Source organism: Zingiber officinale, chromosome 5A (genome assembly GCF_018446385.1).
Source record: "Zingiber officinale cultivar Zhangliang chromosome 5A, Zo_v1.1, whole genome shotgun sequence".
NCBI classification, from domain to species: domain Eukaryota; kingdom Viridiplantae; phylum Streptophyta; class Magnoliopsida; order Zingiberales; family Zingiberaceae; genus Zingiber; species Zingiber officinale.
In genome coordinates, this window is record NC_055994.1 from 136,533,926 (window position 1) to 136,605,394 (window position 71,469).

At 37.1% G+C, this 71,469-nt stretch overlaps 5 protein-coding genes, 1 non-coding gene and 1 pseudogene across 8 annotated transcripts; 5 read left to right on the forward strand and 2 right to left on the reverse strand.

The window, feature by feature from the left end:
* Window positions 1-1,820: 1,820 nt before the first annotated feature.
* LOC121981995 (28 kDa ribonucleoprotein, chloroplastic-like) lies at window positions 1,821-5,366 on the forward strand. Its single transcript, XM_042534829.1, has 4 exons — window positions 1,821-2,418; window positions 2,564-2,665; window positions 4,636-4,917; window positions 5,043-5,366. The coding sequence occupies exons 1-4, from the start codon at window positions 1,897-1,899 to the stop codon at window positions 5,103-5,105; spliced, it is 969 nt and encodes a 322-aa protein (XP_042390763.1). The 5' UTR covers window positions 1,821-1,896; the 3' UTR covers window positions 5,106-5,366.
* A 115-nt stretch (window positions 5,367-5,481) lies between these two features.
* On the forward strand, window positions 5,482-9,573 carry LOC121981996 (proteasome subunit beta type-4-like). 3 transcript variants are annotated; one of them, XM_042534830.1, is made up of 7 exons: window positions 5,482-5,710; window positions 5,773-5,834; window positions 6,762-6,838; window positions 7,744-7,873; window positions 8,069-8,228; window positions 8,300-8,485; window positions 9,214-9,573. In XM_042534830.1, exons 1-7 carry the CDS (start codon window positions 5,705-5,707, stop codon window positions 9,325-9,327), a joined length of 735 nt encoding a protein of 244 aa, XP_042390764.1. In that variant the 5' UTR covers window positions 5,482-5,704; the 3' UTR covers window positions 9,328-9,573. The 3 variants fall into 3 exon arrangements, with proteins under 3 accessions (XP_042390764.1, XP_042390766.1, XP_042390765.1); XM_042534832.1 differs by having other exon boundaries at window positions 5,779-5,845; XM_042534831.1 differs by having other exon boundaries at window positions 5,779-5,834.
* Window positions 9,574-15,518: 5,945 nt separating this feature from the next.
* On the forward strand, window positions 15,519-20,313 carry LOC121981997. Its single transcript, XM_042534834.1, has 4 exons — window positions 15,519-16,145; window positions 17,265-17,696; window positions 17,787-18,087; window positions 18,659-20,313. The coding sequence occupies exons 1-4, from the start codon at window positions 15,744-15,746 to the stop codon at window positions 18,802-18,804; spliced, it is 1,281 nt and encodes a 426-aa protein (XP_042390768.1). The 5' UTR covers window positions 15,519-15,743; the 3' UTR covers window positions 18,805-20,313.
* A 714-nt stretch (window positions 20,314-21,027) lies between these two features.
* On the reverse strand, window positions 21,028-28,944 carry LOC121981998 (GTPase-activating protein GYP1-like). The gene is made up of 10 exons (XM_042534835.1): window positions 28,679-28,944; window positions 27,702-27,855; window positions 27,434-27,614; window positions 25,850-25,920; window positions 24,603-24,740; window positions 24,421-24,512; window positions 22,562-22,833; window positions 22,207-22,292; window positions 22,026-22,127; window positions 21,028-21,441 (listed from the first exon to the last, which is right to left on the reverse strand). The coding sequence occupies exons 1-10, from the start codon at window positions 28,807-28,809 to the stop codon at window positions 21,280-21,282; spliced, it is 1,389 nt and encodes a 462-aa protein (XP_042390769.1). The 5' UTR covers window positions 28,810-28,944; the 3' UTR covers window positions 21,028-21,279.
* Window positions 28,945-50,953: 22,009 nt separating this feature from the next.
* Window positions 50,954-56,946, reverse strand: LOC121981999 (annotated as a pseudogene).
* Window positions 56,947-61,712: 4,766 nt separating this feature from the next.
* On the forward strand, window positions 61,713-69,787 carry LOC121980068. Its single transcript, XM_042532037.1, has 12 exons — window positions 61,713-61,879; window positions 62,710-63,636; window positions 63,825-64,097; window positions 64,270-64,361; window positions 64,738-65,408; window positions 65,443-65,581; window positions 66,922-67,000; window positions 67,106-67,189; window positions 67,279-67,393; window positions 68,054-68,142; window positions 69,146-69,306; window positions 69,532-69,787. The coding sequence occupies exons 2-11, from the start codon at window positions 62,710-62,712 to the stop codon at window positions 69,278-69,280; spliced, it is 2,604 nt and encodes an 867-aa protein (XP_042387971.1). The 5' UTR covers window positions 61,713-61,879; the 3' UTR covers window positions 69,281-69,306; window positions 69,532-69,787.
* A 1,420-nt stretch (window positions 69,788-71,207) lies between these two features.
* TRNAT-AGU lies at window positions 71,208-71,281 on the forward strand. Its single transcript has one exon. It is a non-coding gene; the product is annotated as a tRNA-Thr (tRNA).
* Window positions 71,282-71,469: the final 188 nt, after the last annotated feature.

Consider the following 71,469-nt stretch of genomic DNA (forward strand, 5'->3'; position numbering starts at 1 on the left):
CTAACTTGACTCTTCTTACAGCCTTGACCTCTTGCCTTCAAGCTTACTTCCTTTAGCCCTCGTCTATCGGATGCATCCAAGCCCGCAGCTCGTCCCCAATATCATTCTTCGCGTATGCCTTGAAGTCGCTTCCCTCGACCCTTGTCCTTATCGCCTTGTCCACAGTCCCTCGGATGTTTCATCTTTCACCGGACCTAAAACCGGCCATCAAGTTGAGTCGTATGTGTATCCTGCAAACCTGTACACTCACATACACATATCAAATACTGAGAGTAATCCTAATTTAAACCCTTTGCCCAAACATCAAAACACATGATCACACGGACTATTGGGATTGCTCTAACAGAAAATCTCCTAATCGATCACGTGATCGATTGGTGCAACTCTTGATCGATTACCCAATCGATCCAGACGCCTTTTGTTTCATGAAGAAAGGTTCCCCATCGATCACCAATTGATTGCCTAATCGATTATCCAATCCTAACTTGCTTAACCTAAGTCTAGGGTTCCCTTGTCCAACTTTCGGTCAACCATGATCTGTTAGGACTTCTCCACCAAGTGTTCGATCAACCTTTAACCTACTTAAACTTTACCAACTTTCTGTTGGACTTTTGATTATCAAGTGCAGTCCTCCTTACCCCACTTAGATTTTCCTCTACCTAACCGCAGTTAGGACTTCCTTTTGCCAATGTGTGGTCCTCCTTGATCCACTTGAATTTTCTTTGTCTAACCCTCGAGTTAGGACTTGTTTTGCCAACATGCGGTCCTCCTTGACCCAGTTGGATTTATTTTTACCTAATCGTAATTAGAACTTCCCTTTGCCAACGTGCGGTCTTTCTTGATCCACTTGGACTTTCCTTTACCTAACTCTCGAGTTAGAACTTTGTCGCGCCTAACTTCCGAGTTAGGACTTTTCCTTACCTAACCTCCGAGTTAGGACTTTGCCTTTGCCTAACCTCCGGTTAGAATTTGCTTTACTAACGCATGATTCTTCCTGCCTTTGTTGGATTTCCTTTTACTTAATCACAGTTAGGACTTTTATTTACCAACGTACGATTCTCCTTGACCCATTTAAACTTTACTTTATCTTACTTCTAGTTAGGACTTTATCTTGATAACCTTCAATTAAGACTTTATCCCTATCTAACCCCCAAATTAAGACTTAAGTCAAGTACCTAATTCTCCATAACTTAGATATATGCTACCCATAATAGGAAGCTCTAGTTTTTATTTTGTCCAGCCTTTTCTGTTCTCTGCAGCAGTTGTCCAATAAGCAACAAGTAGTTTATTCAATACTAACAAATATTGAATATATTGAGGCAGTGACATCAATATTCGATAGTAACCAATGTTTAATGTAGCCTTTGGAAAAAACAAAAACCAGTCGGCTCTGGTGATGGTGAAGTGAGAAAGAGGAGGAGAATAAGACATTGCGGTGAAAATAAATATTCTCATCAACGCTAATTCACGTCTACCCAGAGTATAATTCTTGGATCCGTTCCTAGTTGCCGAGTACTCAACTGACATATCCCGAGTTCTTTTACCAGACACTATCTCCCGATTTAGCTCTATCTCTTGAGTCATCCTTCAGCCTTTCAAGTCATCCAACAGCTCGGCTTCCCTATTCGGCTTTCAAATGAGCCCGTCATATCCTGAGCACTCTTAGACTTAAATCGGGTCTGGCGGAACTGAATCTTTTAGATGGATACTTATGAATTTGTCCCTTCATATTTTGAGCCACGGATCAAGGAGCAAGATTTGACAATATCTTTATTTTGGAGGATCGAAAATGAATTTTCTGTCGATATGTCTGGCACGCTGAATCTAAACCCCAAACAATCCGTCTCTGTTCGCCTCTTCTTCCCCTTTTCCCTTATCTCTTCCCCTTCGCAATCCATGGCGGCAGCCGCGGCCTTCAAGCCCGTATCCATGGCAGAAGGCCTTCTACCCTCCCTCCCCACCACCTTCTTTTCGTCCAACACCAAGCGCTCCCTCCCTCTCCTCTCATTGACTCGCGCCTTCAAGCCCTTCCCCTTCCTCCACTCCTCTCGCTCCGCTTCGCGTTTCTCCCTCGAAAAGAAGCTTCGTTTTCTTCCCCTCGTCGCGCAGACCTCTGATTGGGCTCGACAGGACGAGGAGGCGGGAGAGGATGAGGTGGAAGACGGAGATTTTGGATTTGACGTGGGCGAGGAGGGAGCCGCTGCTGGGATCGAGGATTATGAGGGAGAAGAGGAGCCGACGGTGGAAGGTGGGGTAGTGGCCGATGGAGGTAGCGGCTTCGCAGTGGGGGAGGTAGAGGAGCCTTATGCCGAGCCGCCTGAGGAGGCTAAGCTCTATGTCGGAAACCTGCCCTTTGATATAGACAGCGAGAAATTGGCTCAGCTCTTCGATTCGGCTGGCGTTGTCGAGGTCGCGGAGGTAAAAAAACGTCAAGGAGTTTGATGGGATCCTGAAATGAAGACGTCTCTTTCAGCTTTTAGCCCACCAATCGATCATTTTATTCTCTTTGTTATACGTGATTAAGTTATTTGTGCGATTCTGGTCTCTGCTTCTGTACTTGCAGGTGATTTACAATCGGCAGACTGATCAAAGTCGTGGATTTGGATTCGTGACGATGAGTACTGTAGAAGAAGCAGACAAAGCCGTAGAGATGTTCCATCGTTATGTAAGCCCTCTCCTTGATTATTAAAAAAAAAATGCTATTCTTTCTCCTAAAGTTGAGTGGAAAATATCTGTGAATGCCCAAACACTGTCTCAGTTAAAGATGAATTGCCAATATAAGCTTTATGCGGTTCTGGATCCATGAAGTTGTTTGCTTCTTGGTTTCTTACACTTCAGCTATTTTGTCCTTAGAGTCAAGATTGTGTCGTGATGCATTATGCTTTACTGTTCTTACTTGGTTTTAAGATTTTGTGTAATTTGATCGAGATTAATTCAACACTTCCGCATGGACTTTGATATTGCCGTAGTGTTGACCCATATTCTCCTTGTAAGAGAAACTAGAAACATGGATAACAAGCTAGCCCCACATAATTGGGAGATATAGCTTGTTGTTGTGTGGTAGAAAGGTGAATGATCAGAATGCTAGCATTATCTTTGTGAACCATTGTGGCAAACTTTGAGGAGGGCTCATTCTGTCATTCATATAGGCTACACAATGGATGGTTTAGGTTAAGTTTCATGATTTGATCTCGTGTAGCCTATATAAATGACCTTCATCTATGTGTAGTGTAAGCCCCAGCTATTTTGGGGTTCGCATTTGGATATTTCAGTGTAGGAAATTCAATGGTTCAGTACTTGTAACCAATCTGGAATTTTTACTATTTGTGAACTTTGTCTTACCTACCATTAGCTGTCAGGATGGGAGGAAATTTGTCCAACTCAATTCTTGCAAAATTACTCTTTCCTTCTATAGGATTTTAACGATTTCTCCCCTTTTTTTTCTTTGCTCATCCTCAAAATGTAGTGGATTGTTCTGATTTATTGTATTATTGAATTGCTCTTCTCTATGATATAGAACTTGAACACAGAAGCACTTGAATTTGAATCTCAAAATTAGATCACATGAATACGAGCCTCTGAATCATAACCTCATATTCTACAGTTAAAATCCATTAAATTTCAGTTTGCTAGCTTTTCATATGTTGGTGATACACTATGAAAATCTGCCATTGAGTTGCTGTTTCACGTTTCATATTTGGTGACCTGAGCAGATTACTAAATTTAGGATTAAAGCTAGCCTAATCACAAATCTGTCATTTCTTGAGGAACCAAATGCAGCTTAGATTGCATCATATTGGAGCAATGTGATCGTTGGAACAAATTTGTGATGTCTATCATCCTATATGCCTTACACTTTCATAGGACAAGTTATCTAGGTAATATTATAGAAATGCTATGTTGTAGCATTCCCATGATTTCTTTTTCACGGCATTTTAACTTTATGTTTTTTTAAACAAAATGTTTAATCACTCTTAAAGCATAACCACAGAAGACCAAATCTTGAAAATTATCTAGAAAACTACTTTGTTTCTACATGCTAGTTTTTTGTTACATACCAGACTTGTCTGAGTGTTCAATCTGCCACTTGTGCAACTATCAATTCAGGCTAAATGAAATGAATTTACTTTAAATTCACCTGGATGCTTTGTATACCATCATATAAATTGTTTGGTCCCTAGTCACAGACCAACTCAATTAGACTGGAGCGTTTAACTTTCAGTCTGAGAAAGAGGACAAGCAAAAAATATTCAGTCTTCAGCATCAAACTGTAGCAAGGTTAAAGAAAAATGTAATTTTTCCAATTATTTTTATCGATCGATGAGATCAAAATCTAGTCATTCCAACTATTTCCAACCTTTCAAACTGTTGAATCTAATGTGCCAGGTTAGCAATTCTTTCACAACCCTTTTATTATCTGCTTCTTGTTGCTTATCTGCATGTTTAAATTGTCACATGCTTCCTGATTCGTCGATTCTAATTTTGCTTGTTGCCATGAGCTTAAGATGCCATCCTGCATTATTTTGTTTTAGCTACCTTCTGATTCAGATATCTGAACTCTCATGCTAGTGTAGAAAAAGTTTCTCATGGTTGTTGAGTTTTGTGGTAGTAACATGTTTGCTGTTATGGAAACAGGAAATTAATGGCAGGCTCCTAGCCGTAAACAAAGCAGCCCCCAGGGGCTCTCGTGTGGAAAGAACTCCACGAGTATATGAACCTTCCTTCAGAATCTATGTTGGCAATCTGCCATGGCAAGTGGATGACGACCGCCTGGAGCAAGTATTCAGCGAACATGGTAAAGTGGTGGAAGCAAGGGTTGTGTATGATAGAGATAGCGGACGTTCGCGTGGATTTGGCTTTGTGAAAATGGAATCGCAGGCTGAAATGGACGACGCTATTGCTGCTCTCGATGGACAGGTGAGTTTACTTAGTTCCACCAATTTATTATAATTCTGTCGATATCTTCCCAGCTAGTCCGAGTTTGCAAATCTTGAATGTTAAACATGCTCAGTTAATGATTCTTGCTCGTTCTATGTTGCCAGAGTTTGGATGGCCGCGCGTTACGAGTTAATGTCGCTGAGGAGAGACCGAGGCGTACCTTCTGATATGGAAAAACCAAAAAATTATTTGTCTGAAATACTTCGTATGAATTTTTTTTCTTTACTTTATAGGGCTAGCCAAAGTTCTTCCTTGTTATGGATTTCTAATGCATTTATGCATCACTCACTTGATGAAGAAGATGAGGTTAATGTACAACCATTGCTATTAATTTTGGTTTGAGGGGGGCTCAGTGTTCAGTTTGTTCCCCCAAGCCCGAAATGTTGATTCAACCTCTAAATTAAAATCTGTTGTGATTTTTATATGTATTTCCTTTTATCCTGTGGGTTCGGATTTGAAGTGAAATTACTAATTGATGATTATTAAAAATATAAAAATGTTCAATTCGCTAAAATAAAATTTTAGATATTAATATTTTATTTTATTAATTATTGACTATGTGTTATTTTCGAAAGATATAATAAAGCCGTGCTCTCAACGGACAGGCCTTTTTGTTTCCGGCTCAAATAGCAATTCTTGGGCTCCAAGTCAAGGTGCAAACGCTCGCCACCTCGTCGATTTTCTCTTGCTCATCGGCGAACGAAACCTAAGTGCTTCTTTGTTTTGAATCACTATTTCTCCTCTCCCTTCCGATCGTCGGAGAGCTATGGAGGTCAGTTGTTTCGTCCCTACCCTCGATTGTCGACATTCTCTAAACCAGTCGTTTGTGTTTAGTTGCAGACGTTGGCCATGAAAGATGCAACAATCGTAGATGATGGAACTACTGAAAGGACCTCGTAAGGATCTCGTAATATCTGCTCTCTTTTTTTAATTAAGTTTTGATGGTCGTCTTTACCCTAGCGATTCACTGTCGGTTTTGTCGAGATATCTCCCAGCGTCGGTTTTGTGGTTTATTCTATCGAACTGTTATAAAGGCTCTTATTAGGTCTTTTTTCGAAGCTTTGACAGCGATAGTTAATGGTATGGTTAGAGATTTAAGCTGATCCTTCATGTAACAATTCATCTAGATTTCTACTGATTTTAATTGTAGGCCCTAGCAGGTTATGTGGCTTGGATATATTACAGTACCAGATGCATGGAATTTGAGTATAAATTTTGTGTCTGAAACTGAAACGACCTACTCATAAACACTAATGAGAAATCAAGTGGACCATATCTAATAAGGTTGGTAATTGAGAAATGATGTCCATCTAGAAAGTATATGGTTGAGGATATCTTTATCCTATCAAACATTCCATTCACAATCACTTGCCTCTAAAATTTAGACAACAAACACAACACACATGGAAGCTTGAACGACATAAAATTCTTCTGCCTAATACTACTTCACAAAGAGAACCAACTCTATGTCACGGTGAAGCAAAAGTTAAAAAAAAAAATTAGATAAATTTGATGGGTAGTAACTCAAGGTAGTTGGAAGTGCTTTTTTACCTGAATTTTATTTGAAACCATGCTGTATCTGTTGCTATTATCACAAATAAGATGATACTTCTCAGTCTTAAACTATGAAAGACTATTTAATTTCCACTGATATTTAGTCATGACACATCGGTATCCTGTGCATTACTATCCGGTGCTGTAAATAATATCTATGTGAGAATTCAGTTGTCTTCCCAACTTTCTATAATTGCATTTGAAGCATACAATCATAGACTCATCCCTATTGAATTATACAATATTGAACTTGTGAAATATTTCGACAGGTATCCTTATGTGACTGGTACGTCAGTGATAGGGATGAAATACAAAGAAGGTGTTATCATGGCGGCTGATACAGGAGGTCATTTTTTTAGATTTTAATTTATTTGTATTAATATTCACTATTATACCATGGCGAAAGAGAAGGGGAGCCTTGGCGCAACAGTAAAGTTGTTGTCATGTGACCAAAAGGTCACGGGTTCGAATCTTGGAAACAACCTCTTGCAAAAAGCAAGGTAAGGCTGCGTACAATGGATCCTTCCCCGGGACCCCGCATAGCAGGAGCTTCATGCACCGGGCTGCCCTTTTTTATACCATGGTGAAAGACTTGTGCCTGGATAGTAGTTGTAGAAACTTCCCTTCCAAGGATCAGAGGACACGCAGCTCTGATATAATGTAGATTATTCCCAACATAGGATTCTAATATATTCTGCAGTGCCTTGTCTATATGAAGTTAAAGAAGTCATATATAGAAGCCGAATACAATCATAATCAACTAATGGTCTTCCTTGTATCAATAATGCACGTGTGGAATATGCAGACAAAGTCACAGAACTTAGACTAATTTTGTGACCTATGATCCTTTAATTTTGTGATCCTCTCCTTCCTCTTTTTAATTTTACTCGCAAGTGAGCCAAGCCTAAGGTAAACATGCAGTAAATGAGAAGATAGAATTTATTGCTGGAAGAATTTTATGGAAAATTAGAAAACAGCCGATATGTGGCACTCTTGGAAATCCTTGCAGATGCAAATAACCTTCAGATGCCAGTTATAGAGATTAAACTCAAATCAAATGTCATTGGAAGAAATTTTGAACTCTTGAAATAGTAGTATCAATAAATAATTATAAATGAACAAGAAAAACAAAGCAGAAAGAAAAATATGAAAGAAGGAATATAACTGATAGTTACATTTCTCATTACTGATATGATTTATTCCTTCTATATTACTTGACACAGATGAACTTTTGTTCTTTGCAATGTGCAGGTTCCTATGGATCTACTCTGAGATACAAGAGTGTGGAGCGCATAAAACCTATTGGGAAACACTCTCTCCTAGGTGCAAGTGGAGAAATCAGTGATTTCCAAGAGATTCTTCGCTATCTTGATGAGCTCATGTAAGAAACTTGCTTGCCTTTTCATGTACGGTTGCTAAAAGTATTAAGTATTTGGCAACTTTTTGGTTTAAATAGTCAGCAACTCTTTTATCGGTGAATATCTGGTTGAATTTAACTTCTTCATGGAACATTTAATCTCATGTATGCACCTTTTGCCTTTTCATGTTTTAACAAGTAGCATTTTTGTCCTCTTAGCTTGTACGACAACATGTGGGATGATGGGAACTCACTTGGTCCCAAGGAGGTTCACAATTATCTCACTCGGGTTATGTACAATCGGCGCAATAAGTTTGATCCTCTTTGGAATTCACTCGTTCTTGGTGGAGTGAAGAATGGACAGAAGTATCTTGGGATGGTGCGTAAATGCTTTCTTCTTGATTTGTTATGTGTTTGAATTAATTTAACCATGAAATGCCCATATTATAGGTGAGCATGAATGGCACACATTTTGAGGACAATCATGTGGCCACTGGGTTTGGGAATCATCTTGCAAGGCCTATACTTCGTGCTGAATGGCATGAAGACCTAAGCTTTGAAGAGGCTGTTAAGCTGATGGAGAAGTGCCTTCTTGTGCTCTTATATCGTGATAGATCAGCAATCAACAAGTTTCAGGTATAATCATTTTATATCACGCTCTTATATAGCGACGATCACTTTGTTGTCTTTATTGATATGCAACACACATTGTGAAAGAATGGAAATATTATATTTTGAGTGTGGATGTGCAATTAGTGCGATTGAGTATTGTTTCCATGACTCAAGCACTAACTTTACAATTTTTTGCCAGGTTCCATAATCCATTTATATGTTCACACAGATATTCTCCGTTCACTTTAATGAAGGGAGATGGACTAAAAGGATAGAAACAAGGGATATTTAACAATAAATGGGTGGAAATAGTTGTAAGCGTCAATGAGATTAAAAGGTTTATTAAATTTTCTTAACATCAGACTAGGAGAAGAGGGAAGGGGAAGCCTCGGAAACCCTATACCAGGTGAACCGAAGTGCATGACTAAACCTAAATCAAATCACCCTGGCTTGGTTTGGCCTCAACTCGTCCAAATTGAGCTTAATTCGAGCTTGGCTCAAATCTTATTAATCCTAATCACAAACCGCCTGTTAGGCCCACCATGCTTCCTAGCAAATTTGACATCCCAATTTTTCCCAGATTATTATTATTTTTTAAATTAGATAAATATTTGTTTTAGAGTATAACAGATGGATTTTAGCATTTTTATGTTCATTGAGATGATAGTACTATGTAGCAAGTTCTGTGACGATTGTTAATCTTATTCAACAAGTGCGATTGTTTTGGTCGTCTAAATCAGACTACATTGCAGGTTGCAAAAATAACAGAGGAAGGAGTGACCATCTCTCAGCCATATGCACTGAAGACCTACTGGGGCTTCTCTGCCTTCCAAAACCCTAGCAAGGGAGCTGTGGGATCATGGTAATAATTGATATGCCTTTATGAAACTTTGATCACGCACAAGGTTTCAGTGGGAACGAGCGGTGGTATTATGATAATCATTCTAGCTTCTTTGGCAGAAATCTAAAATTATAGAGTTGTGGTACACTTGAATGGTATGAAGATGCATTGTGATTGGTTTTAGCCATTTTATTTCAAAGATTTGTTTTGTACCTCGCTCAGTGTATTTTGGAACTTTTACCTTCGGTCTAATTTATCTTTTGCATGCTAATTTTTTTTTTCTCATTTATTATCCTTTTGCCTTGGGTCGCTAGTTTTACCTATTTTTTTTAATGAAAATATCATTTTGTGTGCGCTTGTATGTTTATTGGGTTCCCTCTGAATCTATATATCAGTTTTTTTATTATGGGCGAAAAGGGTGAGATATAAATATTATTTTAAAAGCATCATTTAAAAAAAAAAGATATGTTCAAAAAAAAAAAAAATTCAAGAAAAAATTCAAAGATAGATACATAAAATGAGGAAGTTTACAAAAAGTTAAATGATGGGGTATGATTTTATGTGTCTATCTTTAAATTTTTCTTTGAGTTTTTTTTTAGTATATCATTGTTCTTTTTAAAAATAATTTTTTAGAAATATATGATGGATCATGATTTTATGTGTCTATCTTTGTATTTTTAATTTTTTTTTCTTGATATATATCATTGCTCTTTTTAAAAATAATTTTCTAGAAATATGTTCTGAATGTTTCTTAGAGCGGATACAGGGGCTGGGGGCTGGGTTTGAGACGTGTCCAGGGGCCGGGTTTGAATTGGATCCGGCCCAAGCGTGTAACTGGTTAATAGGTTGATTATTCATTGACTTGGATAGTCTGGTTTGAATTGCAATCTGTCCTAGTTGAGTCGGTTATGGTTCGGAGGTAGAGCTCGATTCATGATATGGACGGATCATTTGACGAGGTGGGATGTGTCGATCCGTTAGATTTTGATAGGTTGGAAAATTTCCAATTTAAGGCAGGTTAAGCAATATATATTATTAAAAAATTTTAATTTGAATTACGAATTAAGCGGGTTAAATTCACGAGTTATTTAATTTTTTTATTTTAGTTTTAAGTTTTAGAAAAAATTTCTTCTCAATCTGGGAGTCAACATAAGTCTACCACAGGCAAACTTACTCAAGTGGCAAAAAGGAGATTTACTTGTCCCAGCGTTTCTGTTAATCCGTCCTTAGGTTAACACGGAAAAAGTAAATCACGGGTGGTTACTAGTCATTAGTGTAAATGGTCAAGATATAGGGGAGGTTATGCTCGATCACGCCTAGTTTCGACCCCAAGACCTCATGTGACAACACCCTATGTCTTAACCATCGCACCACCTCGAAGGAATACAGGCAAACTTACTCAAGTCACGAGCCTAAGTGGATCAATCTGTCTGAATTTATATTTAAATGGATTAATAAAATTTTAATACAATCTATTTAAATTATTTGGTGAGATATACTAAAGATGATGAGCTTGACCATTTTACTTGGTGGTCCAATTAATCAACAAATCTATTCAGTAATTTTTTTATTTTTTATTTAATATATTTATAATATTTTTAGTAAATTTTTATTTAATATATTTAAAATATTTAATAATATTAATTGTGGGTTCAATTAATCTATTTTATTTTTCATTTAAATTATTTTTTAATATATTTGATTTGAATTTTTTTTATGCTAAACTATTCTAACAATATGATCCTAATTTTTTTTTATTTAATATATTTATAATATTTTTAGTAAATTTTTATTTAATATATTTAAAATATTTAATAATATTAATTGTGGGTTCAATTAATCTATTCTATTTTTCATTTAAATTATTTTTTTAATATATTTGATTTGAATTTTTTTTATGCTAAACTATTCTAACAATATCATCCTCTCCGGAAATCGTAAGGATGACAAGATAAGAATGTGGCTTTGAGGTTGATGCGATGATAATTCCACGGAGCCTTGTAATATAAAAATGTCAGCACTGAGCCGAGAAGTGGTTCTCAGTGTTGGCCCTTCAATATTCAAATCAGTCTCTAACGATCTCAAGAAATGGAGAACTCAATTAAAGGATGTAGAAGACAAAGTTATGCATACCTCTCCCTGTGAATAAAAACTCTTTTTTTTAGTGTCATTGTAATGCTCGTGCACATGCCCCAATGCATATGCACGTTTTTTTAGTGTCTTAGGAAAAGATAAGACGAAAAGTGTTCATGACATTATTCCTTAAGTAGTTATGCAATCTTTTGACGTGACAGCCTGAAAACTTCTAAAGTACGATTTCCCTATTAAACATGTCCTGCTGTCAGTGACACAAACTTCTAAAAGGATATAATAAAATACTTGGTGGAACCATGCTCGATCGATTGGCGTTCGCTTGATCGTGCTTCTCCCGCTCGGCAGTGTCGGAACCATGCTCGGCTGATTGGCGTTCGCTTGTTCGTGCTTCTCCCACTCGGCAGTGTCATTAAGCATGCTGGCTCGTCTCTTTCAGAGCTTCCCGATTGTCCTCAATTATCTTCGTCTGACTGGGTGTGGTGTTTGGTCGGCGAGATTAGCGATTGCTTATCTTTCTTTATGGTCGGAGAGTAATTTTCTCGATCGTAAAAGGCCCGGCTTACTTGGCTCAAAGCTGGTACCATCCGCTTGGCAGCATCCGATCCACTAAGCCATAGAAAGTCTACTCGACATACTTAGATACCTTGCTTAACTTTGTCTTCTATATAAATCGGTCTTCCTTACTTTGACCTATTTTCGATGGATCCCTCCTCATTACCATATCACCATCTCTTTAAATTAATTTTTGAATTTAATTTGTTTTGAAATGTATTTTACCTTTCTAATAAAATTAATGCACAGTCTAATTCACAATCTATTTATTTTTGAATTATTTGAGATGGAACTATTATACTTTTAATTTATTAATATTATTTACTCTATTAATAAATTTATTAAGATTTACCTTTCACTATTATACCTATTTTATTTTAATATTGAATTTATTAAAAAATCAATAATTTATTTGATAAAAACTATTTAACTTGATAATAACTATTATGATAAAAAATATAATTTATTTAATATATATATATATATATATATATAAAATAAAAGTTATTATTAAACATATAAAATAAAGTAAAACGTATAATTATATTTAGACTCGATCGAATTCAATAGCTGGGTCAACGAATCGGTTTCGATTATTAATTTTTTTTATAAATTTATAATTTTTAAATATTTTTTTTTTAAAAAGTCCACATTTTAGGCATCGTCGATAGTTTAGTTTATTAGGTCTAGATGCAGCGTCATTGCATGTGAATTGCTTTTTTCCCCTCAGGAGGGGAAATTTTCCAGAAGAAAAAATGTTATATCAAAATTTCATTTTAAAATTTGGCTTTTTTTAGATGAGATATGAGCTGTACTGTTCAAAATTATAAAAACGCAAAGATTGCAGCATACAAAATACAGGAACTTCAGGATTTAGAAAGAGACAAATATATATATTATATCAAAATTACATTTGTTATAATTTTTCAAGAAATATTTATGATTTTTGTACATATTTACAATCCGATTAATTTTGAACTCGACCTCACATTTCGCCCGTTAATAATCCACCAACTGTAGATGCGTCCTGCTTGTGAGAATTAAAGCAGACTTTTGCTAGATTAGAAATGAGCTTGGATGCATCCGTGGGCAGTATTTTTCTTGTGCTAAGATTAGACGGAAATACATTTAATTAGAAACACCTGAAGAACAAATCTCTCAACAACCCACTGAAATAATGTCTTCTCCTTTTCGGTGTTCCCTTGTCAGCTGAGTGGGAAAAAACATTGATTTATCTCTGCTTATATGTTATTTAATTGTCCAAGATTAATAGTCACGTATGATTTATTTTTTTTTTCTGTTGATTTAAAAATGGACTGATTTATTTTTTTTCGTGTTGATTTAAAAATAGACTGACAAAGATATTGAGAGGAATGAATCACTTTTTACCATTAAAATAAACTATCAGAAACAAAAAGTAAATAAAAGAGCTCAAGCTACATGAAAAAATAAGGCATCAACATAACACTTGTGAAGAGAACCCATTAATTCAGATGTGAATAAATTATTGAAGGCTGAAGCCATTATCTTCTTTTTACAAGAGGTTTATGAGGTTGTTTTCAAAAAGTGAGAAATCCTAAATTGTAAGGGGGCGTTTGGTTTAGAGGTTTGGGAATGAGGGAATGAATTTATTTTTAAATCTTATGTTTGGTTGATGGGAATGGAATTAAGATTTTGGAATGAAATCAAAAAATTTAGGTATAGATGAAACTCACCCGCTCCCTTGGGTTTTGATGGATCCTGTTCGAACCAAGAGTCAACGAACGCTGGGGATGCGGCGCTCCCTGCTGGATCCTCGAGTGCTCCGGTGAACCTGCAGCAAAACCGAGCCGGGAGGGGTGTCCCGGCGACGGCCCTCCGACGCTCAAGTCAGGTAAGCTACGATGAACAAAGTGGCTTCCCAAATCTCAGAATACGTACCTCACCGGCGAAACCTGAGGTTCTTTATATAGAGCTATGAAGGGTCTGGGCATACGTACCTAGGTGCATACGTGTCTTCTGTCCTTTCCTAGGTATGCGGCTGTCAGAAAGCTCACCTGTCCTTTCCTAGGTATGTGGTTGTCAGAAAACGTACCTGACCCATATCGCTATAGTCAAAGCATGCCCTCGATGGGACAGCAGAATCCCCTGTCACAAGATTTGGAGCATGACACACACGTGAAACCTACCGGTTGTCAGAGGAGAAATCCTCGGGTCTTTTTCCTTGCTCCAAACTTGTCGTCCGAGCGGACAGATCCCTCATCATCCGACCGGACATACACAGTGGTTTACCTGTGCTTTGTGGAGACTAATAAACAGGGGCGCTTTATGACTGTGGCCGGTCAAAAGGTCAGCTCGGTCTGTGACCTTTTTAACTGAGCGTCGGAACCCCGATTCCATCGGCCGGCCGGTAGTCCGATCGGGCCGGCCGTCTACGGTCGTCCGTCCGGTCGGACCACACTCTCCTCGGATGGGCGGCTGCTCCGGTGACTTTCACTTGGCGTTGACTTTGCAAGAAGGGGGGCCCGCTCTTACTACCGGATCAGAATGAGAATAAGAATTAAGTTTAGACGAAAATACCCTTAATATATTTGTTAAATTTTTCTTTCATTTCACTCTCTCTCCTTGTTCTCTCTCATCATATTTTCTTTCTCCTCATTCTATCATCACATTTTCTCTCTCAACATACTTTCTCTCTCCATATTCTCTCTTATCACACATTCTCTATCATTTTCTCTTTATATTATCTTTCATCACACACTCTCTCTCATTATTTTCTCTCTTTTCATTTTCTTCACATTTTTTCATCATACTTTCTCTCTCATCATATTTTCTCTCTCCTCAATCTCTCTTACCATACTCTCTCTCCATATTCCCTCTCATCACACTTTCTCTCTCTTCATTTTATTTCATCACACACTCTCTCCTCATTCTCTCTCATCACGGATTCTCTGTCATTTTCTCTTTATATTCTCTCTCATCATACACTCTCTAATTATTTTCTCTCTCTTCATTCTCTCCTTATTTTTCCATCATACTTCTCTTTTATCATATTTTCTCTCTTCTCAATCTCTCTTACCATACTCTCTCTCCATATTTTCTCTTATCACACTTTCTCTCTCTTCATTCTATTCCATCACACTCTCTTCCAATTTTCTCTCATCACACTTTCTCTCTATTTATTTTTCCCATCACACTTTCTCTCTCATCACATTTTCTCATCATACTTTCTCTCCTTAATCTCTCATTTTGTCTCATCACATTTTTTCTCTCTTCATTTTTTTCTATCACTCTTTCTCTCTCATCACTCTCTCTCTCTTCGTACTTTTTCTCTTATCAATTTCTCCTATCACACACTCTCTTTTTATTTTCTCTCATCATATGTTTCTTTCACATTCAATTTTCTCTTCCATCTAATTTTTTCTCTTATTTTCTCTAAGGATAAAAAAGAGAATTTAGGTTCATTCCTATTTAAAATATTCAACTAACCAAATATTATTTTTAAGAATGATACCAAACTCATACTTATTTCCATTCCATAATACTATAATATCATTCCCATTCCAATTCATTCTTAGGAGAGAACGGCACCTAAATTTGTTTTAAGTTTGAAGGCTGAAGGCTGAAGGCTGAAGGCTGAAGGCTGAAGTGTTAATAAACCGGTTCGGGAACTGAGGACCGTGCTCGTCGGCGGGCTCGTCGGCGGCGGCTTCATTCTTCTGCCACCACGACGCCTCTAGGCGAAGCCATAGCTCTCTGCTGCTGCTGCTGCTCCTCCTCCTCTTCCTCTAGTCGCTCTATATCCTTGCTCCACACATGGAAGGGGATGGCGAAGCACCGCTTGTGCCTTACAGATGCGGCGAGAGGGATCTGGATGCCGCCCTCCGTCGCCTAGAGGTACTCCTGTCCTCTCTCGGCTTTCCGACCTCCTCCTCGCTCGGCCTCTTCGCGGCATCCTGCGTCGCCTTCCTCTTCCTCGGCGTCGCCGTGCCTACCGCCGCGATCTTGCTCTCCCGATGCTCGCGGTCCGGCTGCGAAGAATACGAGGTGCAGCAGTTCGATCTCTGCGTTACGGTGTCGGAGACGTCTCTGGCGGCTGTTTCGCTTGTGACCATCTCGCGGAACCTGCTCAAGTATGGTATGCGGAAGTTCCTTTTCGTGGACCAGCACCACGGCTATGTTGTGAGGTTACAGGAGAAATATATCTCTAAGATACAGGTCGAAGTCTACCTTTTGCATTTAATTCGTCCATTTTCTCCCATCTTTATGAAGGGTCGGTGATATTGTATCTATGAGCTACCTCTCGAGTGCAAATAGCCTAGTCGTGAAGTTAAAAAAGAAGAAGGCGTTTGAACTATGAAAGCAAACTAAGGTGCCTGTTTTCTACTGCAATTAGGTTATCAGTCTGAACCATTAAGCTTAAGGTATTTGACACCTTTGGGGACTAGAACTTGCAGGTCGATTTAGAGTTTAGTAGCACTGATGATATACTTGTCAAGAGGATAATGGGATGAGTAAAGCAATAGAGTTGAACTAAAACGAAATTCATGGGAAGAACATCGATGGTTTTATGGACATACAGGCTTCCTTTATGTTGACGTTTATTATTGTATTGTGAACTTGTAATATGGATGAAACTAAAATTTGAAGGGACAAACAAAACCATTTCTTGAATTTGTGCTGTCTCAGTTCATTAACCATCTCTGGTCCCTCTATTGTGAAAACGACCTTAACTCGTGTAATATTAGATCGATGCGATTTTGCAAACTAGAGATACAATTCTTCCTATTAGTTCGATCGAATAGGAAGGAGAGTTTTGGCACAACGGTAAAGTTGCTCTCGTCTGACCTGAAGGTCACGGGTTCGAGTCATGCACTGAAACAACCTCTTGCAAAACAGGGTAAGGCTGGATACAATAAACCCTTCCTCGGAGACCCTACACTGTCAGAGCTTCGTACACTGGCTGCCCTTTTTAGTTCGATTGAATGCATAATTTCTATTCACTAATTTCAGTGTAGGAGGATCTTCTAGCTGAGATTCTCCTTCTTAAGCTAGTATTGATTTTTGTAAAACTAGGCCAATTTTCAATCTTTTACAGGGGCATTGAACTAAATACCAAGGTGCTCCACCAATTTTAACTATTCACATTCAACAGAATTTTTTCTTTGATATTTACTTTCTGTTAAAGAATTCTTTAGCTACTAAAATAGTGAGTTATTATTCAAGCTTTATTATATCCTCAAACTCTGGAGTAGTAATGTGTTAGGTTTACAACAATAGTGAATTTATTACCTTCTTTTGCATAAACTGATAATTTCACTGCATATCAAATGACAGGACTTCTTCCATTTGCTTCTTTGGTGGATACTGCCCTGCTCTCTTGTGAAGATTGCTCGTGAAATTGTCCGTTGTATGTTCATCTTACATGAGTCCACATGGAGAGCTGTTGTGGTTTTCTTAGCCTCAATATTGTCGTGGCTCTATTTAACAGCAGTGCTTTTATCGGCTACTTTGTTGTTTAATCTAGTTTGTAATTTGCAAATTATTCACTTTGAAGACTATGGTAAGGTTTTTGAAAGGGATGTAGATCCTGTTACGCACTTGGAGGAACACACGCGCTTACGATTTTATCTTTCCAAAATCAGTCATAGATTCCGCATATTCCTGCTGCTACTTTTCTTGTTCGTTACTTCAAGTCAGTTTGTTACACTCTTTCAGACTACTGGATACAGTGGAAACATCAACTTTGCTAACGCTGGAGATATTGCTGTGAGTTTATGTGAACACTCAAGTTCTAAATAGGTTCTAGGTGCTTCTGGAACTTAATTCTTCTTACTTTTCAAATTTTCATACTGTCAGGTGTCATCAGTTGTTCAGGTGGTTGTTGTAATTCTTTGTTTAAATGCTGCTTCTAAAATTTCTCATAGGGCTCAAGGCATTGCATCATTAGCCAGCCGATGGCACGCTTATATAACATGCTCTCCTACTGGTTCTCAAATGCAAAATACAAATAGTGCTGGGAATGTGGAGGTTATTCCTGAAAGTTCATCAGTAATGGATAATTCAGAAAGTGACTTGGAATCTTTTGAAGATATGCTAATGCAAAATACTTCTCAGTTTACTTCTTCTATGTTCTCATTCCAGAGGCGGCAAGCCCTTGGTATGTAACTTTACCTTTTCTTACAAATAGATATGCTATTTCTATTTGCAGCAACAAAAATGCCCTTAGTTCTTAATATTCTTCTTGTTCAACTCTACCTCATGTTAATTTATGAAGTAAAGATGCCATGTACATTACCTACAAATATACAAATCCTGTCTTGCTTTGGTATTTCTTGAATGCTTCTTACTTGATAAGCTGCTAGATTCATTGTAAAAGAAATAAATGGTGCATGGAAAGGTGATCTTATCTAAAAAGAGAAAGAGGTAATTGTTTTCCTGCAAGTTTACTTGGACTATATATCCTAATAGGAAATATTTGATAGGGATATATAAAATTTTAGCTAAAAAAAATAGTCCATGCGTGATCTAAATTTAGATTAGGAATTAAATCTCTGAGATCACTCTGGTTGAAGTATCATCTTTAGTTAACCCATTTTATTCCTGGCCTCCCTATCCGTAGTTTTCCTTTTTACTCTAGGCTGTTATTTATCTCATGTCTGATATTCTCACAAGTTATTTTCCATTTCTTTATTGCATGTTTTTATCTTTCTTTCCTTTTGCCCTTACAGTTACATATCTACAATCGAACCCCGGGGGCATCACAATCTTTGGATGGACAGTTGACCGAGTGTTGCTCAATACCATCTTCTTCCTCGAGCTATCCCTCATTCTTTTCGTGCTTGGTAAAACAATTGTCTTCACTGGGAAGAATTGACCTGCTTTGTTCATACATTCGACAGAACAGAAGTTGTGACCTAATTTAAGGGAAGTTAACCTTTTCAGTTAAGTGAGACCGCAACAAACAAAGATCACAACAACATATGATCTGGAGTAGTTGTGGTCTGGGCAGGAAGCTACAAATTTACAAGCTTCTTTTTGTTCTTGGTCGAGTAGTTCAAGCTATAACTGGATGATTGCTCCTGTGATTGGGCAACTAACGACTTCTTTTTTATACTGTAATTAATGTGAAAAAAAAATTTGAACATTTACACGATTCATATAATATATCATCTATTTTTCTGTACTCTCTTTAGGTTGCAACACTGCAGAACATGGCGAAGGAGCAAATTCTTCATCATGACCTTAAACCTAATGAGGTAAAATAAATCTCTTTATGTTATTTTTCTAACAGATCATTTTTTGCTCTGTTTATTCAAAATTTGAAAGCAAATGCATGTGGAAATTGCACCATGGAATCCCTATGACTAATGACAAAATCATCTTTGCATTGTATCATTATCACATCATTAAGTTAAAATTTCATTGTTTAGGTTTAATTTTTCCAATTTCCTTCCATTTCTATAGATATTTTATTCTAAATGCATAAATTCTTCAATTGCCGGAAACATTTTCACTGTAGGTGGTAGCTTCAAATGCAAGCACCACTCCCTATCCCTTCCATTTCAAGCATGCGTTAACTTTTTTTTTCTTTCTTTCAAAGCCAACTTTATCGTCAAACTTATATTAGTCAACTAAGTGCACATCTTAAACCCGGAGTTCATCTAGGCAAGCAAGCTAATGATCGGTTTTCGACAAATCAACTGAACCCAACTGACCAAGTTGAGTTTATGTCTCTTCTAGGCCACCACCACTCTTCTTTTCCCCCTCCTCTTTTGAACAAACAGTAGGTTTTGGCAATGCAAACATGGCATGTGGTAGCTTTAGTAAAAGATCAAAGTCTAGCCCTACACTGCATGCTTGCCAATTACTAATCAACATTCCTTTTGACTTTTGACCACACCATTCCCTTTTTTGTCTTCAAAAAAATTGCAAAAAAAGATTTAGTTAATTAATTACCACCAGACTCATTACTAACTGACCTACCCCTACAGATATTCTCTAAATCCAATCAATTAATTGTTATGTATGGGCTGTGCCTATAAATATACAAGACATTCAGCTTGGTATGCACTCTTGCACTTAAAAACACACTCGTGGCTTCTTCTCTTCTTCTTTTTTGTGTTCTTGGTTCGGAAATGTGATTAGCAACAGTCGAGAGAGTTGATGTTACGGGGAATCAAGCACAATGGTCCGAGAGAAGAATTCATGTAAAATGATCTATTTGTTATCTAATCAATATTATATTTGAATGTTTTCTTTTTTACTAGTTATAAAATGAGTGATCTTTGTATGCATATGAGCTGATTGAGTTGTTTAAACATGTGTAACAATTTGTATACGATATTTTGCGTTTGATCAAATGGTGTGAAGCAAGCTAATTTCATTGTGGCCCGCCTTGGCTATGGAGGAATCTTTGTTTTTAAGTTTCTTATTTATGTTCGCCTGTCTTTTTAACGAGTGCTAGAGAAATCAAACAAACCGTGAGGACGAAAAGATTTCAATTTTTTTTTTTTGATAAATTGTTTGGATAGATCTTCTAGATTTTGGATAAATTTACATTCTCATAAATTTAAATTTTTTAATAGAGTTTATGTTAAAATTATTATTTTTTTGAATGTTTTTGATAAATTAATTAAAATTGATAAAGTTTATCTTAACTTATTAAGTGTATAAGCCATTCTTGTTTGATTGAATTAGAAATGGTTGCACAGAGATTTTCTTCTAAAACCTAATCGTTTGGATGAGTTTCTATCTGCATTTCTCGATTTACAGTTTCATCAGACCAGATTAATTATTACAAAATTAAATATTTGAATTATAAAAAAATAAAAAATATTTTAGTTTAGATTGACGTACAGCTTAGCCATTAAAATATAATGACAAATGCATTTAAAAAAATAGTTAAAATCTAATTAAATTTTTATAGTTCCCTCTGACAAAGTTCCAAATTCAATTTTCGATAAAATAAAATAATTAAAAAATATAATTTAATTAGATGTTTATTTCAATCAAACTGCATAAAAACAAACTAAAATAGGTGACCGAAAATGCAAGATAAAATTTGCATTAAAAAAATAATGCAAGAATAAACTCGAAATTGACCATGAACGCAGAATGATGTTTCGTCATGTAACTTTGAGTTTGTCAAATTTTACATACAAGTGATTTTGATTGGAAAATTTACAAGTCCAGAACATCGAAAATACAAGAGCAGACTAAAACTTAATAATCACTCAAACATGACACAGTAGGAAAGACAGGAGGAAAAGAAAAATGGTGGGAAACAATACCACTGAAATATTAAAAACAAATGGAGGAAATTTATAGTGAGGCGAGAAGAATGATTGTTCTAGCTGGCTAGATGGCTCGGGGAGCTGCTGAACATGGTGTGCCACATGAAAGCCCTTGAGAGCACCATCTCGAGCTCATCGTGAGTCCAGTCTTCTGTGGGAAGGTGTTGAAGGAACATCACCATTTCTTGGAAGTCAAACTTTTGAAGCTTTTCTGACCACTACAACATTCAAATGGCGCTTTCAGAATTCGCAGTTCTATGTTGTCCAACAAACAATATAATACACAGTTAAAAGCCGAATCAGGGATAATCGAGTTAGAAACACCAATGAAGCATGAGACTTTTCTTAGTTGACCTGGTCATTCCTGTCTTCTTCATTAGTTAAAAAAAAATTACATCCAAAGCTCAACACCAATGAAGTAGGAGAAAAACAGAGTTCATATGCAATTATCAAATGAAGCAGCTAGAATGAGGTGGATAACCGACTTGCCTACCGGGACACAATCAGAAGAATCGGCTTTGATCTTTTTAGATGAATGAATGTTAAAGATCTGAAAGTAAAAAAGATTGCATCTCAAGAGTATTCCCAGTGGAGTCAACTTTACTTCAGTGTATGTTTCTGCTTTGTTCTACTCGTGATGATGAAATATTAAAACAACGGGAATAGTAGATGTTCAAGATTGTGCTAGATGCGATTTTATTGTCACTAGGAAGATGGTACTCAAAGGATTATGAAACTCATGTTGAATCTAATTAACATATGTAGTTAACATTCAGATGAACCCAGCAAGACTTAAACTTACTGTTAGAAGCAAACTTGCAGATATGTACACAAGGAAATCTGGCAATGAATCTCCTTCAGCAAGATAAGTATCCCACAGACGGGTAACAAGGTGGAAAGGGATCTAGAAAGTTATGAATCTTAATTAGCAACTTAAATGATCATATATTCATCAAAGACAGAGACTTTAATACAAAGCTAACCTCACGAATTAAGAGACAATTGAACCACCGAAAAGCAAATTGAAGGAACTCAAGCCCTTCCTCTTCCATGTGTCTTGATACAGGTTCTAGCACCAAACATGAAAGGTCAACCATCAGGACATGAACATTTCAAATTCCAAAAACAAAGAAATATCTACAGTGAAGGTAAAAGAATTCTCTGAGATTAACTGAAGCGCACAGCTGCTGATCAAGTTACAATTATACTTCCTTTTGGCAAGATTATTAGTTGAAAGAGAAGTAATGAAATCACAGAAACTTAGATCGGCATCCAAGAATGAGAATAAGATATAAGACTAAATTGTGGTATAATAAAAAGCAAAATGGCCGGAATTACCATCGATGCGACGAACCAGTTCTCGCAATCTGAAAACAAGCCGCTGAATTCCTGGTTGAGCAAATGTGTAATGATCTTGCATGCCATCAAGCAACTTTGAGAGGCACCAATAGCAATCAGCTTCAATATTGGATATTATCTGAGGCGAAAGATCCGAAATTGACCAGCTCTCCATGCTGCCATTTAGATGTTCAGATAAGAACACTATCAAAAATGGTGTGACAAGATCATTTATTCCTTGAACATATCCACTTGCTGGGTGACGAATAGCCCTGGGGAGCAATTACAAACTTATTTTTAGTGCACTTCTGACAGAATAATATATATGAGAAGAGGAGTTTAAAAAGCCCATAAAAACATTCACTTTCACCATATAAAACAAAACTCCCAAGAGCAAAAATAACATCACAACCTTTTCGTGATAAACTCTGGGAAAGAACATAGAGACGAGTTTCCCTTGTTTTCGCCACTTTTCCCCTCTTCCTCTCCTCTTACATGCACTTTTGGACAGAACTATAAGTGGAGAAAGGAGCTCTAAATTGCTCCCTTCTCCTTGTTTTTGTTTCTTCTATCAAATCAGACAAAGTAACCACTTTCCCCTTCCCTTTACCTCCACTTGGGATCCCTTCCTCTCAAATAACACACCCTAAGTTGAGAGGTTAATATCTGGTCTTAAAATGTGGAATAATCTGAATAAAGAATTAATGAAAGTTTTGACACCAATCTTAGGAGAAGAGTCGTCATAAGACTTATGAAAAAGCTGCCCTCTCATTCTTATAAACATTCAATCATATCTAATTAAATTTTTATCTATCCAAATGGCTTTTTCTTTCTCACAATCTCGTGAGATCATTCACTGAGGCACAATGCATGCAGATCTATGAGATCATTTGCTGAGGCACACAGCCCCTGCTCATGTTGCGCACTTGAATTTCATTCGATGTGATTATAATGGGCTCAGAATTTTCCACTAACATACAATCCATTGGAGAATGTAGTCACTGCAGAGTTTTTCCAGCTGTTAAAAAGAGGAACATCTACTAGTTGAAAGTAACATGATAAATGATATGTATGCTAGTCTAGCTACTAGTTTCATTACCAAAAAGTGTATTAGAGTCAAATTAAGTCTTTACACTACAATTCACAATAGTATTAGATGAACAGATAAACATTTTCAAGATATTCTTCATTAAGAAGGTCCTTTGAATAGATAATTGGAATTAATCCTGATTAGTATTAAATAAACCTGGCAGCATATTCAAGATATATTACCATGGAGTATGATATTCTTGATCAATAAATTTTTATATCAGTTAGTTGAAATTAATCCTGAAGTTGCATTATGATATTATACGACCTATTTTTAGCAAAATGAAGAGGAAAACCATGAGTAGTTGAAATAATGGACAAAACTTCCTCATTAGGAAAAATTTAATAGATTTTTTATTATATTACCCAGTAAGATGAAGTTGAAAAGGTACAATTGTTAACAGAATAAAATATGTCAATTGATGAGGGGTTTTCAGCTTTTATGTGATTGGCATGCACCCGATAGGTCAGATTTTTATAAAACAACTATTGGGTAACTAGGGTTTATCAATAAAAATGTTGGCCGAAAATAACGGTATATGAAATTTAATACAGGGAGATGAATTCTGTGGTGATGGATATGGTAGGCTAATGTGTACAATGAAATAAATAATAGTTGCTGTTCATAAACAATTAAATACAACTAAACATGAGAGAAACTTGGCTGAAACAATATGTACAAGTTCCCAAGAATGTTGTGATTACACAAAAGGAAAGAATGTTGAACTTAATTCCAACTTTGGACAAAATAATCAATCATTAAATCTAACCATGTATAAAGAATGCGTTCCAAGGATTTCTGAATTTGAGCATGCTGGAAGAAAGTGACATCAGGAACTGTCCTTGGGCAGTCAACAGAGATCTGTTAATAAAGAATATACAAATTTAGAATATGAATGCAAACAGCCTGATAACCATATCCTAAAACATCAAATAAAATTGAATGAAAAACCTGGCGAAGCATGTTGATCTCATCATCTGACCGTTCAGAGTCAGGAATGTCATAATACTGTGCGACACATTCAACATACTCAAGTCTCTTTCTAGCCAAAACTCCCTCCCTTCTATCTGAATTGGGTGGTGCATATCCCTGTTTTCAGATGATGCTTAAATTCACATATTTTGAAGAATGATGATATGCTTATAGCAGATCAATGAACATGAAAAGTTTCATACAACAAAACAAAGCTTTTCAAGTCTACAATATGTGAAAATTTAGGACTGCTGACGGCCTGTAAGTGCATGATATACATTAAGGAACCAAGTGAATCTTGGCCTAATCCAATAATAGAAATCAAGGTAAAGAACATAGGAGTGAGTTGATTTCTCTTTGATTAAGAGTGTAGTTTCCAGAGGATATGCCACAAGAGGCCAAAAGGCATGATAAAGGCCTAAACTTGAGCTCCCAAAAATGAGTACTTCATAATACTACCGATTCACTCCATTCTTTCTCTTAGTCTTTTCTCCTCTAATTCTATTTCTTATAGTTGAGTTGATCACATGAAACGTGTGCAAAATTTGATCACTTGCATAAATATTTAGTTCTAAAGTTCTTTGTTCATTTTAATTAGTTACCAGAGACAAGAAACACATATAGTGCCAAACATCTAGCATTATTGAAATTTTCTTAAATTATCTTAAATTACTTTTACATCTTTGAACATCAATTACACAAGATGAAAAAACTTAATGGCAGACTCATTCTTTCTAGGTGTCATTATCCATTCTAGTTTGATAAACTTGTATTATAAATCTTAGCTGTCTCTATTTCAGAAAGATCAAACTATTCTGAGTTGCTAATGCAAGGTCCAAGAACAAGGTTAAAAAGAAAATTAATGGGAAAGATTGATCATTTCTAAAATCTTACAAGAGAATTAAATAGCCAGGAGATGGCTAGTAACAATATATTGTATATAAATAAGCAAGAATTAACAAGAAGTGCACCATAAGGACTGCTGATTTAACAACAGAGTTTAGTTACTTTCTATCAAAAGAACAGCATTCAAATAACACGAAGGAGGAATGATACATAGCAGAGGGATTAGAATAATCTTTTTAAATGTTCAAAAAAGTTATCTGTTTTGAAATAGAAACTAAAAAAATATGTATTCCCTTGATAAAATCAGGATTCTATTTTAGAATTATATTGAATATTAATAAGCAAAGTTATAATAAAACTTGAAAAAGTTGAAGGGTTACCAGAAGAAGTCTCCATATATTAGGTCGCATATATGGTGGTACACCACTCCAAGATAACTCACGTAGCTTTTCTGCATATATGCAATAACTTTACAAACTCATACACTCAAGGGTAATGCTCATTGCTAAATGACTTCAGAGTTGCACTACTGCAATGAATTTATCCAACACCTAATACAATTCATCTTTCTTCTTCATTTTAAGTTCATATATTAATACTTCAAATTAAAGAAAATGCATTGTATCTTAAATTCATCTAAGCAAAACCTCAAGCATACAAGTTCGGCCACACTAAAGGTAGCTAAGAGTGAAATTTATTTATAAGAACTAACCACAAAAAGATAAGTAAAAATGTTCTGCCTACAGCAAGGAAAACAAGATCCTTAAACCCTACCTTAATGAACAATTGGTTAACCATTATCTTCCTTAGACCATACCCTCAACAAAGTTAATCACATAGCAAGCTCAAAAGCTGTCAGTTCCATGACAGAGTGAGTCGTAAACCAGCAGAAATATGTCTTACCAAGATCAAAGTCCTAAAATGGAGAAAGTATTCAGGTGGCCAACATAGTGTATGGTGTCTATGTAGCATGGGTTAAAAAAACATCATTACCAAGAAAATAAATAAATAATCAAGGTAAATAAGGATGCATATATTAAAGCCAAAATAGCAAATGATCTATAAGGCCCAGCCCATCCAAACCAGTCCAACAAACAAAACAAACAAGACAATAGCAAACAAGAAGAGACTGGCAAACTATGTTTGGATAAGGGAAGGGGCAAGTTCTGTAGGTGGTGGCAGGAGTGGGCTTAGCGAGCTAATAACTCTTGATTCATTAGATTTATTTAATTGTGCTCTCACTGATTTGTATGTTATTAATGCCATACATTTATTTGTTGTTCTTATAGGCATACGTCTTGCACATGCCTTGGCTTGGAGCATGACATGACCAATATTCATGCTCACTTTAGAAGTTACTTCGATGATGGTAGAAAGAGATAAAAGAAAATAATCTGATGGAATATGTAATATAGTTCCATAAAACAATACTATTTTACCAGCAATCTTAGGGAAGAGAAATCATGTTTGTGGCAGAATTCTCACGCTTACAGCACACTTATGAAGCAGAATTTCAAGCTTACATAGAATCAATATGTAAATGATATAGCACAAATGCATTAACACATGCAAATTCACTTGCATCCATTCAAATGAAATTGGCGATGACTTAGTGTTTTACCACAAGTTTAACAAAAAAAAAATCATTTAGTTTATGCTAAAACAGAAATTTACTATTATATCATAACCCATTACAAAATTGACGCAATAAAGGAAATTTCATCTAGGCGCATGCATCACAACTCTTTAAAATTAAAATGGTTGGCATTATTAACTTTTTAATAAAAAGAACTCACATATGCATACAAAATCAAAGGTTAAACATTGGGCAAGCAAAATAAACCAGGAAAGGTAGGGGAAAACATAATTAATTATTAACACAAAAGTGCTAGTGAGATAAATTTGCATATGAAAATTGGAAACAAACCAAAAGGGTGCAAAGAATAATGGGAAAAAATTTACACCTAGTATAACAGCTTGTCTAGAAAGTTCATTTCCAAACTTTGCAACTCTTGCAGAATCTGTGGCTCTAGCTCCTGTGACAGAACCTTGAGCATCAGGTGGTGTACTTGAAGTGGTCAATGATGATATACTTGTCTTCTGTAGATTTGCATTGTTCGCTCTTCCAGAACTTTGAGCCTCAGCCTGTGGAGTGTGTTACTTTAATGGTCATCTCGATGGACCGTAAAGAGATAAGTTATTCTAGAACATCCATATACAAGATTCAGTTACTTCAAAGGAATTGGTTGTTTGGTCATTTCCACGATCATTTGAGGAGTAGCTTCTTTCCATTTCTCGAGAGTGTGTAGGTGAAGCTAGAGCATTTAGAGGCTCAGATTTCCGAGTCAGCAAAACTTTGCCAGGAAAACTTCGACCTTTCAGCAACCTGAATGAAGTACATATGTAATATAAATTTATAAAATTATAAGATCAAATGTTCAAATTTCATTTCTGTTCATCAGAGAAGATAATAGGTCTTTGACATCAGAGAAGCAAAAGTTTGGCGATATAGAGGTCACACATTATTAAAAGTACCAGTTATCTTTAGAAGATCCTCATTACTTAAATTTGAAAGAAGGTTTTTTTATTTGTTTACTAGTTTTTTGTTTAAAAAAAAATAGCCCGGGTCTTTCAGAAAGTAGTAGCAAGAATGGCAGTACATGCTACCCATTCTTGATTAACCATACGCAAAGGAAATTAACAAGGCATGTTATGAATGATGATCGTTAGCCCATTATATCTGGGCTAGTGTAGCCCTAATAAACCCACAGTTAAAATGAATTCTTTGTGGACCACGTGCTCGAAACATTAATGCCAAGACATTTCAAAATCAAAATAGACTATTTTCACCCTAATGTCGTGACCGAAGTCCTAAATCCAAAACAAAAACAGTATTGGAACAATCAAGCAACTATTTTCTCATAAACCCAGCCACTAAAATGAACAGATCTGAAATCTAGTCTCTTTCTTAATATCTCAAGTAGCAAGTAAGAAATTTATTCACAACCCAGACCAATTCCCCAATTCAACTATAAAAATGAAGAGGGAAAAAGCACAATAACCATTCAGGATCCACACTTTTCAAGTACACCGACTACTTGAGAGTAAAAATGTACCAAATTCCATCCACTATTAACATTGGTACCCGAGATCTAGATTTGGTTAAGGAACATAAAGTGATCGGGATCGAGAGGGAAAACGGCACTAACCCTTGAACATTTCGGAGCGTTTGGTTGAACCTCCATTCGGGATTAGGACTGGGGATCCCTCCGGCACCACTGCCGCTGCCGCCGGAGGTCACGTCCTTTCGCGTGGATTCCTCTCCTCCGTTGCTCCTCATGGAAACGCCCTCTCCCCCTTCGGAATCTTCAGATACGGCGAGAAGGAATCTTTCTCCGCTTGGTCTCGCCCTAGCTGCGTTTGGATACCTGTTTTAGTTGGAGACACCAAAAAGGGATGGTGAAAAGGTGAGTGTTGCGATGTAATTAGGGACGACGTTGAGGTATGAACAGTTTGTATGTTTAATCTGGTCCGCTCAATCACAATTAGACGGTGAAGGATACAGATCGATGCAGCGACCGCCAGCGTCTCCGCACCGGAGACGGTTCTTTATGCTTCATTCTCATATGAATTTTATGCTTTTGTTGAGATTTATTTAAGGCTTTATTTTTAATTAAAATAATTAGTACTTTATTTATTTTTCATATTTTAATTATTTAAATATTTAAATTATTATTTATATATATGTGTGTAAAAATCAGGAGAGTCTACTATTGCAAACGGAATTTACTATAATAGATAGGGACGATTCTTGATATAAGGTGAACGAATAATTCATGTTAAAGTAATTATAATTTCATAACTGATATAATATAACAATCCATGTTCAAATAATTACAAAACGATAATTATTATATCATGAATATTTATGAATAATTTACTACGCATCATAGTAATTATGAAATCATAAATATTATAATTACTAGGATATGAATATTATTATAGAGATAAGTCTGCTCAAATCGTCCAAGTTTAAAATTAAAATCAAAACTAATCAAAATCAAAACTAATCAAACTTATAATTTACATGGACCGATGTATTTTTGATAAAAAAAAAAATCAAAATTGATGGCCATTGGAAGGTGCTATTAATTATATTGTCAATTTCATAGACTTAGCTGAGTTAGTAAGTGATAGGTTGATTGTCATATAAGATTTTGAGATCGAATCTTAGGGTGCGTTTGGTTCAAGTCATCATGTATAACCTTGGTTATGTGATTACCAGGTAATCACATAACCAAGGTTATAGGGAATAAAACATAACCAAATGTTGTTTGGTTCAACTTAGGTAATGCAACAAAAACTTGTTTGGTTGAAGGTTTTAATGAATACCCTAGTTTAATATTTTACCGTATTACCCTCAGTTATAAAATCAACTATACATAATATTATTATTATTATTATTATTATTTTTTATTTTTTTTCCTTGTATATTTTTTTTTACTTTTTATGTGTTTTTTTATTTTTTAATGTTTTTATATTTTTATATTATTTATATTTATATTTTTTAATTTTTTACATTTTTTAAATTTTAAATTTTATTTATTTATTTTATTTAAAAAATTTTTTTTTAAAAAAAAAATTTATAAATTTTTTTAAATTTTTTAAATTTTTTAAAAATGTTAAATTTTAAAATTTTTATAAATTTTTTTTAATCTTTTTTAAAATTTTTAAATTTTTTTAACATTTTTAAAATTTTTATTTTTTATTTTTAAAATTTTTATTTTTTATTTTTAAAATTTTTATTTTTTATTTTTAAAATTTTTATTTTTTATTTTTTATTTTTAAAATTTTTATTTTTTATTTTTAAAATTTTTATTTTTTTGTTTTTAAAAATTATTTATTTTTTTAAAAAAATAAATTTTTAAATTTTTTAAAACATTTTTTTATTTTTTACATTTTTTAATATTTTTTTACATTTTTCTTTTTTTTTCATGTTTTTTCTTATCGGAGGGTATTTTTGGTAAAAAAAATTCGTTAACCCCGGAATCAACAAAAACCTTAGTTTTCTGAGGTTTTCCGATTCCGGGCTGCATGACCCTTTTGCTGACGTGTCGGGCATAGAACATTACTTGGGAATCATCGAATACCTAAACCAAACAAGGTTTTTGTTGATAACCTTGGATGGATAACCAAGGTTATCAAGAATAACTCCGAACCAAACGCACCCTTAAGGCTGATAGGGTGTAAATCCTTATAACCTATGTAAATTCATCCTATATGTCACTTATTTTTTCAGTCATCATGAATTATCTCCTTCGTATTAATCTTTTATATATATTATAAAATTATACTAAGCAACTTTTAAATAAGATATTTTATTTTTCTTTTGATTATATATTTATATTAATGGTTTCATTATTGGGAAAAAAATAAAGATTTAGGATGACTATAAATTTACAACTATAAAAAAATATTTCACGAAATTAGGTATATATGTATAGAAATTAATTTGAAGGTAAAAACTCTCAAACCGAATATCAAATCATACAGCATAGTTAGGAGTTTCTCCTCTATAGTTGAGGGAAACTCCTTGCTCATCACTCAATTCACTTACATAATCATCCTCACTACATCTTACATCACATGGGCATAATTCACCCATTATGATGTATAAACAAAATAAAACCAACCTCCAATCACACACACACATCACACAAATACCTTTATATGTTCTACAATTGGTGAATAGTAGGTGTGGAAATAAAAACACGAACACCATCAAAACGTGAAGAGCAAGTGTTACTTAAGCATGAAGAACCACAGACAGCAATTGAAGCTTCCAAAAACATAGACAGTAGGTGAAGCATCAAAACACGGACAGTGAACACCATGCTCACCTTGGATAGTACGGACAATACTCATCAAAACCAAACAGCACTTGCAAAGCATCCCGCCATAGATCATCGCCCCACTTTTAGCAAAAGGTCAGCTATCGACGGATTTGTCATGTCTTTACCGTAAGTCGTTTGTTGCGGACTAGATAAATCTTTATGGTAGATCTATGAACCCTCTTGAGTTTTTTAGCAAAGCCCCAGCCATCAACGGATTTAACGTTGTCCTTACCACGAGCCATTTGCTGCGGACTAGATAGATCATTATGGTGGATCTATTCACCCTCTTAGACTTTTTGGCAAAACTCCAGCCATCAACGGATTTAGCACTGTCTTTACCGTAAACCGTTTGTTACAGACTAGATAAATTAATTATGATGGATCTATTCATCATCCTTTCCCATGTCTCCCAATGGAATATGTACAAAATATAGAACGCACATCAAAGCATACAAAATTTAGGAGCTCAACCCTCTACAAGTGAGGTAGACTCCTAACAATACTTAATCCACCCCTATACTCATGCATCATATAGGCACATGTCACCCATTATGATGTCCACACAATCCACTTTGTTGCAATTCAAGAAAACGTATAGCTCGTCTAGTGGCTAACACATGAGGTGTTGCCATAATGAGGTCTGGGGCCCGTGATTTACCTCCTCTGTGTTGACCTTGGGACGGGTTGGCGGGGGCACTGGGGACGAGTGTATTCGCCTTTTATGCCACAAAGAAAACGTATAGCTCACTACCAATCCATAATTAAGTGCCATCCCATGGACACATGTCCACATTTGGACATGCATCCACACTCCCATAGAAATGCATCCCATGGACACATGTCTTGCATGGTGAATACAGAATACGAAAAAACGGTGAATCATATAGTGAAGCACACGAACAGCTCAATCATTGAATTTTGAAGGAAAAACACGACGAAAACGTGCAATAGGAAACTGACACTATTACCTCAATGCAATCAAGTCAAGTCCAAAAATCGATGAATGTGGATTTGAATCTTGCGAAATATTCTCCCAACGTCTAGAGTCATCCCCTCATATCTGCATCTATTACTGACTTCCCATAGAGTATAAATCATGTTAAAAATCGAGCCTTCGTTTTGCGATTGCCTCCTTTATAATGTTGTCCGAAAACTTGCAGCAACTCCCTTATTGTTCTGAAGTCATGTTAAAGCTCCAACCAAGGCTTTACCTTCCTCCATAGCTCACACGTTATGGGGCATTCAAAGAACAAGTGCCCATTTGACTCATCTTGTTGTCGGCAAAGCATACACTCCTTGTTCGGTTCATAGATCATCCTATCTGCCGTTCGTAACTTCCCATATACAAGCAGCCAAACAATGAATTGATTCTTTGGTAAGATTTCTGACCTCTAAATAAAGGATCCCCAAGTCACTGAAGCCCCTCTCGGTCTAAAGAAATCATAGGCATTTGCTACCCCTTTTTCTTCACCGCAAATTACTCAATCAACTTCATATTTGCTGCCCTATTTCCATTCATAGTGACTTGAATCTTGTCCCGAATTTACACAAGTCTCTTAATAAGTGGCGAATCCAAAGCCTTGGTCTTCCATTGCCAAAAATCAACCCCTTTAACATAGTGATGATGAACCCATCTCACCCAAAGTGAGTCCATCTTTGATTGGATTTTTCAAAGGATTTTGCTTAAAAGAGCTTCATTCCACGCGCTGAGATCTCGAAGGTCATATCCACCATCATGCTTAGGGAGACAAAAAGTGTCCCATGCAATTGGAGGGATCTTAGTAAACCATACAAACATCTGGCATATTATTTTAATTTTTTCAATAACTCCTTCAGGTATAAAAAGCAAAGAGAGCCAGTAACATTCCATACCTTATAGCACCGATCTCACCAGTCACCCCACATATGATAATGTATGTTTTGGCCAAGAGTTTATTTTCTTTATAATAGCCTCAAGTAGGGGTCATAGTTGGCAATCCACAACTTCTCCGCCGCTAGTGGAATACTCAAATATCGGAATGAAAAGGTTCCTTTTTGAAATCCAGTTATCTGTAGGAGCCGACCCTTCACCCCCAGATCAACCCTAGTCATATATATGTGAGATTTCAACGGATTGACCTTTAGCCCCGCCTCACAACCAAAGTGTTCCAAACAACACACTAACACATTGATGGAGGTTTCATCCGTCCGAGCAAACAATATCAAATCGTCGGCGTAAGCAAGATGAGTGATGCCAAAATCTTTGCACATAGGAAGATGGTGAAATGAGAGTGTCGAACAAGCAACCTGCAGTCTTCTTGAGAGTACTTCTGTACATAAACCGAATAAGAGAGGAGATAAAGGATCACCTTGCCTCAAACAGCGTCATCCTCTAAAGCATCCATAGATGCCTCCATTAAGGGAGATTGAATAAGAGGTTGTAGTTACACATTCTCTAATTCATCCATAATACCATTGGGGAAAAGCAAAATCAATGAGTGTCTCCATAAGAAATTTCCAATCTATCGTGTCAAATGTCTTCTTCAAATCAACCTTGATCATGCACCTTGGCGATATTCTTTTTCGAGCATACTTCCGTAGGAGTTATTGGGTCAAATTAATATTGTCTCCTATCGATCTTCCTTGCACAAACGTCACTTGAGCCGGATCTAATAAGAAGTCCAAAACCGAAGCTAATCGACTTGCCAAGATGTTTGATATTACCTTGTAGAAAACATTGCAGCATGAGATAGGCCGATAATCTGATACCCTCAGGGCATGATTTGCCTTTCGCACTAAAGTGGTCAATGTATGATTTCATTGTTTAAGCAATTTCTCTTCTTGAAAAAACTCTTGAATTGCTGCCACAAAATCCAAATCTACTATATGTTGGGACCGAAAAGTAGCTAGAGGGGGGTGAATAGCTCTTTGCGTACTTGTCGTCGGCGTTGCTCGTTTCTTCAGAGATATGCAGCGGAAATACAATAAACAAAAGCATACAATGCTAACAACTGGATTTTACTTGGTATCCACCTCACAAGAGGTGACTATTCCAAGGATCCACACACGCACGCACCCTCCACTATGAATAGCCCTCCTTTATGGTAACTACCAAAGGCGGAGAAGTCATACAATCTCTCTATACAAGAAGAAAGCAAAGGGAAAACAGATACAAGAAATATCTTACAAGATAAGCAATGAAAACCCTAACCCTAGCTTTTCTTCTTGTTGTGTTCTCGCCTCTTGACTTGGATGTCTCTCCAAGATCCTTCAAGAACTGGCGATCTGACCCTTAAAGAGTTGCTGTGGAGATGCTGTAAGGATCGGAGATGAATCGGTAAAGTTCTGCTGAAGGAAACGCTCGCCTGCAGCCAAATACGACGCCAACGGTCGGATCCCGATTGATTGGATTACTCCCAATCGATCGGGGAGACTTTGGATCGATCGTTGGATCGATCCAGAGTGCCTCTGTGCTCTAGTAATTCGCCTGGATCGATCAGTTGATCGATCCAGGGCTTATCGCGACAAAACGCGCCACCCCGATCGATCCACTGATCGATCGGGGTCTCTGGATCGATCACCTGATCGATCCAGAGGCATTCTGTGCTCGCGACATTTCTTCCCAATCGATCGGCTGATCGATTGGGAGGAGCTCTGTCGCAGGGACTCACCTGATCGATTGGCTGATCGAATTGGAAGCATCCAATCGATCAGCTGATCGATCCAGATGCTGGTTTTTGTCCAAAACCAAGTCCCAAAGCCCCCAAACAAACATCCGGTCAATCCTTGACCTGTTGAAACATAAAAGCTAGCATCCGGTCACCCTTGACCAGCTAAGACTTTCTCACAAAGTGTCTGGTCAATCCCTTTGACCCACTTGGACTTTTCTCCATCGTGCCAAGTATCTGGTCACTCCCTTGACCTACTTGGACTTTTCCTCATCATGCCAAGTATCCGGTCAATTTCTTTGACCTACTTAGACTTTTACCAGATGTCTGGTCAACCTTGACCCATCTGGATTTCCCCGTGCCTGACTTCACTCACCAGGACTTCCCTTCTGCCTAGCTTCACTCACTAGGGCTTCTCTTCTGCCTGACTTCACTCACCAGGTCTTTCACCTAGCTTCACTCACTAGGATTTTTACTTCTGCCTGGCTTCACTCACCAGGTCTTTCACCTAGCTTCACTCACTAGGATTTTTACTTCTGTCTGGCTTCACTCACCAGGTCTTTCACCTAGCTTCACTCACTAGGATTTTCACTTCTGTCTGGCTTCACTCACCAGGTCTTTCACCTAGCTTCACTCACTAGGATTTTCTATCTGCCTAGCTTCACTCACTAGGTCTTTCACCTGACTTCACTCATCAGAATTTTCCTTCTACCTAACATCCCAGTTAGGACTTCTCAGTCAAGTATCTGGCCAACCTTGACCTACTTGACTCTTCTTCAATCAACCTGATCTAACCCTGATCAGAGAGAAATTGCACCAAACAATCTCCCCAAATGAACAACTGCTCCTGCACTTGTCCATATCATCGAAGTCTTGTATTGTCAAACATTGAAACCCAAACCAAGACTCAAGTTTGGTCAACCAAGTCAACTTTGACCCGAGGGATATTGCACCAACAATCTCCCCCTTTTTGATGTTTGACAATACCTCATTTAAGTTAGGCTAATCCCATAGCCTCAACTTCCTTCATGCCACTAGGTAATGAAGGCATAAGTTAAACCCTACATTTTCCTACTAAGAAGGCAAACTCCCTCCTAGATAATGCATACCTAACTTAAATTCTATATTCTCCCTCTATTGGCATACATCAACAAATTCACTTGTTGGAAATTCTCCCCTTTGAGACTCTCCCCCTGAAGAGTTGCTCATCGTTGTTCACAACTTCACTCGTTGTGATCAACACGATAATGAAGGTCCCATACCCTTCATTATCAACCCTACATTTTCCCCCAATGTAGACAAATGCCCAACCTTGAGCATTTATAACTTAAACAATGAAGATATCCATTCTCCATTTTAATCCAATGCTCAACCTTGAGCATTTTACTTGAAAGAAGGTTAATCACCTTCCAAGGGTCATGAAAAATAATTTTCATGTCTTTAAAGAGTACCTCCCCCTAAAGAAATGGGCGTACCTTCTGTCATTGCACCAACAATGACTTGGAATCCCTAAACCTTTAGGAAACCCCAAATTTAGAAGTTTTGAGGTTCAAAAGCTCAAAATTTGAATCAAACCTCAACCTAAACTTCAATTTAGTCTTCCTTAGCCAATCCTTCTTTGTTTTCAACATGAAAACACCCTTTTTATGTATACAAATGTATTTTAAGGGGTTAGGAATGGTTACCTAGACTAAAATAGATTCAAAATGCTGAAAATAAGCTTTCCCAATCAAAATCAGCATCTTTGATCGATTGGAGTTGGGTTCCAATCGATTGAACCAGCTTGAATCGATCCACTGATCAATTTAGAAGAGCTGGATCGATCGGTGGATCGATCTAGCGAGCTTCTGCTCGCGGGATTTGCCTTCCCAATTGATCACCCGATCGATTGAGGCACTCTAATCGATCGGGTGATCGATTGGAGTTCTGATAGTTGCTGAAATTCCATTTCAGTCAACTTCAGAAACCGCTAGAAAAATCTACAAAAATTTAAAAATTATGAAAATTTGTGTAGACATTATTTAGGGCATATATTATCATGGAAAAATAATTTTATAAGAAAATACTTCATATTTTCCAAGATTGACACAAACCAGAGAACTTACAAAAACTTTAGTGTTTTCTTCTAGTTTGTGCTCAACTATTCAATGATGATTACTATCAAAAGATAATCTTCATCAAGGTTTGCCAAAAGCATTTTAAAATGATTTTCAAAACCAATATCCCACCATGTTCCTTGGGCTTAATGCACATGATTTGTACATTAGCTTTCCCAATGATGGGAAAACACATAACTATGTGTTTTGATGAACTTAAAACTCAAAGAAATGCGCTAAATCAACATGTTGAGTTTTGTTCATCATCCTAACATCTCACTTGTATCTATTGTGCACAAAACACATACAAGTCAACTTATAAGTCTTTGTGAGATGTAAAATTTGGTTTTGTCCTAATCTAGGGATCATGCATATCTATCTAGGCATTTTGTGGATATTGAACATCCACCTAGGATGTCACTTGTTGACTTGTTGATAAATGTCATTTGTCCTTAATTTTAAGGAAATAAGCATAATGCATGATAATTTTATGACATACATCAAAAAGAAATAATTTTCAAAAGAAAATTTTCTTATAACTACATGATGTATGTATGACATGACATGGTATTTTTGTATTTTCATGATAAGGCATGAGTGCAAAAATAAAACATGATGTTATGACATATAATAGACAAACAATCATGGCAAAGTCTAGCATAAATAAAATACCTAGATTACCTATCTAAGTATCCTTAATCTTAGCTAATCCTAAAACTTAAACCCTAGATTGCCCGAAGTGCTTCAAGAGAGTGCCAAAGCCTAAATGGGCATTTCTAATTCTCTTGATTAACTTATGCCAATTGAAATTAAGCTTATTCCTCAAATGTTGGCATATTTCATTTTTCCACAAAAGTAGCACTTTAAATTAAGGCTCAAATTGCCTTTAATTTCCTAAGAACATACCAAAATCCAAACTTGGTAGGTCTTATGATTTTCCAATATGTGCCATTTTAAAATAAAACCAAAACTTCTCAAATTTGACACATTTTACTCTTTCAAGGAGTAAATCATAAATCCATTTCATTTTCAAAAGTTGATAATTACCTTGAAAATGCTCCTTGAGTGTCAATTTCTTCAAAGTTGGGTTTACTACCCTTCTTCTTAGAGTTGACACTCTCTAACCCATCTATGGGGTAGAGAAGATGCTCCTAGGAACCCAAAACCTATTGGTGCTCCTTGGATGCTCTAGGTATTCACTAGGGATAACTTCCCTAGATACCTTCCTAGTGACCTTGTTTGACTTCTTAGAAGCCTTGGTCACTTTTGTTGGTTGCTACTCGGAAAACCTAGAGGTTCCACTGTATAAAAATTTTGTACAAAGCTCTGAACCTTTTCCTAGCTACCATGTGTTCTTTTAAATTAAATTTTGGATCGCCTGCGGAACTTAACACGTTTGATCCAAAACTTAATCTATTTGTTCTTTTAGGTTTTGACTTGGGTCTCCTGCGGAACTTAACACGTTCGACCCAAATCACCTTAAGTTATTAATTCTATTAAATATTAATTTCCATAATTGGTTCTCAGTACTGACGTGGCGAGGCACACGGCCTTCTTGGATATGGGAGCAACCACCACCGACTAGACAAAACCTTTTATAGAAAGCTAATATTTAATTTCCTAAAATAACTTTAGGTCAACCGAAAAGAACAAATCAAATCACAAGGAAAAAAACAAAGAAACACTATATCGAAAACAAATTCGAAACACTAGAATCGTATGCCTCTTGTATTTAGTATTATTTCCAAAAATAACTAGTATGATGCGGAAAGAAAAATTACTAGTTATACCTTTTAGAAAGACCTCTTGATCTTCTACCGTATTCATCTTCTAACCTCGGACGTTGTGTGGGCAACGATCTTCCGAGATGAGAACCACCAAGCACCTTTTTCTTCCTTACAAGTTTCGGCCATCAAAACTTCTCCTAGGATGAAGAGGTTCGGCCACCACCACCATGCTCCAAGGGATGCTAGAAAAGAGACTTCTTTTCTCTCCTTCTTCTCCTTCTTAGATCCGGCCACCAAAGCTATCTCCACCATGAGAAGGTTTCGGCCACACAAAGGAGAGGAGAGGAAAGAAAGGGTCGGCCACACCCAAGGAGAAAAGAGAGGAAAAATAGAATAGAGTCGTTCACCTTGAAACCTCCTCTACCCCCTCTTTTATAATCCTTGGTCTTGGCAAATAAGGAAAATTTAATAAAAACTTCCTTAATTCTTTTGCCATTGAAAAGGAAAATTTATTTAATTAAAATAATTTTCTCTTTTCAAATTATAATGGCCGGCCACTCTTCTCCCCAAAACAAGGAGAGTTTTAATTAAAACAAAAATTAAAACTTCCTAATTTGTTTCTAGAAATTTATAAAATTTTCTCCAATAATTTTAATCCCTTCATGATTGGTTAATAAAAAGAAATTTTATAAATTAAAATCTTTCTTTTAAACATGTGGATAATTTTCAAAAAAGGAAAGTTATCTCCAAAAATTAAAATCTTCTTTCAATCTACAAATAAGGAAAGATATTAAATCTTTTCTTAATCTTTTGTAGAAACTAATAAAAGAGAATTTTTAATTTTTAAACTTTCTTTTAAATCATGAATATAATTAAAAGGAAAGTTTTTACCAAAATTAAAATCAACCTTTTAATCTACAAATAAGGAAAGAGATTTTAACTCTTCTCTTAATCTTTTGTAGAATCTTATAAAAGGAAAGATTTAAATTTTTAAACTCTCTTTTAAATTATATTATCCACATAAGAAAAATTTTAAAATTAAAATTCCTTTTTATTTTAATAGGGACGGCCATATGAATTCACCCATGAACATACCCATGACCGGCCTTAGCTTGGTCTCCAAGCTAGCTTGGTCGGCCCCTATAGGATGGGTAAGAAGGTGGGTATAGTACTCTATAATTAAGAGGCTACGATAGGGACCGAGAGGAGGAATTGGTTTTGGTCTCCCGATAAAATTAAGCATCCCGTGCTCGCCCCGAACACACAACTTAATTTTATCAATAATAATTCATTCCACTAGAGAACTATTATTGAACTACCGCACCAATCCCAAATTACATTTTGGGCTCCTTCTTATCATGAGTGTGTTAGTCTCCCTGTGTTTAAGATAACAAATGTCCACTAATTAAGTAAGTTACTGACAACTCGCTTAATTAATATCTAGCTCCAAGAGTAGTACCTCAACTTCATCACCGGATCATCGGACTAAGTCCACCTGCAGGGTTTAACATGACAATCCTTATGAGCTCCTCTTGGGGACATTCTCAACCTAGATCACTAGGACACAGTTTCCTTCTATAATCAACAACACACACTATAAGTGATATCATTTCCCAACTTATCGGGCTTATTGATTTATCGAACTAAATCTCACCCATTGATAAATTAAAGAAATAAATATCAAATATATGTGCTTGTTATTATATTAGGATTAAGAGCACACGCTTCCATAATAACTGAGGTCTTTGTTCCTTTATTAAGTCAGTATAAAAGGAACGACCTCAAATGGTCCTACTCAATACACTTTAAGTGTACTAGTGTAATTATATAGTTAAGATAAACTAATACCTAATTACACTACGACCTTCCAATGGTTTGTTCCTTTCCATCTTGGTCGTGAGCTACTGTTTATAATTTATAAGGTACTGATAACATGATCTTCTGTGTGTGACACCACACACCATGTTATCTACAATATAAATTAATTGAACAACTATATTTATCATAAATGTAGTCTTTTGACAAATGTGATTCTTATTTCTAGATAAATGTTTATACCAAAAGCTAGGCTTTTAGTATACATTCTAACAACTTTTTCTAAGTCAACCCTAGGGATTGCTTCCCTTGTGACCTTGTTAGTGACTTTCTTAGCCTTCTTAGAGGTCTTAGTCACGTTTGTCGTTGCAAAGATACTTCTAGGGATAACTTCCCTTGTATCCTTGACTTGACCTCTAGACTTAGAGTTAGTTCCATAGCTATATAGAACCCTATGGTAAGTAGGTACATCCTTTTTGATTTTAGGTTTGTATCCCAAACCTCTATGACCCTTGGATGACCCTTGTAGTACTCCTAAACCTAGGTTTTGCTCATTTTTCTCTTTTAGGATATTTTCCATTTTATCAAGTCTTGACCTCAAGACTTGATTTTCTTCCCATAAATCCCTAGATTTAGGTTTTCTATTTAATCCTTGAACATTTTTATTTCTAGGATTATAGTTATTAACCTTAGTGTTCTTGCCTAGATTTTTATCTACATTCCTAGCCCTAGGTGTAGTGATTTTAGCATGAAAAGCTACATGATTTTCTTTAACTTTATCATGCCTCATATTTTCATGGTAAATAGCATTAAAATGATATAGGTTAGTACTAGCATGCTCTTTACCATAATTTAAAGGGGTAGGCTCAATAAAAGTTACCTTTCTTTTTACCTTGGAGGCGCCCCTTTGAATTGAGCTTCCTCCGAGAGCCTTGACCACCTTCTTCTTCCCCTTAGGGCATTGACTTCGGTAATGCCCCTTTTGATTGCACAAGAAGCACACAATGTGCTCCTTGCTCTTCTTTGTTCCGGGGATGGTCTCCTTGGGCTTCTCCTTGCTCTTTTGTGCCACTTGGCCCTTCTTCTTAGCCAATTTAGGGCATTTACTTTTGTAATGCCCTTTTTCCCTACATTTAAAGCATATAATATGGTTTTTATTATTAATTGAAATTGTTATACCTTTACTTGTAGGGGTGACATCTTCTCTTTTTGATCCGAAGGTAGAAGCTTCCTCTTGATCCGAAGATGATACTCCTCCATTTGATTTTGCTTGACTTGTGGAGGTGGAAGCTTCATCATCCTCTTCTTCTTTTGGCCCGGATGTAGAAGCTTCTCCTTCTTCTTGATCCGGTGTCACCAAAGATTGCTCCCCCTCAATTCTAGAGGTGGAGGCTTCATCATCTTGTACATGGAACAAGGAGTATGCTCCCTTCTTGTTCCCTTCATTGCATTCCCTCAAAGATGAAGCTTCTTCTTGAACTTCTTCTTCGGAAGTTGAGCATCTCTCAACTTCAGAGTCCTCCTCTTGATCTTGCTCCAATGAGTCGCCCTCTTTGGATTCCTCTTGATTCGGTACAGTGGAGGGGATCTCATGAATTGATGTCAACTTGCTCCAAAGCTCCTTGGCATCCCTTGGTCACTTTATCGTTTGCCTTGCTCCTTTGAACTTACTCTTGACTCAATTTGTTTTTCTTGAGAGGCTTGCCCTTGGAGTTTGTTGAAGCTTCAAATCCTTCTATGAGAGCAAATCATTGCTCTATCTCCATCATCAAGAAATTTTTGATTCTTGATATCCAAGAATCGAAGCTTGTGGATGTGTACGGTGGAGCCACCCTTGTATCAAATCCAAATCCATCTTGGAATTGCATCTTGAAGTTGAGCCTTTTGATGAAGTCTTCGACTTGTAGAATTTCTTCAACTTCTTCACCCTCTAGCTTTGCTTGTTTTGTTTGCCCCTTCCGGCGATGATTCCGGTGAAGAGCGGCCTCGCTCTGATACCACTTGTTGGGACCAAAAAGTAGCTAGAAGGGGGGGTGAATAGCTCTCTGCGTGCTCGTCGTCGGCGTTGCTCGTTTCTTCAGAGATATGCAGCGGAAATACAAGAAACAAAAGCATACAACGCTAACAAATGGATTTTACTTGGTCTCCACCTCACAAGAGGTGACTAGTCCAAGGATCCACACACACACGCACCCTCCACTATGAATAACCCTCCTTTATAGTAACTACCAAAGGCGGAGAAGCCCTACAATCTCTCTATACAAGAAGAAAGCAAAGGGAAAACAGATACAAGAAATATCTTACAAGATAAGCAATGAAAACCCTAACCCTAGCTTTTCTTCTTGTTGTGTTCTCGCCTCTTGACTTGGATGTCTCTCCAAGATCCTTCAAGAACTGGCGATCTGAACCTTAAAGAGTTGCTGTGGAGATGCTGTAATGATCGGAGATAAATCGGTGAAGTTCTGCTAAAGGAAACGCTCGCCTGCAGCTAAATACGACGCCAACGGTCGGATCCCGGTCGATTGGATTGCTCCCAATCGATCGGGGAGGCTTTGGATCGATCCAAAGCGCCTCTGTGCTCTAGTAATTCGCCTGGATCGATCAGCTGATCGATCCAGGGCTTATCGCGACAAAACGCGCCACCCCGATCGATCCACTGATCGATCGGGGTCTCTGGATCGATCACCTGATCGATCCAGAGGCATTTTGTGCTCGCGACATTTCTTCCCAATCGATCGGTTGATCGATTGGGAGGAGCTTTGTCGCAGGGACTCACTTGATCGATCGACTGATCGATTTGGAAGCATCCAATCGATCAGCTGATCGATCCAGATGCTGGTTTTTGCCCAAAACCAAGTCCCAAAGCCCCCAAACCAACATCCGGTCAATCTTTGACCTGTTGGAACATAAAACCTAGCATCCGGTCACCCTTGACCAGCTAGGACTTTCTCACCAAGTGTCTGGTCAATCCCTTTGACCCACTTGAACTTTTCTCCATCGTGCCAAGTATCTGGTCACTCCCTTGACCTACTTGGACTTTTCCTCATCGTGCCAAGTGTTGGTTGCTACTCGGAAAACCTAGAGGTTCCACTGTAAAAAAATTTTGTACAAAGGTCTGAACCTTTTCCTAGCTACCATGTTTTCTTTTAAATTAAATTTTGGATCTCCTGCGGAACTTAACACGTTTGATCCAAATCACCTAAGTTATTAATTCCATTAAATATTAATTTCCATAATTGGTTCCCAGTACTGACGTGGCGAGGCACATGGCTTTCTTGGATATGGGAGCAACCACCACCGACTAGACAAAACCTTTTATAGAAAGCTAATATTTAATTTCCTAAAATAACTTTAGGTTAACCGAAAAGAACAATCAAATCACAAGGAAAAGAAAAAATAAAAGAACATAACATCGAAAAACATATTCGAAATTCTAGAATCGTAAGCCTCTTGTATTTGGTATTATTTCCATAAATAACTAGCATGATGCGGAAAGGAAAAATTACTAGTTATACCTTCTAAAAGACCTCTTGATCTTCTACCGTATTCCTCTTCTAACCTCGGACGTTGTGTGGACAACGATCTTCCGAGATGAGAACCACCAAGCACCTTCTTCTTCCTTACAAGTTTCGGCCACCACAATTCTCCAAGAGAAGTAGAGGTCCGGCCACCACCACCAAGCTCCAAGGGATGCAAGAAACAAAACCACCTTTCTCTCCTTCTTCTCCTAGCTAGAACCGGCCACCATCAAGAGCTCCAAGAGAGGTTGCCGCCGGCCATAAGAAGAAGAGAAGAGGAAGAAGCTAGGGCCGGCCACCAAGGAGGAAAAGAGAGGAGAAGAATAATAGAGTTGATCACACATGAAGGCACCTCTACCCCCTCTTTTATAATCCTTGGTCTTGGCAAATAAGGAAATTTAATTAAAAACTTCCTTAATTCTTTTGCCATGAAAAAGAAAAATTTATTTAATTAAAAACAATTTTCCTATTCTCAATTTACATGGCCGGCCACCATCAAGTTATAAACAAGGAGAGTTTTAATTAATTAAAACTTCCTAATTTGTCTCCAGAAATTTATAAAAATTTCTCCAATAATTTTTTTTAATAAAAGGAAATTTTATAAATTAAAATTCTTCTTTTAAACATGTGGATAATTTCCAAAAGGAAAGCTATCTCTTAAAATTAAAATCTCTTTTCAATCTACAAATAAGGAAAGATATCAAATCTTTTCTTAATCTTTTGTAGAAACTAATAAAAGAGAATATTTAATTTTTAAACTTCTCTTTTAAATTATTATCATGGTTAAAAAGGAAAGTTTTTCTTAAAAATAAAATCTCCTTTCAATATACAAATAAGGAAAGATTTCAAATCTTTTCTTAATCTTTTGTAGAAAGCTTTTAAAAGGAAAGATTTAATTTTTAAACTCTCTTTTAAAACTATGATATCCACATAAGAAATAATTTTAATAAAAAATCCTTTTTAATATGATGTGGCCGGCCACCTAAGCTTGGGCTTCAAGCTATTGACCGGCCACCTTAAGGCCAACCTTTAGGCTTGGCTGGCCCTAAGCTTGAGCTTCAAGCTTAGCTTGGCCGGCCCCTATTGGTTGGGTAAGAAGGTGGGTATGTGGTGGGTATAAATCTCTATATACAAGAGGCTACGATAGGGACCGAGAGGAGGAATTGGTTTTGGTCTCCCGATAAAATTAAGCATCCTGTGCTCGCCCCGAACACACAACTTAATTTTATCAATAATAATTCATTCCACTAGAGAACTATTATTGAACTACCGCACCAATCCCAAATTACTTTTTGGGCTCCTTCTTATCATGAGTGTGTTAGTCTCCCTGTGTTTAAGATATCGAATGTCCACTAATTAAGTGAGTTACTGACAACTCATTTAATTAATATCTTAGTCCAAGAGTAGTACCACTCAACCTTATCATCATGTCGGACTAGGTCCACCTGCAGGGTTTAATATGACAATCCTTATGAGCTCCTCTTGAGGACATTATCAACCTAGTATCTCTAGGACACGGTTTCCTTCTATAATCAACAACACACACTATAAGTGATACCATTTCCCAACTTATCGGGCTTATTGATTCATCGAACTAAATCTCACCCATTGATAAATTAAAGAAATAAATATCAAATATATGTGCTTGTTATTATATTAGGATTAAGAGCACACACTTCCATAATAACCGAGGTCTTTGTTTCTAGTATAAAAGAAACGACCTCAAATGGTCCTACTCAATACACTCTAAGTGTACTAGTGTAATTATACAGTCAAGATAAACTGATACCTAATTACACTACGACCTTCTAATGGGTTGTTCCTTTCCATTTTGGTCGTGAGCTACTGTTTATAATTTATAAGGTACTGATAACATGATCCTCTGTGTGTGACACCACACACCATGTTATCTACAATATAAATTAATTGAACAACTATATTTATCATAAATGTAGACATTTGACCAATGTGATTCTTATTACTAGATAAATGTTTATACCAAAAGCTAGGCTTTTAGTATACACCCTAACACCAAGTATCCAGTCAATCTCTTTGACCTACTTGGACTTTCACCAGATGTCTGGTCAACCTTGACCCATCTGGATTTCCCCATGTCTGGCTTCACTCACCAGGACTTCTCTTCTGCCTAGCTTCACTCACTAGGACTTCTCTTCTGCCTGGCTTCACTCACCAGGTCTTTCACCTAGCTTCATTCACTAGGATTTTCACTTCTGCCTGGCTTCACTCACCAGGTCTTTCACCTAGCTTCACTCACTAGGATTTTTACTTCTGCCTGGCTTCACTCACCAGGTCTTTCACCTAGCTTCACTCACTAGGATTTTCTATCTGCCTAGCTTCACTCACTAGGTCTTTCACCTAGCTTCACTCACCAGGATTTTCCTTCTTCCTAACATCCCAGTTAGGACTTCTCAGTCAAGTATTTGGTCAACCTTGACCTACTTGACTCTTCTTCAATCAACTTGATCAGACCCTGATCAGAGGGAAATTACACCAAACAATCTCTCCAAATGAACAACTGCTCCTGCACTTGTCCATATCATCGAAGTCTTGTATTGTCAAACATTGAAACCCAAACCAAGACTCAAGCTTGGTCAACCAGGTCAACTTTGACCTGAGGGATATTGCACCAACACTATATCCCATGATGAAGTGAAAAATTTCGCCCTATAGATATCCGGACCTGATACCTTGTCACATCCAATGTTATGTAGGGCTTCTTTGATCTCATCCTCACCCACCGGCCTTGTCAACCCTTCTGATTGGGTTACATTTAGCTTCCTTCCAGGGATACTATTGTTGTCCATAGGGCTGCATGTTTTAGTTTTGCCAAGCAAGTCATGAAAGAAGCTTACAAATTCTTCCGTCACTTCACCAATGCTTGATGTTTGCTCCCCATCCCTTTTGGTGAGTGTAATGATAACATTCCTCTTATTGTTCCTCTTCACCACATCATGAAAGAATTTAGTCATTTGTCAAAGCTCTTTAGGTACATATTCTTTGCCCTTTGTTGGTAAAAGTGTTTTTCCGCTTCCGCAAGAAGTGTGGCTCGTCATCGGACATGTATATACTCTGTAGGGGCAACCCCTCTCTCCAATATATCTCTTTGCATTTGTTCTAATTCTGCATTTGCTCTTCTTGCCTTCTCCGAGATGTGCCCAAACTTTTCCTTGTTCAATTCTCGCAATCGGCCCTTTAACCGGTTCAACTTTAATTTGAGCATGAATTGAGCATGTCCTTCGGTCGGGGTTGTCCAAGAGTTCCTCACAATCTGTTGAAAATCCTCATGAAGAGTCCACATGTTTAGGAATTTGAAAGACCGGTTCGGAGGCCGGTCTTTCGCCATTGTGTGCACTATCCCACAAGAGTAATCCGAGAGGCATCCAGGTGTCGTAAACTCCGCATACACATTAAATTATGTCATTAACCAAAAGGAATTAATCAGAACTCTATCCAATTTGGAGGAGACCGTACCATTTGTCCAAGTAAGTTGACATCCAATGGAGCGAAAATCCACTAGTCCACATGCTTGCACAAAGTTTTGGAAATCTCGCATTTCATGATTGGTGACCGGTGCGCCTCCTTACTTGTCATGTATAGTTAATATAGAATTGAAGTCCCCCATTACCATCCAAGATTCAGAAATAGCTACACCTAGTTCCTCAAGTGTCTCCCATAGCAACGTCCGAGTGGCAATCAAATGCAGTCCATAAACAACCATCACCAAGAAACTCCTTCCGGATATGTTGCATTTGATGCGACAATGAATAGTCTGTCTGTTGTCTTAAGAACTTCCATGTCTACCTTTTGTAAATCCTAAAGAAGCAAAATACGACCATTGTTAGACATATTAAAATTATGAGCACAACCTATACCTACGAAACGTCTTTGCATAATTGGAGATAGAGATTCCTCTTTCAACTTTGTCTCCAATAGAGCGATTACTTGGATGTCTTTATGCCTAAGGAGGTGTTTCACTCCCCCTTGTTTTAGGGGCTTGTGAAAACTCCTAATAATCCACACTGCAACCTTCATTGACCACCTCGGCGGGCTACTCACGCTCGAAGTTGTCTCCCACAATTTGGTGCCGGTATGATACTTTCAACAACCCCACTTACGCTCTGTGATATGGTTGACAGTAAGATTGAAGCGGACATCTCAGATGTGATATGAATTGTCTCACTTGATGCTATATTGCTTTGATCAGATGAAGAGGACGAACTTGCCGAGGAGGACTTTGCATGTTGAGCAGCTAACGTTGGATTCTTCTCTCCACTCCGTGTATTATTATTGAAGACGACATATGCACTTTGTGGAATTGTTATTGGTGGATCCTTTCCATTAGCTTCTTGACCTCCATCAGTATGTGATGACAATGAAGACGAATTAGCAGAGGACTTTGCATGTTGAGCATTACACGGTGGTTGCCCCTCTCCAATTTGTGTGATAATGTTTAAATTATTTTCTGCATTTTGAGGAATTGCTATTGGTGGATCCTTAACAGCAACTTCTTGACCTCTATCGGTATGAGCAGTAGGCGGTTCAGTAGACATTAGAGTAGGATTTGCCACAACAGTCTCCAAGTTGTTATGCTCAACTGGTGCTTCCACATTTAGTCTTTGCTGCGCCGGCCTCCATTGCTGTCGCATTCTTGTTCTCCCCCGACTCCTTGTTGATTGCAATCTTGGCCTCCATTGTCGTTGCTCATTGGCACCATTTCTAACATTATCCCTTGGACGATTTGTTTCTTTCCCTGCCGGAGCACCACTTCAACGATATGTGTCCAAACGATGACCCAATCTCTTACACACATCACAGAAATCTGGTAGATTTTCATAGATGATACGGAGGTCAATTTAAACTTTAGTAGGCAAAGTGATGGGGACCTCATACATCCTCTCTCCAATCGTCGGAATTTCCACCAAAAGTCTAGCAAACTCCAAGCAATCCCTTGTACGTGTCAAGTTATCAGTGTACATCGGTTTACTAACCTCCGATCCAATTATACTTAGCACCTTTTGCGCCCAACAATCCGTCGGTAGCCCATGGATTTGAATCCAAGCAGGGACAAAGCGACAGTCTTCATTGAAGAGAAAACACCTTGGCATGATCTTCATAAAAATATGAATACCAAAGACAAAGTATGGTCCTCCCTTTAGAACCTTTTCTCGATCCTCCTCTTTGTCAAAGCGGTAGACTACCCATCCATACTTGTGCAAGAAAAATGTGTGCTTAATCTTCCACCTAGCACCAATAATTCTGACACCATCTATCCCAGGGTGTCAGCCCATGAAACAACTGACCAAACAGAACCTCATTGCATCTTCGACCCCATCAATGTCATCATAGTCAAAAGTAAGTCTTTCTCCCTTAGCTTCATACTAATCTAGCAACATGGACAGCTTCATCTTCCGATTATCCTTGAAGAGATTAGCCCAAGACTTCTTTTGTTGAGGTTGCTTGTCGTCTCCATTTTCATTAGCCCTATTGCAATCGTTTGTCAAAGTATTTACCGTCGTAGGTTGTTGTTCTGACAGGGATTCCCCCACCACCTCCGGTGATGGTGGCCTGGGCACTCCGTGAGCCTATCCTAGGGGAGGGAGGGGAGGCAAATTAGCCACATCAGTTGCATGATCCACCTCAACTTGACATTCCACTGTGTCGGCCACATAGGACCCATGATCTTCCATGTCATCAACCTTGTCATCAATCACACCAACCATCTGGGGTGAAATGCCACACCCAGAGCCACATCATCACCTCCTTATCACACTCTATGATATCAGCTGTCAATTTAGCCGTCGAAACTTCCATATTGACAAATCTTGATTCTTCAAATGAGATCCTTGCATGAGTTTCGTTTAATGGTGAATATTTGAAATCTTTCTTCTTTTTACTCATTGCCAAGTGTCCACTTGAAATCTAAATCGCAAGTCAAAACCTGCCACCAAGCCTTCCAGATGTCAACAAGTCACAAAACCATGAAATATCATTGTGTAAAAATTGCCATCAAACCTTCCAAATGTCAACAAGTCAGAAAATCTTCAAAGATCACCGTGTAAGAAAAAGCAAGCCACGTGCAATCATAATTAAAAATGGATTTGCCACCGAATGCTTCCAATTAAATCCAAAATCCCTTAGAATTAATGACACATTAATGATGAGTAATTGTGTAGAACTTTCTTTTCTTGCAATGACTTGGCCGGAGATGCCACTGGCTGTTCAGTTCACCGGAAAACCCAAGGGAAATCTTCTGTTGATGTGTGGAAATGGAGAACCAGCAAGTAACAATCCATTGCACGCGAACCAAAATAGAGGAGGGCGAAACAAGGAAGAACCAATGAAGAAAATCTAGAAAAACACAATGAAGGATGGGGGGAGAGAGGAGCGGGGTTATTGGATAATCAAAGAGTAACTTTCCAATAGACCGGTGAAAAGATACCTCTATATCAAATAAGAAAACTTCAATATAATCATTAGGATATCTTCTCTACACTTTCAATTCACCCGAGAACCATCGGCTAGAGGACGTCCACCACGAGTGGACGTCCACCAAGGAAGAGCCTTCCAAAGTCACCGGAGAAAGCCTAAGAATTACTCATCTTAGAAAAAAGTTAGAGTTTCTCTCTAGGAAGCAGACACTCATGACTAACTGAAAGCTCTTTCACAATTCTATGGGTTAAAAAAAAAAAAGAATTCTAGAGTTGTAACAGTAGTATCATGCATATATTTTATCATACCAAGATAATTATTAAATATTTCTTTTCTAAAACTTAATCAGGGACAAACACACTAAGTAAGAATTCTGTGAAACACCAACTACTAGGTATGCAATATAAGTGTCTAGATTTTAGTCAATGTATAATTATCTATGCTCTAGAAATAAGAAGAAACGCAGAGCACTTCATGGTTAAGGCTTAAGAAATCGGTGGCTAGCCGGTTAAACATCATTCATGAGTTTTCATGTTGTCAAATGGAGCCTTGCCGAACCGGTTCTGGAAAGGCAACAATGGCCCCTCCGTTGTCAGGTCCACTGGCGGCTGCGATTGTTGCTGAACCTGGCGCGGTTGAGCCCGATGAGGTTGCAGCTGTTGCGGATGCTGAGAACGGATTTGTAGTTGCTGATGCTGGTGAGTTGCCAAGAGAGACTGGATTGCAGGATTATGATTGTAATATTGTTGGTTTGCACCAAAAGTTGGAGCAAAGTTCATTTGCCCGCCACTCGGCAACATTTGGCCAGTAGCCATCTTCAGCAGCTGGATCTATTCTCTCAGTGTCTCATTCAGTGCTGCACCGATAAACAACTTTTCTCAGCAAGTATTCAACAGTTAAAGTATCTGATTAGAGTATTGGATTATAACCATCATCAGGTTTTAAGTATTGGATTACAACCAAATAATATCAGAGAACAGTAGTCATTGGCGTCGGATGATGAGGTTGATTTGATGTTGTGTGAAAGATGAATAAACAAAAATAAGTCTGATAACTGAGTTCCCTTTGAAAAAACTGATACAATTGCAACAAATTAGATGAGGTCCTTACCATCCTGCAAATGAACTTCTTGTTCCATTGCCTGCAATCACAGTTTCAACTCATTGTTTTCAACAGTTAGGCCGTTGGTATCTGTCTGTAGAAGAAAAAGATAACAAGAATGAGGATTTTTTTTTCTTCCATATCTGAACAATTTATCATTTCCAATGTCAACCATAAAAAGAATTGCATAATGAGTTTAGTAGTGACGCCGCAATGATCAATATAACTAATTTTATTATCTTATATTGAGAGGTGATTCCATAATAAAATGCAGCAGCATATTGTTAACCCACTGGGAAAATGGTAGCAGACATAAGCTACTTAGCAGCAGCAGTGAATCATGACTTGTCCAATAAGACAGATACACAAGTTGAACAATCGAAGAGCATTCATTATACATGGATATGTTGTAGGTGATAGATACTCCAAATTAAAGAAACAATCATTTTCTACCTACTGATAATGATCACACAAAACAAATGGAGATAAGGTATCCTAATATGGAGAGGTATCATATGTGTACTGCAGTACAATAGTTCACATACCCTTCAGGCTATGCCTCTTCTATTACTGCCTAACTGTTGCATCCCAGCCCTACTGTTCTCTAACATCGTCTCCATACCGTTCTGCCAATCGACAACCCTTGAGGTGAATAAACATTAAATTTGAAGGTCTGCCAGCCTTAAGAAGTTGTCGATCCTCATCTCCCTATAAATTGGGAGCATTGAAAGTCCATGGTGCTTCCCTTGTTGAACTTCAAAGCCAATCCTCCTGTTGAACTCAACTGACTACCTTGCCGGTGTCCCCATACCACTCCACCCTAGATAACCTCCATCGGACTACTGCAACTCTGCATCAGTAATTCAATCAGGCCATATCCCACTGAATTACTATTAAAAATGTCTAGGTTTTAGCCACAATTATCTGCATCAGTAATTCTATCCAACCACACCCCATCAAATTATGAAGCAATAATAAATAAAAAATAAAAAATAAGAAAAAATACCTTTAACCCCCCTCTATTTTCTATCAAGTAGCATTTTACCCCCTGTATTTAAAAAATAACACTTAACCCCCCTTTGACCAAAGTCAAATGTGAAAAAATGTGTAAAAGACAATTATGTCCTTATGTTTTTCATATTTTTTTGATAATATTAAGAGGAAAAAAACATATTAAATTGATGTGAAAAATAATTACATATATCTTCGGTCAGCTCTTTAATTATTGATTAGTTGGATAGAAGGTGTACACAGGGAGAAAAATATACATAAAAAGACAAAAAAATATATATAAGCATCCAGTGATGGTGCCCTTCGTCACTCACTCGGATTTGTGGTTAATGTCGGTTTGTCGGTGCGTCCGCTCTCAGTGTCTTGCAAAGCAAAGCTTGTCAGCTGAGGATTGGCATCATCGGTGTTACCCTCTTTGATAATCAAGTCAGTGATGAACTCGTGTGCATGCATGAGAAAGCAAAAGAGATCGAAAAAGACGAAGAAAATTTATCTTCACGTAAGAAAAGAAAATTATACCTTCACCTATTTTCTTGGAACCTTATATAATTGTGGACAGGGGTGAATCTAAAATTTTAAATTTAGGAGGAAGTGAAGAAAATAATTATTATATAATATATTCTAAGGCTACGCAGCCGGGGCAACGAAAATATATATTTTAAATTGCTTAATTTTATTTTATTCGTATAATTAAGTATTAATCTTTATATATTGTTGGAGGTTACAATTACATACAATTTATTGATTTTAATTAGTATAAAAGCAGTCATGCACATGATGAAATATCAATTAGGGCCTTGAATTGTCTAGAATTAGTTCAAATATCAACAAAGAAAACAGAAGTAGATGTAAATTATCAATAAATTTAATATGATTTTTTTCTCTTAAGATTATCAAAAAATATCCAAAAAAACAAGGACATAATTGTCTTTTACAATTTTTTTTTCACATTTGACTTTGGTCAAAGGGGGTTAAATGTTATTTTAAAATACAGAGGGTAAAAGGCTACTTGATAGAAAATAGAGGGGAGTTAAAAGTATTTTTCCCTAAAAAACTTGCAGTGCTAAATTATTTTTGTTTGATGGATCGTCCAGAGTTTTCTTAAGGACGTGCTCTCGGTTACTACCTCATTGTCAATTCTCATAACTTCTGCTATCGTAGTCCTTATTTCATACAAGCTAAGCTGCCTTTGTAGTTTTGTTGCTAAAGACGGAGACATGTGCATGCTCTAGCATTTTCTTGAGACTCTCCAACCCTTCAATCATTTACTGCTTCTAATTTAAACCTCCCCAATGCTTTACAAAAATGTAGGAGAAAGTGTTCTATTAAACACCCACGATGTTAAGGCTATTTGTCATATTATTCATTGTGACCTAATTTATATATATATATATATATATATATCTTTGATAGCTTTATAATGTTTTAGAGACCCTTTCTGATCGAAGTTAGCAATAGGCTACTATCAATAAAATGGATGCTCTCCACTCTAATGATACTTGGGATTCTTTCCTTTCCCTCCAGGAAAGTCAATAGAAGGCTACACGTGAGCTTTTACAAATAAATAATCATATTTTAGTTTGATCTTGCCTTGTAGCTAAGGGATAAACTCAAATTTATAATGCAGACTATCTTGACATTTTTTTTATGATAAAGTTTACTTAAAGTCACCTTTTTCTCACTTTGATAGCTATCTTAGCCTTTCATTAGCTTGACATCAAAATTGTCTTCCTCAGGACCTTCGGGTTGATCTTATTAAGGAGGTTTATATGAAGTAACCTTTGGAGTTTATTATTCAAGAGAAAAGTAACCTAGTGTGCAAGCTTAAGAAATCATATATGAACTAAAACAATCACTAAGGACTCTATTTGAAACTTTTTGCTTTGCTCTTCTTTAGTATGGTATGACTTGGAACAAGTAATCACTTAGTATTTCACCTTATTTCTAGTTAGGAAGATTTTTCCTCCTTATTGTCTATATAGCGACTTATCAACATTGATGACACTTCCATTGGGATCACATAAGTGAAGTAATTTCATCAACATTTTCAAACTAAAGTTTGGGTACCTTCCCGTACTTCCTTTTTATAGAGGTTGTTCACCTCAGAGAGAGATTTATTGTCACTTTATTTGAGAGAAAGTGCAATGCAATAAAATTGTCACTTCATTGTCACCTCAAGTTCCAACGTTGATGAAGAGATATAAGTTCTCTCTTATGTAGAATTAGTGCTGGTGAAGTTTTTTTCTATACACAATGACAATTTGGTACTTGGCAACTGTTTGGAACTTTTTGCTCCATATGACCTTGCATTCCACTCATAAATAAAAGATCTTGCATCATAAAAAGTCTCAGGCATTCGGCTTCAAGATTGAATATTGTAAAGGTATTATCATCTTTTGACATAACTGCTGGGTCTACATATTTTCAGCAGTTGATAGAGTAAACATCAATGAGGAAAAAAAACATCAGCAAGTGTACCTGTAGCACATTCAGCTGAGCAGATAATGTGGGTGCTTAAGTTTGGAGAGTTTGCACCTTCCATTGAATTTCTGAAATGTATCTCATCTTCCTTTCTTTTGATCTTGCAGCTGATTGTCTATTTGCCAAAATCCTGTAAAACTTGGGTTTGGATCAATGAAGGGAACAAGGCAATTGAATGGAATAAAAAAACAACTTTATTTGTTATGTGAAACCTCTTTGCACGCCTTAGATCAACAAGAGCCAATTCAGCAAGTTTTGCAGCTGACATAGCCTTCTTTGTTTCCATAGATGAAGACCCTTCATCCCCATACATCAAAAACTCAGGTTTGATTGCAGTAGATCCATCTAGAGATTGGCTATGTTGATGCCTCATCCTTGGCCTCTCACTGGAACCGGAGGGAACATCTGGAGCAGGTGATACCTCACAAATGGACAGACCAGCAGAGGTAGCACAAGAGCTGAAGTTTTCAGCATCAACAAACATCGAAGTAAGGTCCTCCCCAGTCTCATCGGACAGTGAAGGCTCATCATGCGACCTCACCACACCAAGGTCGCTACCAAAGCTAAAGTCATCTAGGAGACTCAGGATTTCTGAGTGAGCTCGACGATGGCCAGAATTTTTCGGAGGGCAATCTGGCATCCTGCTGACATCATAGCTGAACCTCTCAGCATCAGACGGCGTAGGGTGACCAAATTGACGAGAATCAGGTGGCTGAGAGGAAGAAGAAACGGAGGGATCGTTTGTAAATCCATAACTGTCCAAAGGCGAGGCAAATAAATATATCTTGAGGGCTGGGACGGCAAACAACCAGCATTTCCACTTCCTGCTCCATCAAATATCAGTGACTTCTCCTTGTCCGTACCGCGGATCTAGAAAGCTCAACTACCACAGAGGCACCATCTTTCTTAGAGAAACCATTGCGAAACAGACAGCCAACTACCAAGCTTAGAAACAAGAACAATAATAGTTACCGAACGATCAAAATCAACAGAAACGCGCTTTCGCGTTCAAATACAACAAGACGACCATAAACCAGATCAAAAATCTAGCAAGGAAGAACTCGAAGGTTGCATTTTATTATAAAAATAAGAGATTGTTATCGAGATACAAAACCCACAACATCAAGAACGGAAAAAAGTAATATATTATACACATACATACATATAAAAAGGAGCCAAAGTTAGCACCTTTTCGACGAACACGCGATCTGGAAGTAGGTCGCCGGACAGGATCTTAAATCCCTAGAACTGGGGAGATCTGGCGATCCTGAAGCGAGAAAAGCTGGGGGCTTCGAAAGGCTAGCAAACTGGCGCCTGCAAACGCTCCAATGCTGCAAATATCAGATGTTCGTGGATCCCGATAATACTGCGATTGCGACGAAGGAGCGCGACGGGCGCTGTATGGGCAATGGGGTGGGCGACAGAAGCGAGGAGATAGCATATCACGTTACAATGATCCAGAAATGGAAAGAACCCCACCGGGGAAAGGCGCGCATTAAAGTATTCCTTCTCTTCTGCGCGGGAAGCGAACACCAGCCGCGGGCTCGCCTCTGCAATTAAGAAACCGATTCCAAAAGAGGAAGAAGAACAGGACGGTGTGGGCTGACATTCCCTCGTCCAAAATTTTATCGACCGATTCCGGATGTACAACGTCGACGGAGGAATCCGACGGCTGAAGATGGATATCGCGACACCGGGAAGAGCAGCGTTGCATCTGGTCAAGTTCGTAGGCGGTCCGGACGGGTCGCGTAATTCATGGGCCAGGCTTTGTTGGGCCAGGGCAATCAGCTGAGCGCAATGAATTATGGGCTGAGCCTGGGCTCCAAAGGCATGCCCACATTAAATAAACTAATTAGTCCATTTACCTTAATTTAGCATTTACATTTACATCCATATGTAACTTTTGCGTGAAAGACACAATCTAGCAGTAATCAGCTGTGCTGAATAGTGTCACCATCACATTGTCACGCAACTAGATGTGTGGCTCCTGGCCTACCGCATTAAATATGTTTGGACCACAATTGAACTAATTTAATTAAGACAATAATTGATGGTAAAAGTTGAATATGTTCGTTCTCAATGTTTCTGTTAATTTATCTTAGGGTCAACACGGAGTAGGTAAATCACGGATAATTACTAGTCTTTGAAATAATGACTAGCACATAAGGAAGATTTTACATCGACTTTACCGAGATTCGAACTCCATACTTCATTGGTGACAACACCTCATGTGCTAGCCACTAGACCCATCCAAGGGGACTTAATGTTCTATGTTGCACTTGAGACAATCATGCCAAATTTTAATAAATTAATAGATAAATTTCTCTTAATGAATAATTGTGGGAAGAAAATATTGTAAGTCAATGATGTCAATTTTAATAAATTAATAGATAAATTTTTCTTAATGAATAATGATTGGAAGAAGATATTGTATCAATAGATAGGGTAAAGCTAAAAATATAGTGGGAGATAAAAGCCAATGATATATAATTTTAAAATAATAAATAAATATATCTAAAAGAAATTATACTAAAATTATAATTGTTTATTGCAAGAAGTTATAATTTAAAATCATTGTATAATAGATTTATTGTCAATTCCATTAAAAATATTTTTCTTAATATACAAAATTATACCAGCATTAAGGCAATCATCTTTCATTCGGTTGAACAACCAATTTTTTATGTAATGAAGTAGCAACGATCAATGTTAATGCTAAAATAATAAGTATATAAACCAAATGATCGATCATGTCTTCTTGTTTCTATCATTTTGATAGCAAGATATGCAATCTCATCAATTGCTGAAAAATTACTGTTGGTACGCATGTCAATAATATAATTCTCAGATTCATTATCAAGTAATACAATATCGTATAAAAAAAAAATCTTATGATATAATCTAACAAAACTAATGAGATTTTTTCTATTGAAAGTAGAGAATGAGTCTCTAAGATTAATGGATCCCACGCAATAAAGTAATTTAGTATTTGTTTCAAAATGAATCTCTCATTTATCGTCTCTCATATATTACAATTTTTATTTTGATATATGAAGTAATCTCATAGCATTCTCAATCTTTTACTCTTTTCTTTAAAATGCCAATTACAAGCATTAGTAATCCCTAATATATTTTTCATTAAATGCATAGTGAATATAAACTTAAGTTATTGTATCGCATCTAACAATATGTGTGCTTCAACTAACCCATCCTACATAATAAGTTCAAGTACTCCAATTACAGATGAAAACATGAAAGTGAACCTAACTAAAGTATCATAACTAAAGTATCGTTAACTAGTTGAAAGTTAGTCTCTTGATTTAATCCATGCCCACTAAGATCTCCTTTCTTGTTAGTGTTTTTGTAATTTTTTTATGTTGTTTGGCTCTAAGAATATCTTACCTCTTATAAGATGCTCCAACAACATTCATAACTTCCAATGTGATCTCAACAAATATTAAACTTGAAAATGATACTTTGTGATGACTACTAAACTCAATTAGAATTGATGAGCAAAACAATGAACATAAAAGACATATAAATTTTCTTGTGAAATAAGAGTTTTCAAGTCTTTAAGCTCACCTTGCATATAGCTCGCCCCATCCTAGCCTTTGACCCTATAAACTTGATATGCTTAAACCATGACAAGAGAATAACCCATCAATGACATCATTAAGTGAAGTTTGTAGTTGTACTAGGAACATGTTTAATGCCAAGAAAATATTCTAATATGTTTCCCTCTTTGTTCACGTATCTTAAAATAATTATCATTTCCTCTTTCATTGATGCATCACGAGACTCCTTAACCAAGATAGTAAAATATGTCTCATCAATATCTTTGATAATAACACAAGTAGTTTCGACAGTAATAACAACATAAATATCCTTCTGAATATTTAATGATGTCAATTGACAAAAACGTATGATAAAATTATGATTAACAACTTTTCAACTGTTTAACCTCAACTTCAGGTCTCTTGTGAAATCTTAGGTTGAACCAATATTTACTATTCTCTCTTCGAGAACACATTTTCATCATTCTACTTGGGAGAGTTTATTTAGTGTCAAACTTTGATCCACCCCCACGTGTTTAGACTTTTGCTCAATCTTGAGAATTTCTACTAGATGATTCACATGATTAGACATTTGCTCAGCCTTCTTTAATTCCACACCTCATTAATATTCTAATGAATCTGATAGAAATTTAGCAAATTTATACATGTATTTTAGATTTTATAACAAATGTTGCAAAAAAATGATTAAAAAGTTAATAAATTGCGACAAAGTGGAAAACAGAGAGGAGAAATTGCACGGTTGCTGTTTGTAATAAGAACAAAAAACCGGGTTGATAAAGGAAAATATTGATACTAGAATCTTAGATTTAAAGAAATAAAAAGAAATAGATTAATGATACACTGAGGAAAAAAGTTTTAAAGAAAAGTTTAAGGATACATATATAAATTGTCCATTAATTTTATTTTTATGAATCTATCATTTTATATATCTATCCTTAATTATTTCTTAAAATTTTTTTCTCTGTAATTTATTTCAAATGAATAATAATTCAAGAATAGTGATTAACAATGTCTTTTCTAAAAGGGGAACTCTGTAAAAGTTAAATTAGGTCTTTTATTAACTTTTGCCCTTTAATGATAATTATTAACTAACACTATTAATGAATTTTTAACACTACCTAATTTGAAAATTATTATACTTTTAAAATTTTGAATTCTCTAAAATTTTAAATCTATTAGCAATTTTTTTTCTGAAATTGACACTAAAAATAGGATGACAATTTTCCCATAGATTCAGGGTCTGTGAGAAAATCGGAAAAATCCAGAATTGGAGGGGCCAGAGAGTCTTTTCTGGTATGGATTCAAATTTGAGAATTTTGCAAATCACAGTTGAACGTGAGGGGATATATGGATATTAGTTTCACCCCCAAATTTTGATAATAATAATAATAATAATAATAATAAAAGTTTGATCTTTTCTGTTTATCAAACCATGTTATTATATATGTATTATTTAATTAATATGAGCATTTATATATTATTGAATTCGTGTATTAATACTTTTATGGAAGAGGTTGAAAATTAAAAAATTATTTTTGCCTAAGTGACATTTCAATCGGGGATGAGAATTTAATCTCAATATGATTAAGGTTAAGATTTAGATAAGTATTCTCCGATTAGACAGAACAAAAAATGAGACAGAGATGGAACGGGGATATAGTTTGAAAAATGGGATAATAATGTTGGTGCGGTTAGTACGGTTTAACTCAGATTTTGATGAATGACAAAGTAAGTTAAGTTAGTTTCGTTGTGATCTAACATTTTGACTAAGTGTGCAGGAGAAAACTAGCTAGGTCGACGGACTAATCGAATAACTGGTGGGAAGCTCAACTAGGTCGATGGGTCAACAGGATAGCTGACACGAAACCCAGCTAGGTCGACGGGTTGACCGGATGTCTGGCAGGTAAGTTAATGTAAGTCACTGGAGGAGAGTGACTTGGTGAGGATGCGTTCCTCGTTCGAGGAAACAGTAGACATCGATCCAACCTAGAATCATTTCGGAAATCTAAGTTGAGATCGTGACTAGATTCTGATCTCGGGGAAACAGAATCTAATTACTACCCTTTTTAATATAATTGTACTGACACTTTGGTTTGCAAAGTAATATAACTTTTAATTTACCTCGGACTAACATTTTCTTGTAGGAAAATGGATTTCAAGAAAATGGTGGTTCGGGCATCCGAAAGGGATCTGGGCGCTCGGAGTTGGTCCGGGCGCCTAGAACTGGTTGGGGCGCCCGAAAGGCAAAAGTCTATCTCGTCGCAAACATGGAGCACGTTGATTGGCCGGGTTAACGTCACGGTCCGGGCGCCTGGAGCACTCCTATAAAAGGAGCCATCCTCCAGAGCTATGAACAACAATTTCTTTCTACGTCTGCTCTGTTGCGCTCGGCTCCTGCGACGCTGCGAAGCTTCTTCGACAACTTGCGACTCAAGTTCTTTTCAATTGTTGTTGGTATTTCTTTTAAGAGTTCTTGTAATCCCTTTTGAGAACTGTTAGTGAATTGTCCAACAAAAACACTCGACAAGTGCGGACCTTGGAGTAGGAATCGATGAAGACTTCGAACTAAGTAAAATTGGTGGTGTTAGCATTGTGTTTTTCTTATTTCCGTTGCATACTTGATTTTACTTTGCTATAAATTTTCGATCACTATTCACTCTTCCTTTAGCGAACTCTACGATCCAACAGATAAATCCATCTCCATCTCCATCTCCATCTCCATCCCATCCCATCCCATCGCTATCCCTAATATATACTTCTTAGAACTCCTTGATTTATAAATTGAGATCAATCAATTTTTGAATGATATTGATGGAGGAGTTGTATAATGAAATTGACTTCGTGATGTTTTTGATATTATAAAAGTTAAGTACTTCGAAATCAGAAGTCCTAAAACTTCGTTCGCGGTTCAGTGAAATGTCCATGTATTTTGATAACCTCTCACCGTCGCAGTGAATGAAACCTCGCTCTCAACCCAGAAAAGTTAGGTCGGTAGGTCATTGATCCATTTCTCAGTGGCACTGAGCAGCCCACTCGGAAATGGAGGCGATCGCTTCCATTGTTCCATTCTCCTTGTCGCCGGGGGTCGCTGAAAGGTACGTACCACTTCAATTTTCCGTTCCAGCAGCGAAAATAGAGTCCTTTCTTTCCTGTTCGTTTGGATTCCACTTTCCGTACTTGCGAGATCTTTAAAAACCGGCTCTGTGGTCGTTCAATTATGGGTAAGAAGGCTATTAGAGGTTGCCAAAGATTGGATCTCGTTAAGGAGGGAGGAATAAGTGGCGTTTCCATTTGGGTTCGCAACGCCAGCTCGAGCAGCTTCATCTCTTTGATTGCCTTGCTTGGGAAACAAGAGCACCTTCCTTAATCTTCCAATCTTCCATGTCGGGTGAGTTCATAAACCTGAATAAAAAGCTTTATTTAGTTTAGGATCCTGAATGAGTTTGCTTCCCGGCCACTTCTCTGAGCCTTCAAATTGAAGTCTCGTGTGATCCGTGCTTTCTGCTCTGCCTCTGCTGTGTATTTGAGTCACAGGAAGAATGTGCGTTCAGTTCTTGTATCAAATGATGTCTCAATCTCCGACCTGTTTGATTTCACCCTAAACAAGTTTGCTATCCTCCAAAGTTTCTTTTAATCCTTTTTTTTTTCCCGCTACCGCTTCTGTTTTCTTTTATTGGTAGGGTTTTCTAACAGATCTTGAGTTCTTGATGGCTAGTTGACTATGATCTTCAGATTATGAAAGGGCACTTTCAGCATCGAATTCTTGTGATTTTTTAGAGATTTAAATTGTCAAAATGGTTCTATAATGAAGTGGTTGAGAATTTCAAGTTTCATACCTTTCGGTCTCATTGCTCAGTCAGTTTCTGTTGATATGAAAACTTTACCTCCTTTGTTATAGAGTTATATGCTTTAGATTTGCTTTCAGATGGCCTCACTGGTCCCGGGTGTACTCATCAAGCTGCTCCAGCACACGAATAGGGATGCCAAGGTTGCCGGCGAACATCGGTCTTCGCTCCTTCAGGTTGTGAGTATTGTTCCTGCTCTTTCCGGAACAGATTTCTTTACCAGCAAAGGCTTCTACCTCAAGGTCTCTGATTCTACCCACGCAACATATGTTTCCCTGCCTGATGAGCAAAATGAACTCATCTCGAGCGATAAGATCCAACTAGGCCAATTCATTCTTGTTGATCGCATCAAGGCAGGCTCCCCTGTGCCCATTCTTAGGGGGGTGAGACTGCTCCGGGGCCGTCACCCTTGTATCGGAAACCCTGAGGATCTCATTGCCACCAGTTCACTTGGTTTCCTTGATCCAGAGAAACCAAAGCCAACCACTGAATCAAAGTGTAATCGTAAAGCATCTTCAGATAATGAAAAGAGCAAGTTAGGAAACTATAGGACATCTGTTAAAACACAAGAAGCACAAAAGAAAAGGGCTTCCCTCAGTAGGTTGGAGGCATCACTCCCTAAACAACTGGCTAGTTGTCAATCGGAGAAGAAGGATGCTTTCACTGTGAGGTCAAAACCAATGAACTCAAGTCCACCTTTTTGCTCTTTGCCTACATCATTTAAAAAGTTCTCCGATGAAATTAAGAATCAAGCACGAGCAAAAGGAGAACAAAAATCATCATCAAGGTTTGGTCTCTTGGAAAAGGCAACCTCTGTTTTGAAAGTGAACACAGCTGGTAGGAAACCTTCTGCTGGGAACTTCTTAAGAAATTTGGTGCCAACCATTGGGCTAGGATCCAAAGCACTACGAAAGAGTTGGGCAGGGAATATGGAGCCAAAGAGAAGGGATAGTTCTACCTCGAAGACAACAAATTTTGATAGAATAACTGAAACTAGACGTGCTTCTGTGAGTTCATTCTAAATGATTTTTTTTTTTTTTTTGCACTTTGTTTGAGTTGCTTTGATTTACAACTTATGTTTTGATACAAGATATCTGATGTATATACTTTATCCTTTGTTTCTTTCTAGTAGAAATGATAATGTCAGTAGCAGTTTAATCGAGGCTCTGAATCTTCCTGTCGTGGTAACTTGCAGGTTCCTCTACAGAAGGTATCAACAAATAGGAAACTGGCAACTAAGGAGGACATTAAGATCCAATGCCCTACAAAGAGGAGCGCTACAAATACTAGAGCAGATGATTCAGATAAATCATCTAAAAAGGACACTTCTAAGACAAAGAAGCCTTCAGAAACCGCAAACACTATAAATCTCTCAAACTTAGTCAAAGTTGTTCCTGCTAGTAAAAGATGGTCAGATGGCACTGTTTCATGGGCATCTCTTCCATCATCTCTATCAGAACTAGGAAAGGTATGATTGATGTATAAAATCACAATAGTAGCCTCTTTCTCTAAATTGTTGAGACTGTTCCACAACACTTTGCTTGGTCAAGAATTGGGGTTTTCTAATTTGTATGCATTAGGTTAGATCAACACATAGTGTCATTTACTGTCTGGACTGAGAGACCATTTTTATATTTTAGGTGCTCTTGAAGTATAGAGATGCTGCTAAACTAGCTGCCGTTGAGGCCTTACAAGAAGCTTCTGTTGCAGAGAGTTTGATCCAGTGCTTAAGGTGAATTCTCTTTCTAATTTATTGTTATTTAATGGGTGTTGGGATTTCCAATACAAATTATACATCATGCTAGAACTGCTAGTTCCAATCTTCCTGACTGATATGGAGAATTGGGTTAAGAAATAATATGTTTTTACAGAGGATCCACCTAATTCGCTTGTAAAACATTGATCAGAAATATCCTCCTATTGCATGCAAATTCTTTTGCTGTTTGATTTTGGAAACTCTGTTTTTCGGGTAAGTTTTTCATTTGGTTGGTGTTTTAGGCTTTTAGACCTTCTTTACTAGTAGTTTATCATGCAAATGAGGGTCTTTTCGATTTGCTTTCGTGATCTTAAGCGCAAAAGATGAACTTTTTAAGGTTGCTACATTGCAGTATGTATGCAGAGCTCAGTACCTCTGCGAGGGGAGACATCCCACATCAGGCGGTGGAGCAGTTCCTCGGCCTTCACGCCTCCCTCTGTAGTGCCGCAAGCATCGCTGATGGCCTCACCAACAGAAGATCCCAAGCAATGGCGGTAGCATCGCCGGATCAGCCCACGGTCGGTGACTTGATCCTGGACGAAGCAACAAAGGCCTTCGCCGAGAATCGCCGCCGCGCCACCTCCTGGGTCGCTGCAACTCTCTCGACCGAACTCTCTGATTTCACCCTCTACAGCCACAAGACCCCGACCACCGCCTCACCGGTAGCAGTGGTCCTCGAGCGTCCGTTGAAGACCGCCCCGGTGCCTCCCTTGAAAGCATCCCTTCCGTCGAAATGGCGCCTGTCTTCGGACTATGCTTCTGTTCGCAGGGGAAAGGTCCGCGCCGCTGTGGCGGCGCTGCCTTCGCAGCCTCTGGAGTGGGAGCGCGGGGGAGGGCTCGTGGTGGAAGTGGAGATTGCGCGCAAGCTTAGGGAGGAGGCGCGGGGGTGGTTCTTAGGGTTCGTAGAGCGGGTACTCGACGCTGATGCGACCGCGCTGGAGCCTTCCAGAAGAAACCAGGTAACCGCGATGCTCCCGCAGATGAAGAAGGTGAACGATTGGCTGGAGGCCTGCGGGAGCCGAAGTAGAGCAGCCACTACTCAATTGTTTTGGACTAGTTATGTGTTTTCAGCAGGTGGGTCAATTTTTGGGTACTTGTCTCTTTTCTCAGATTCCTATGAAGCAGCATAAGGATTGCAATTTCTCATATGCTGGTCTGAAGACACAAGTTAGACTTGCTATGGAGTCGAGAAAGATGTATGTAAATTATTTCTTTACCATGTTTATATATATATATATATATATATGTAACTTGCTATGGAGTCGAGAAAGACATATGTAGATTATTTCTTTACCATGTTTATATTTTTGTGTGTGTGCACGCACGCACGCTGACTCAAAAGCATCAGATCAGTTAAACATGGATATTTTTTTGTTATTGTAAAACAGGAATACAACCCATGTATTTATACTCTAGAACACAAGGTACATTGAAAAACACAAGTGAACACAATGGGGAAAGATATAGGAGGAGAGGTGAAGAAGAGGCTATTTCATTGGGAGGACATAAGAGGAGATGGGGTTAGGGATGAACAAATTGTCTCGCTCTTGTCAAGACTCGCCTTAACCCAATCTGATTGAGATTGTCCCATCTCACCCTGTATCCAGGGATGACACCGAAAAAAAAATGCACATATGTGGGATAAGGAGGATAGTGGATATAATTTTTCCCCTCTTGTCTTGTCACAACTATGTAGTTTATTTTATATTTGATTGTCTTGTCTTTTATAGGAAGGGGAGCCTTGGCGCACACACACACTTTGCCCTAATCTACCCTGTTTCCTATATTTGTCATGGATGGAAATTGAAAAACCTATCCTGCTTCTTATATGGGACCTTAATGAAAGTTGAAAATTCACAATTTTATTGCCATCCTAGATATGGTGGGCTATAGAGTTTCTGATATCAAGTTAATACTTGTGAACACTAATTAATCTTGTCCATATTACTTGTTATCCTAATTATTCATGTCATATCCCACCTATTAGACTCCTAAATAACTAACTAAAGCCTCCTAAATAACTAGCTAATTTAAGATTAGAGAATCAGACCGTGTGAATACAAACTACTCTTTTTCTTTTCTATTTAATGGGATCAAACATGATGCTTCTGCCAATACAAAGTCCTGGGAAGACAAATTTATGCAATTTTATCATATACAAAGAGAGCATTTCTTTTAAACTTACAGAAGTAACTTTATTATCATCCCATTGTTTCTCTTCCCACAATCTATATTTTAACAGCCTTTATCTAACACGAAATATCTCACATGAAATATCATCATTTGCACACTAGAGCACACACAGGAATAAGGGTGAAAAACAACAGAGCTTTCAGATACTAATGTAAGATAGGACAAAATTCTCTCTGGAACTAGTTGGTAAAGTGTTTAATACCCTAATCTAATTTATACTTGCATAATATTGTTTCTGTACATATCATTATTTTCAAAAGAGAAGAAGCAATCTCTGGCTTGATTAAATTATTTGTCCGTTCACATAATCTTGAAGAGACAAATCTCTGTTTGTTATCTGCAGTAGCCCAGGGAGTGATCCTATTTCATTGACAAATTCAGAGGGCAGAAGATCACGAGCAGATATTGCTGCCTCTTTCCAGGTTTATATCAAAAGTTAACTTAAATTGGGAAATTTTGAAGTTTCCTTGGTGGGTCAAACAACTTTATATCTTATAATGTTGTTTCATGATTAATTCTTTATGCAGAGAGTTGCTGTATTACATCTGGAGGAGAGATGTCAACGAGCAATTGAATGGGCATTGAAGATTGAGCCTTCTATTAAGTATCTGGTACTTTACAGATACTTCAAATTCACTCAGATGTATACCCCTTTCTTGTTCATATGACATGACTAGTTTTATGACCTTTTGTCACATAGGTGGTTTCAGGAGGAGTTGCATCAAATAAGTATGTCAGAGCTCGTCTGAACCATGTTGTAGAGAATAATAACTTACAACTTGTTTGCCCTCCTCCAAGCCTATGCACGGACAATGGTAAGAAAATCCAACATCCTTCATTGCAATCTGGTTCATTTTGTCGTATGTTTTTCTTCTTGCAATTGGTTGACTTATCTTAATCTTAACCTGCCATGGCTTAGCAAAAAGGAAAAGAAGACAATAACACCTAAAACTGCATTTACAATTGTTGAGTGGTATTGTGAATGGTGGTGTTGCTATTTGGAGGCTACATAAAGAGCTATGATTTTTCACTAAAAGTTAGATGTTTGAACTAGTTAAATGTGCTTATAACTAGTTAGAAGTTAGGTTCATTGTCATATTTTTCTTCGTGCAATCTGGGGCGACTTATCTTAATCTTAACCTGCCATGGCTTGGGAAAAAGAAGAAAAAAGATAATAACACCTAAAACTACATTTACAATTGCTGAGTGGTATTGTGAATGGTGGAATGGCTAAATTAGAGGCTACATAAAGCGATGTGATGTTTCACTAAAACAGCTATTGTGGTATTGTGATGGTGGTTTCCTATTTTAGTGAATGCTGGTATTGGATACCCAAATTGTTGGACCGTTCCCAATTGCAACAACCTTTTCGTATGCATAGTTATGTGAGTCGTGAGCAAAGAAATTTTGCTGTTGAGCAGTAATTTCAATCCTTGAGATATCTTTTGGAATGACTTAGAAATTGCTTATAATAGGTGTGATGATTGCTTGGACTGGTATAGAGCATTTCCTTTCAGGAAGATTTGATCCTCCACCACCTGACAACGAGCCTGAAGATGCCATGGTTTGTTCTGCAATTCTTTTTAAGTATGAGAAACATGCTTAAGGCTTTGGTTGCTTGTTCACTTTACACTTTTTGGTTGCCTAAATCTTTTTTTTTATTTCCTATTTACTAGTTAGGCATCCTTTTTATATATCTGTTCTTTTTTTAATGGGTAATGCAGTGTAGTCACTTGTTGCTAAAATTCTATGATGCCTAGACTTGATTAATGTGCTATGTAGATCTGTTGGATCTTTAACTGATACATTCTCATCTCTAGCACCAAGTGAATATATCTGATTTCTTATCTCTTTAGCACAAGATAGTTTGTCGCTGAGTTAGTATGCCTCAACAATGTGGCAAAAGGCGAATACGCTCGCCCCCAGCACCCCCGTCAGCCCGTCCCAGGACTAACACGGAAGAAATAAATCATAGTGACTGTGAAGGCAAGTGGCAGGTGGGGTGAGTTTACATGTGGGTTGCAGGGATTTACGCCCTAGTATGCCTCAACAATGATACCATGCTGGGAAGCCTCTTGGGAGTTGGGAAAGGCTCTCATCTCACTGAAGATTTTGAAGAATTGGAGTGGAGATGAATCTGTTTTGAGGGAAGTGGGTGATACAAGACCTAAAAGAACACATCTAATTGGTTCTAGGACACCCTTATTATGTACAGTGTACTCAAGACTTCCTATTTCCATGATTATTGATAATTATTTCAGTAACATCTGAATGCTTTAAGGAAACTAGGGGTGCTACTTTTTGGATAATTCACAATCTTGTTTGCTTTGGTTCATCAAGATGGAGAATCAACCCCCAACACTGAGCATAAATAGTTAGCTATTATTAGAATAAATGTTCTTTCTAATCAAGTCGTATGTTTTTGTGCACACATGGACATTTCTCTTATCGAATAGGTATCTGTCACCTGCCTTTGCTACTTACCTAACCAATGTCCGCTTCAATGAGTGATCAGGTCAATGAAGATGCAAAATAAACTTTTTTTCCTTGATTTCTATTTATGACAGTTTGAGTTGCGTCCGAGGTGGCCCTTAGGTGAAGAGTACTTGCAAGGAAAAAGTGAAGCCCGTTCCATGAAGAAAGCGCGTATGTATCCATCACTCACATCAATGATTCAAGATTCACTTCAGCAACAATCGTAGTTTCGAGAGCTTTAAGCTGGGAACTGGTAAGAGATGATACATCAAAGGTCTTGGTAGGACATGTTTACTTGGAGTGGAGAGAAAATCTACCAATCAGTAGAAACGTTTGTTAATGACGAAAATAACTATTTTTCACCCCCTAACATCTGTAGTTCTTTGTTTCCTCTCATATCTCTCCAAGTAAACAATCCTTAAGTTTACATTTAGCTTAGTATCATGGAGTTCCTTATTTTCCTTTTCGAATATTGCAGGTCGAGCATACCCTACATCCTGATTGGTGGAGCACTGCGATAATCTCCACAAATAGTTTGGAAACAAAGAAGTTAAAGGCGTAATTATAAAAAATAAGAATTAGTTTCAACGTTGGTGCATATAAAGATTAATTCACTGCATCATATTCTGTTGCAAATAGGTATACGGCTGGTTCCGAATGTAAACACTGCAAAATCACAATTTTGTATTCAATATGTAAACACATTTTGACATCAAGACATGAAATATTCAATATGTATTATGATGATGATTATTATTATTATTTTGTGTGTGTAATGGCTATCAATAGGGCCGCAAACAAGCTAACTTGATTCAAGATTTGGGGTGTTCAAATTTTTTTATAAGGTAATCGAGCCAAATCGAGTTTAAAATGAATTAAGTTATTAAAATAATTATTTAAGTTTAACTTGATTTATTTTTTATAAGCGTAAATTCAATTCGTTTAGATGACATCGAGCTCTTAATTTAAATTAGTTTAATTGTTTAAAATTTTTATTTATTTAATTAGTTATTGAATTTGATAATTTAAAATTGTTTATTCATTTATTTTTTTTATTTATTTAGTATGTTAATAATATTTTTATTAATTAACATTATTTACAAACGTTGAGTTTATTTATAACTATTATAAATAAATTTTCATCAATTTATTATTTTCATGTTCAACATTACATACCCCTGGGAGACAATGATAGAATAGTAAAATACTTTCTTAATTTTTCAGACGTATAAGGATTAAGTCTCAACTTTAATAAATTAACAGATGAATTTTTCTTAATGGACGGTGACATAAAAACGCTGGGCTAATAGACGCCCACTATAAGTGCGAATTTTTCACCCAGGTATCTGTGCTTCGAGCCCTAGCTATGGTGAATTTGTAGAAATTTTTTCTCCAAATGAGGCACGCAACTAAAAGATGCTAGGTTCCTGTGCTGTCCGCTACGAGCGCTTCCCGATTTACTCTGGTGGTCGGTGGAAAACTTTCGTGAGACCGGACCGGTCACCCAGGCTTGACGTTACCCGATCTAATTAATTATTTTTTTTCTTAATTAATTCTAATAGTCGATGAAAAATTTTGATGAGACTAGATACCACTCGTGTCTTTGATCGAGGGTTCTCAATTCCACATGAGCTTCAATTACCTAACTTTTTCAAAAAGAGAATGATAAATTAGGTCACTTAGTTGAAGACCCGTGCAATTATCTAAGGCAGTTAGTTTGACCGATCCATTTGAGTTGGGTTGACTTGATGGACTCTTTTAAATTGTTCGACTTGTTCAACTCGATTGGCTTGATTGGCCCCCTTTGCACAAAACTAGTTAACTAGCTAACTATATTGACTAACTCAATCAGATGGTTGAATCCATAGGACAAGCTAAATTAATACATCCAAAATGATTATCCTAATTGGTTCACCTTAGCCTTATTGACTAGACCATATTTTCTCCCTTGACTAAAAAAGATATTGATAATAATTTTATATCGCACTTAATATTAAAAAATCAAATGGAAAGACAACATTTTCTAACAAACAAGAGGGCATTTTGCTATATGGGTTTGATTTGGTAATGGCCGATTAATAATCAGAGCCAAGAGTTTGTTTTATGAAGTAGACTAATTAATATAATATTATATATTTATCACATTAATATCCAGCTTTCATAGCTCAGTTGGTTAGAGCACCCGTTTAGTAAGCGGGAGGTCTTGAGTTCAACTCTCGATGAAAGCATAATTTTTTTTTTTTTTTGTGGATAACTATATAATTTTTTAGCCATTGTTGGTGTTTATTCATTCACAATAAGTTCTAAGTTAAAAATCTATCTTTTTTAAACTGTAAATATCAAATAAAAATATAAATTCTTAACCAATTCAACATCTAAATAATGTTCTTAAGCATTCATTTAACTTTCTTCATCG

Excerpts from the sequence above, each read along its gene's own strand:
- LOC121981995 (XM_042534829.1), top strand. The coding sequence starts at position 1,897 with ATGGCGGCAGCCGCGGCCTTCAAGCCCGTATCCATGGCAGAAGGCCTT. Across the intron at positions 2,419-2,563 it reads GCGTTGTCGAGGTCGCGGAG|GTGATTTACAATCGGCAGAC; the intron begins GTAAAAAAACGT and ends CTGTACTTGCAG. Across the intron at positions 4,918-5,042 it reads TTGCTGCTCTCGATGGACAG|AGTTTGGATGGCCGCGCGTT; the intron begins GTGAGTTTACTT and ends CTATGTTGCCAG.
- LOC121981996 (XM_042534830.1), top strand. Across the intron at positions 5,835-6,761 it reads GGAACTACTGAAAGGACCTC|GTATCCTTATGTGACTGGTA; the intron begins GTAAGGATCTCG and ends ATATTTCGACAG. Across the intron at positions 7,874-8,068 it reads CGCTATCTTGATGAGCTCAT|CTTGTACGACAACATGTGGG; the intron begins GTAAGAAACTTG and ends TTGTCCTCTTAG.
- LOC121981997 (XM_042534834.1), top strand. The coding sequence starts at position 15,744 with ATGGAAGGGGATGGCGAAGCACCGCTTGTGCCTTACAGATGCGGCGAG. Across the intron at positions 17,697-17,786 it reads CTAACGCTGGAGATATTGCT|GTGTCATCAGTTGTTCAGGT; the intron begins GTGAGTTTATGT and ends TCATACTGTCAG. Across the intron at positions 18,088-18,658 it reads CCAGAGGCGGCAAGCCCTTG|TTACATATCTACAATCGAAC; the intron begins GTATGTAACTTT and ends TTGCCCTTACAG.
- LOC121981998 (XM_042534835.1), bottom strand. The coding sequence starts at position 28,809 with ATGAGGAGCAACGGAGGAGAGGAATCCACGCGAAAGGACGTGACCTCC. Across the intron at positions 24,741-25,849 it reads ATATATGGAGACTTCTTCTG|GGATATGCACCACCCAATTC; the intron begins GTAACCCTTCAA and ends ATCTGAAAACAG. Across the intron at positions 24,513-24,602 it reads AGATCAACATGCTTCGCCAG|ATCTCTGTTGACTGCCCAAG; the intron begins GTTTTTCATTCA and ends CTTTATTAACAG.
- LOC121980068 (XM_042532037.1), top strand. The coding sequence starts at position 62,710 with ATGGCCTCACTGGTCCCGGGTGTACTCATCAAGCTGCTCCAGCACACG. Across the intron at positions 63,637-63,824 it reads CTGAAACTAGACGTGCTTCT|GTTCCTCTACAGAAGGTATC; the intron begins GTGAGTTCATTC and ends GGTAACTTGCAG. Across the intron at positions 65,409-65,442 it reads GGAGGCCTGCGGGAGCCGAA|TTATGTGTTTTCAGCAGGTG; the intron begins GTAGAGCAGCCA and ends GTTTTGGACTAG.